This window comes from Electrophorus electricus, chromosome 15, assembly GCF_041902795.1.
Source record: "Electrophorus electricus isolate QZ-2024a chromosome 15, ASM4190279v1, whole genome shotgun sequence".
NCBI lineage: Eukaryota > Metazoa > Chordata > Actinopteri > Gymnotiformes > Gymnotidae > Electrophorus > Electrophorus electricus.
This window is the reverse complement of record NC_137511.1, coordinates 24,458,229-24,530,317: the sequence shown is the minus strand read 5'-3', so window position 1 is coordinate 24,530,317 and position 72,089 is coordinate 24,458,229. Positions and strand designations below refer to the sequence as shown.

The window sequence follows — 72,089 nt, the reverse complement described above, 5'->3', positions numbered from 1 at the left end:
TTTTGCACTCAAGTACACAGAATACACTGTAAATTGGTACAATCAATACGCTTTGGCTCTGTAGATGCTTTCGTGTTTAATAATCTGGGTGAGCAAAATTGAAAAAGAAAGGGACTTTTGACAGCAAAATAATGTACTTTTCTCAATTTAATTTTTAGCTATTTTCACATGCCAGTATATAATAATAACATATAAACACCCCTTTCCAGATCACTAGAGCAGGATGGTCTATCATTTTCTATATCTCTGATTTACAACATCATCTTCATTATCTATATACCTAAAACACATGATCTATAATTCTATATGTCCTAATGAGCCAAACTTACAGACCTTGAAATGTTCTAAACCTCCTGTAAGTAATTTATCAAACCTCAAATCTCTGTGAACTGTTGTGCACTTGGGTCCTTTTCTCCATTTTCTCTGGGTTACATTGGCTTATATTGTTTTTACAAGTCTCTCATACAAAGGGACCTGAGTTTGTTTCCATCACTAAGTGAACCTAATGGTACACCAAACTTTGAATCCTACATTAGGTATGTATCAACAATCTAAATTTGTCTCTATGCAAAATTGTAGGTTTCGGTGAAGAACCCTAACCCTAACCCTGTTTGCCATACCAGCTAGCTAGACCATCATAAAAATGTCTTGGAAAAGTCCTCAAAAATGATCGCTAGTGGGAAGCCTGTCTTTGTTAAGTACATGACAAATAAACTGACTGAGCAGAGTACTTTATGCTGGCTAACATATAATAAAAACCCTACTGCAGATCATTTAAGTTGTTATATAGTTGAATGAACTATATCACTGTCTGTTGTGAACTAGTGACAGGTCCTGTGTCGGGTCCTGGTTAAAGGAGTGTTACCAACTGCTTTCAAACCACACTCGAAAAATGTGGAACAGCAAAGAAAAAATTATATAGAAAACTAAAATCAGCAGTGTTATGCCACTAGTGTTATGGAAAACAATGATAATACTTTAGTGTTATGGAAAACTGAGTGAAGTGAACGATGGATATGACCTGTACAGATCAGCCATGACCAAGCGGAGGCACTCTGTGGCACCTGCTTCACCAGCCCAGAAAAACATCAACAAAGACACCAAACTGCTCCAGGACATCAAGCTGGCAGAGTGGAGAAACTTCATGTCTGGTTTCACAGCACTTCACTGGGATGCTAAACAAGGAAACAGCGAAATGATGCGCAAGATCCTTTTTCTTTCACAGCAAGGTAGGCCAGGGGTTGATGTAAACACCAAGAGCTACGAGGGCTACACCCCACTACACATCGCTGCTATTCACAGGCCCGAATCAGTCCTGAGTGTTCTGGTGCGTGATTATGGTGCCAACTGCAACATACGTGACAACAGTGGCAAAAAGCCCTATCACTACCTACACAAGGACGCCTCACCCAAGGTGAGAGAGATGCTCGGAGACCCTCACGCTGGGAATTACAAGCCCTCAAGCCATGAGCAGCACTTTTCTGATCTGCCCAAAAGGTTCAGCACTTTGAGTAAACTATTTCAGTCCAAGCACTGAAACACACTCAGATGCAGACCAAGATTCCACTCAGCCTTGCAGCAGCTTGACCAGCCTTGACCAAGATGAGGAGAGGATAGATTATACATTCATTTCCAGAACGTTCCCCTACAATTAATGAACTTCCCCATTGAAATAGGATATTCTCAAACAGACATTTTCTCTAACTTTTCTTTCACTCTGATTTTGATTCTGTGATCAGAACCTTAAGATGTGAATTAACTAATTTGCACATGTGTATGTGTATTCAAGAGCATGAGTGTGTGTATATAGTGTAAGGAATAGATATTTAAGAGGATTTTTCCATCCCATTACTCCAAATTTCTACAGAGAACTTCCAGAATCTACTGAAGTGATCTGATAACAATTTGATTTGTGTATTTTATAAAGCTTCAAGTAGTGATAAATATTGAACCAAGTAGACATTTAAGAGTATTTTACCATCCTACTACCTTTTCAGAAGTGCACAATTTTCTTTCATGCACAGTGGATCTGCAAGAATTATGCTGAAAATAAGATTTAACCCAGTTAGCAATTTTCCTATACCCATGATGTTGGCCACATAAAGAACTGAGCTCTGGCCCACATGAAAAAGTGAATGATGCCCAAATCTGGCCAATAATCTGGACAAATCTGTATCATAACACAGTCAAACTTCCAAAAGGAGTGAGCCAAGTGCAAATGAACCTTTCTGTGCCTCACACAGCAATGTAGTCTACGTGACACACAGGTATATGCTGTATTTTGCATTTGTACAAGAATTTGAAAAGAAATACACCGACATTGTAAAAAGCACACCGACAATGTTAAAAGAGGAGAATGAAGACTGGGTCAACATCACCACAATATGTTTAAAAACCTTTTGGTTGCAGGCAAACTGATCCAGAATATTTCAAAACCTGTGAAGGAGTAAATCTCAGTCAGTATCTTTAAATAAACATCTGCCAGTCGTCATTAAAGTAGATTAGATTAGATTTTTCTACATAGATGAATAAAGACACTAGCACAATGACTTGAAGGGTAGTACTTGGTAACTGTCCATCTTGAATTTGGATTGTATTTATTCATTTGTGACTTGTCTCGGGACTTGAGTGTAAAGTCTTGAGATGTACTTGTTACATTCACATTGTAAGAGTGGCGACATTATCTGTAAGCAGACATGACAAAACATGCATACCATCAAGGCCAAGACTGAAGAGCATGAAAAGATTTTGTCAATTTCATAAACTACATCAAATGCTTTGCTGGTGTCAAATATTGTAACGACATTAAACATGGTGACTTGACAATTACGTGAAGGGTAGTGCTTGGTAACTGTCCATCTTGACTTTGGATTGTACATTTTCACTCTTGACTTGTCTCGGGACTACAGTGTCAAGTATTGAGATGTATTTGTTACATTTACAATTTACATTTAAGGCATTTAGCAGACACTTTTATCCAGTGTGACTTACAAAAGGGTTTTATCATTTACTCATAGAATACACCCTAGCCATTACAGTAGGTTAGAGTCCAATATCCCAATGATCTAGAATACTGTAGAAATAAAAGGATCACTGCTGTTACCTAGAAGTACAAAATGCATAAGGACTAAAGTTTGTTAGACAACATCAGTGTAATAAACAATACCCTACAATAAGTGTTAATTTAGTTATTCAATATAGGAGCAGGGTCATTTGTCAGATTCCATGAATAGATGGGTCTTTAGTCTGTGTTTGAAGACTGCAAGGAACTCTGCTGTCAGGACAGCAAGTGGAAGTTCATTTCACCATCTGTGAGTCTTAATGCTTGTCTTCCTTCAGACTTGGAGCATGGAATTTCAAGCCGAGCCATACTTGAGGTTCAAGGCCCTTGAGGTATGAATCGGGCTTTGACCACTGACTCAATATATCAAGGGCCTGGCCCATTTTTGGCTTTGTAGGGGAGCATCAAGATTTTAAATATGATGTGTGCAGCTACTGGAAGCAAACGAAGGGAGCGCAGCAGCAGGGTAACACGTGTGAACTTTGGAAGATTGAAGACGAGTCATGCTGCTGCTACTACTGCTGTTACTTGCAAGTACATCATCTTGTTAGTGACTTGTGGTGGGTGGGCACTGGAATGAACAGTGTAATAGCTAAAGTGTTATAGTTATAGTTAAAGAGAAAAGATGGTGCTGTCCCTGGAATGCTGGTACACGACATGGAAGAGAAGCATAGGCAAACACCACTGCAATTTGCATGTGAGAAATAGTCTTCCAGAATTTTCACTGAGCTAAGATGAATGTCCAATAGTTGAAGAGTTTTTACATGCCCTTGACATCACGCAGGTAAGAAGGATGTGCTTTCTCCACTACATGAAACAAGACACTGCTATGTGGCAGGTAGATCGTTCAGGAAAGGGTCTGGGAGTGCAAGCTTTCCCCACTGGAGAATTGGTGCTGTATACCAAGTTCAATTGTCATCTTGGAGAACAGGTGTAACATAAAGTTCATGCCTTGGTCAGATTGTATAACTTTGGGCAATCCAAAGGTAGTGCAGAATTTAATAACAGCTCTTTGATTTTAGGGATCGAAGGGGAATAGCCTCAGGGTACGTGGTGGCAGCACACATTATAGTCAATAGGTAGCAATGACCAGAACGGGTCTTTGGCAAAGGGCCCACACAATCAACCAACACCTTTTCAAAGGGCTCACCAACTGCTGGAATGGGGCACAGAGGAACAGACGGAATGACCTGATTTGGTTTTCACTGCATGTAAGGCATGAACGGCAGTGTCCAACATCACTTCTAATCGATGGCCAAAAGAAATGTTGTAGAATTTGTTGTTTTGTCTTTTTTCTGATACCTAGGTGTCCAGACAGGGGATGGTCATGTGCTAGTGATAATATGTGTATTTGGTATGATGCTGGAACAACTACCTGGGCTACAGAGTTCCACTCCTCATCAGAGTCAGATTGATTCCATATCCTGAATACAACACCACCTCAAATGAAATACATGCGCCAATAACCTATCGGTTTGTTTTGTCACGATTCTTATTTTCTAGTACACATCCATAGGTCAAATATATTTATCAGTTACTAAAATTTAATCTGTGTATTGGAATACTTTTAAAATATACATCAGTAAGGTAATGTACATGAACCCATGTTTTCTGATTGTTTTTGGATAACAGAAAAATGGCTTGTCACGTCTATCTGTTACAGAAACAAATTTTTTAGACAATTCTAATAGCCATTATTGTGGAAAAACCTCGTCAGCCAGGATGATTTTGCATGTAGCTGTTTAATACAATCATATAGTGTAGTTGTTTGTTTGATTATAAAGGATGATCTCATAATAATCTTATCTACATATTCTTATACATTTACATAGTAGCATTCACTCATATACTCAAATTCCATATGCTACATAGAAAAAGTCCACCTCATCCATTTTAGTTTTTACCTGATCAATAATCCAAAAAACCATATAAATAACAGCACCCTCTAGCGATGAACCTCAATTATTTTAAGATAAATATAAAGTATAGCTAGGATAAGTCAGCGCTATCTTGCAGCTAGAACAAAATATTCTCAGATTAATTTATGCGTCATGGAACGTGGCTGAATTAAAAATGAAACACAATTAAGTCAAATTAAATTGACCCACCTGCAACAAGTTCAGCAACCACATTTAATTTCACTGAATGGTCAGCTAGCCAGCCTATACAAAACAGGTTATTGTTAGAAATTCTGCATGTGTGATTCACTTAGCTTTACATCTCAGATTGCTTATAATGATATACTAATGTATCCACATTAGAAATAATTGGTGAAATCCACCACAAAAGGTGAGACTCAACATAATAAATAATGAGACAAACCTTGGGATATGACGTGGATATGAACCTACCCAAAGCAGCTATGTCTCGCTCTGCACTATATAAGGGGCTGGAGACTTTCTGACCAGCAGGTTGCGCTGAACCCATTTTGCAGGCATTTCACAACTTTATCATTTTTAACACTGTGACATTGTTTTAGGTAATCTGTGTTCTACATATTCAAAAGAAGCACACTAGGAAGTAAGAATGGCTTCTTCTTTGGTGAAAATCTCCTTGTTAAAGAACCTTTTTTTTTCTACTGCATTGTTGTATGTTTAAATTTGGTTAACATTTGTTCAAGGTTGCATGATTTGTAATTTTTTTTACTGTTTGGAATGCCCAAGGTTTATAATATTACAATTGGGACTATTCTCTACAAACCTATGCGATATCAGATCAAAGTTATTGGAATGTGTGATTTTGTGCTGTTTGTTATATATGTCAATGTTTACAGTAGCAATTTTCTTTGTTCAATCCTTTTTTAGGTGGTCTAACTGGAAGCATCTAACGACTGCGGTAACCCAAAGAGCTATTTAAAGGGCTGGCGCGCAGGCTCCATCAGTGATTTTTAATCATTGCTGCACATACATTGTCGGTTTTCTAAAAAGTTAATTTTGCCATGTCATTGCCAATGTGTTTTTCACAGGCTAAGAACGTCAGTGAGCTCTCTCTGACCAAGGTCTAGTTTATAGCCAGCGAGTTTGGTGGAGTTATGTTAAAGGGTTGGCATGCAGGCTTCCTGAGTGGTTTTTAAAAAGTGTGTTTTGCTGTATCATTGGCAACACATGGAATGCTCCATCTGGTCACGGCCAATATTATAGCCAGCAAGATTGTTGTTGCGACCTGAAAGTACTAGTGTGCAAGATTTAGGATTTTTTTTTTCACATGCTATTTAAAATATGCTGTCAATGCAGCGGCTATGCTGTATCGTTCACGTTAGATTAGACTTGCAACTAGACTTTGTAGGGTGGAAGAACTACGGGACCAGAACTGGGTTGTGCTTCCGTACCCATTACCGACACATTTTTTAGTACCATTTGTGTGAAGTAGTAAAGTCAGCTGTAGTGGAACAACAGTAGAGCCAAAAACATAGCAAAGGGCTGAAATGGCCTTACCTTTGATGTTAAGGTCTCTCAAGAATGCCTAAGATAGCTAAGCATGTGGAAGGTCACAAAGAGCAGATGGCTTGCATTCCCTCAGCCTTCAATGACATGCCGGCAAGTTGTTGCATCATTGTTATACACTGACCCATTCTCACAAATCAAATTAATTGTCTTGCAAACATGTTTTGAATTGTTTCTAGTGGTAGATCAATGACAAGGAATAATACCTGTCAAGTATGTACCTTGCAATGTTGCAAAGTCATCAGTCATCAAAAGAACTCTAAATTAATAAAATGAAAATTGTAACAAGTCAAGAATGCGCAATTGAGCAGAAGGTGTCCAAATGTGGACATGAGACAAAAATCCAAAGGTAAACAAATGCAATGGGCTCGTTGGTCTAGGCGTATGATCCTTGCTTAGGGTGTGACAGATTCCGGGTTCAAATCGGGAACGAGCTCTTTATACTTACTTTGGATCCACAGGTGTCTTGCACCATATGTTAGTGTCGCTTCATGAAAGAGTAACACAACTGAAAGAAACACCTCAATTCTGTTTCTTAACACTGCCCAATCAAAAAAGGACTATACTGAGCTAAATTATGGTTTGATGGCCTAGGGGTATAATTCTCACTTCAGAGGTCCTGTGTTCAATTCCCAGACAAGCCCACTTCGACTTCAACTATTTGCGGGAGGTGAGAGCATGCTCACTCTTTTTAAAAATTTTTGCTAAGGGATGTCCAAATTAAGAAAGAGCAAGAGTGCCCACTTCCTATCCTGGTGATCCAGTCTTTCACAGAGTATACAGCTGGCTCTAAGATTCTTGAAAAATTGCATTTCATCTAGCACTTGCTTTACATTCTGTTTGGAACTAAACTTTCCAGGTCCAGAATTGGCTTGTTACATTTTAAGGAATTTACTATGGTAATGCTTACCTTAACATGAGGTCTATCTATACAGAGAAGTGGACAGGGTCGCCCTATGACCAACTTTAAAGATAGGGCTTTCAAACTCAGTGCGATCCATCTGTCCAATATGCCTAGATTAAAGCTTTTGAGTTTGGTATGGCTAGGTCAAATCATTGTTGAACATACATTTTGCCAAGTCATTGCCAATGTGTTTTTCACAGGCTAAGAAACTCAGTGGGCTCTCTTTGATCAAAACCTAGTTTATCAGCTGCGCACTGGATAAGAGCATCTGCCAAATGCCATAAATGTAAATGTAAATGCAACAAGTACATCTCAAGACTTGACAATCAAGTCCCAAGACCAGTCATAAGTGAATATTTATAATCTAAAGTCAAGATGGACAGTTACCAAGTACTACCCTTCAAGTCATAGTCAAGTCACAATATTTAATGTCATTGCAATATTTGACACCAGCAAAGCATTTGATGTAGTTTATGAAATTGACAAAATCTTTCCATGCTCTTCAGTCTTGGCCTTGATGGTATGCATGTTTTGTCATGTCTGCTTAGAGATAACATCGACACTGGGCACCAAAATCTCTCCCAGGTGTTTTATCAAACTATTGATCCACAATGTGCTAGTGACTTGATTCATCTATGTAGAAAAATCAAGAGCAACTGTGGGTGTAGGATTCAATGTTTTCATTCCTAAAAAGGGTGCCAAGTCACCGGTTTGTCTGCAATGCGCTAAGAATAGGAATACTCCCTGTCAGGGAATCAAGCCAAGGATTACCACCTGAAAAGCAGAGATACTATCCACTATACTAACAAGGACAGGTGCATGTGGGTTAAAAGAAACTGACTGAGATGTACTCATCCCACAGGTTTTGAAGTATTTTGGATCAGTGTGCCTACAACAGAAAGGTTTTTAAACACATTCTGGTGATGTTGACCCAGTCGTCATTCTTCTCTTTTAACAATGTCGGTGTGCTGGCTTATGATTTGTATTTCTTTTCGAATTCTTGTAAAAATGCAAAATATTCAAATCATTTTGGCTATCCCTGTGTGATAAACACGAGATTTGTCTACACTATGAGTTATGTCATATGCAGCATTTTTATCAAATTTGGCTTTGACTCTGTTTGCAATATGTCTGATTATTCTATTGCAAATTAATGTCCTGAGCTGCACTCTCTTGTCAACATTCAACTTAGGTCAAGCGATATCCTGCACTACTTTATTTCCAATGTGCAAGTTTCATCTTTGTTGACTTGCATTTCTGCCCACCTGTACTAACAGCATGCCAGTGAAAACTTTACATGACACCTATATCAGCTAGGTGTGATTTTTTAAAAACAAAAGCAGTGTTCATGCAAAATTGGTGAGCCACCTTGAGCCGTCCCACGTTTTCACGTGGAAGACCTTGGAGGCCACATTAGTGTAGTAGGTAGTGCATCAGTCTAATACTCTGACAAGCTTCTGAGCACCTGTTTATCTGGAATTGACATTAGCTTGCTAAAATAGTGAACAGACCATTCGGGAGAGTCCTTTCTTTGAATTTGCATATCAGGTCATTTGCAACCCTGAATCAATGACACATGGGGACTAATAATTGAGCTTGAAGAAGTCCAAGGACATAACCCACAAGTGCCCAACATATGCAACAGCTGCAATGGCCGAGAGGTTAAGGCGTTGGACTTGAAATCCAATGGGGAATCCCCGCGCAGGTTCGACTCCTGCTTGCAGCGTAAGGAGATGACGTGTTTCTGTTCTAATTCCTTTACTGGAAGAATGAGTGTACGGTGTCCTCTAGGTCTCCTTTCGCATATACTTGCCATGCCATTTGCAACTTTGTGCCAGGGAAACTGTAGGAGTCCTAGGAATTGATGCAGAAATAGCTGCTTTGTCCATAAGTTGTGTTGGCCCAGGAATTAAGGTGTTGGTGTGGAACTCCAATGTAGTCTCTTGCAGAATAGAGAATTCAGTTGCTTATTTGAAGTAATTTCTGCTGAGACATCATGCCACCAGTGGGGAGAGCTTGCACTCCCAGACCCTTTCCTGAATGATCTACCTGCCACATAGCAGTGTCTTCTTTCATGAAGTTGAGAAAGCACATCCGTCCTACCTCTGTGATGTCAAGGGCATGTAAAAACTCTTCAACTATTGGACATTCATCTTAGCTCAGTGAAAATTCTGGAAGACTATTTCTAAAATGCAAATTGCAGTGGTGTTTGTCTATGCTTCTCTTTCATGTCTTGTACCAGCATTCCAGGGACAGATCCGTCTTTTGTCTTTAACTATAACTATAACACTTTAGCTATTACACTGTTCACTCCAGTGCCCACCCACCACAAGTCACTAACAAGATGATGTACTTGCAAGTAACAGCAGTAGTAGCAGCAGCATGACTCGTCTTCAATCTTTCAAAGTTCACACGTGTTACCTTGCTGCTGCGCTCCCCTCGTTTGCTTCCAGTAGCTGCACACATCAGATTTAAAATCTTGATGCTCACCTACAAAGCCAAAAATTGGCCAGCCCCTTGATACAGGGAGTCAATGGTCAAAGCCCGATTCGTACCTCGAGTGCTTCGAACCTCAAGTATGGCTCGGCTTGAAATTCCATGCTCCAAGTCTCATGGAAGAGGATCATTGAGATTCTTTTCTGTCCTGGCTCACAGATGGTGAAATGAACTTCCACTTGCTGTCCTGACAGCAGAGTTGCTTGCAGTCTTCAAACACAGATTAAAGATCCATCTATTCATGGAATATTTAAATGACAAATGACCCTGCTCCTATATTGACTAAGTAAATTAGCACTTATTGTAGGGTATTATTTATTATACTGATGTTGTCTAACAAACTTTAGTACTTATTGTTTATTGCACTTATCATTGTTTAAGATAGACCTTATGCATTTTGTACTTCTTGGCAACAGCAGTGATCCCTCTATTTCTACAGTATTCTAGATCATTGGTATATTGGACTCTAACCTACTGTAATGGCTAGGGTGCATTCTATGAGTAAATGACAAAGCACTTTTGTAAGTTGCACTGGATAAGAGTGTCTGCTAAATGCCGTAAATATAAATGTGAATGTAACAAGTACATCTCAAGACTTGACACTCAAGTCCCGAGACAAGTCAAGAGAGAAAATGTACAATCCAAAGTCAAGATGGACAGTTATCAAGCACTACCCTTCAAGTCATTGTGCTTCGTCCATGTGGAAAATTCTAATCTAATCTACTTTAATGATGACTGGCAGATGTTTATTTAAAGATACTGACTGAGATTTACTCCTTCACAGGTTTTGAAATATTCTGGATCAGTTTGCCTGCAACAAAAAGTTTTTTAAACATATTCTGGTGATGTTGACCCAGTCTTCATTCTCCTCTTTTAACATTGTCGGTGTGCTTTTTACAATGTCGGTGTATTTCTTTTCAAATTCTTGTACAAATGCAAAATACGGCATATACCTGTGTGTCACGTAGACTACATTGCTGTGTGAGGCACAGAAAGGTTCATTTGCACTTGGCTCACTCCTTTTGGAAGTTTGACTGTGTTATGATACAAATTTGCTCAGATTATTGGCCAGATTTGGGCATCATTCACTTTTTCATGTGGGTCAGAGCTCAGTTCTTTATGTGGCCAACATCATGGGTATAGGAAAATTGCAAACTGGGTTAGATCTTATTTTCAGCATAATTCTTGCAGATCCACTGTGCATGAAAGAAAATTGTGCACTTCTGAAAAGGTAGTAGGATGGTAAAATACTCTTAAATGTCTACTTGGTTCAATATTTATCACTACTTGAAGCTTTATAAAATACACAAATCAAATTGTTATCAGATCACTTCAGTAGATTCTGGAAGTTCACGTACTCTTCTACCCATGATGTGATTTGCAGTCATTTCTACTGTAGAAATTTGGAGTAATGGGATGGAAAAATCCTCTTAAATGTCTATTCCTTACACTATATACACACACTCATGCTCTTGAATACACATACACATGTGCAAATTAGTTAATTCACATCGTAAGGTTCTTGTCACAGAATTAAAATCAGAGTGAAAGACAAGTTAGAGAAAATGTCTGTTTGAGAATATGCTATTTCAATGGGGAAGTTCATTAATTGTAGGGGAACGTTCTGGAAATGAATGTATAGTCTATGCTGTCCTCATCTTAGTCAAGGCTGGTCAAGCTGCTGCAAGGCTGAGTGGAATCTTGGTCTGCATCTGAGTGTGTTTCAGTGCTTGGACTGAAATAGTTTACTCAAAGTGCTGAACCTTTTGGGCGGATCAGAAAAGTGCTGCTCATGTCTTGTAATCCCCAGCGTGAGGGTCTCCAAGCATCTCTCACACCTTGGGTGAGGCGTCCTTGTGTAGGTATTGATAGGCTTTTTTGCCACAGTTGTCACGTATGTTGCAGTTGGCACCATAACCACGCACCAGAACACTCAGGACTGATTCGGGCCTGTGAATAGCAGCAATGTGTAGTGGGGTGTAGCCATCGTAGCTCTTGGTGTTTACGTCAACCCCTGGCCCATCTTGCCGTGAAAGAATAAGGATCTTGTGCATCATTTCACTGTTTCCTTGTTTAGCAGCACAGTGAAGTGCTGTGAAACCAGACATGAAGTTTCTCCTCTCTGCCAGCTTGATGTGCTGGAGCAGAAGCTGCCAGATTTGATCCTGCTGTCCTGCTGCACACTTCACAAGCCACTCGTGTTCTCTTGGCCCTAGAGGGAAGATGGCTGATTGCTTTGCATCCAAACCTGGTTTGGTGTCTTTGATGACCCTTTTCAGGGCTGGTGAAGCAGGTGCCACACAGTGCCACCGCTTGGTCATGGCTGATCTGTACAGGTCATATCCATCGTTCACTTCACTCAGACATGGTTCATGGGCCATCTTCAAATCTGCCAGAGCAAGTATCATTACTGCTGGATATATATAGAACATGTATTGTATGTACTACATACAGCCTGACACAAGCCATCTACAGAGCCAAAGCATATTTGATTGTACCAATTTACTGTGGATTCTGTGTACTTGAGTGCAAAATATTTCCATGCTATTTCTCATCCTTCTCACTCTCATTCTTGGAGAACACTTTTCAACATATTCAACATATGATGTTGAAATGTTTTTAGTGTAGGACTTTGGAGTCATGGGATAGCAAAATCCTCTTAAATGTCTATTCGGTTCACTGTATATCACGACTTGAATACACAAATCAAACCGCTATGAGATTCTTGAAGTACACGTCCTCTTGTACCCATGGCATGATTTATAGTCATTTTTACTGTAGGAATTCGGAGTAATGGGCTACCAAACTCCAGGTTCATATATTCAATATTGGAAGCTCTATAAAATAAACAAATCAAATTGTTCAAGGACCACCCCCAACAGCAGCCTGACTATACCTTCAGATCATCACCTCTTTACCAGGACCATGCCCCACAGCAGCCAGACCACACCCCACATCAGCGCCTCTGTACCAGAACCATGCCCAACATCAGCCTGGCCACACCCCCAGATCATCAAATCTGTACCAGGACCACGCCCCACAGTGCTGAATCCACCAAAACACCACCAAATTCTATTGAGATGTGTGACATCAAACAAATATTGTAATGGATTTCTACAAAAAACTTATTTAATAGAATACAAACAAATTATCTGGTATAAATAACAATTATTTTCGCCCCTACAGAAAAAAAAACATGATAATGTAATCAACAAAAATGGAAAAGAACTTCTGCAGCTCTGTCAAAGTCTGGGTCTGTACGTCGTCAATGGTAGGACACGGGGGGACTCCTTAAGAAGATACATTTTGTGCTCACCTCTTGGGAATAGTATGGTAGATTATGTAATAACAAATTTAGACCATTTCTCTCTCAGTGCATTCATTGCTAAACCACAAACCCCTCTGTCTGATCACAGCCAGATTGCTGTGTTCATGAATAGGACAGAGACTAACACTGCACACGCACAGCCCAGTAAGCTGTACAACACTAGGTGACCATACAGATGGGCCCAAAACAGCACAGAACAATTCCAGAAAGAAATCAGTACTGCCTAAATTCAAATACTTTTAGATGCCTTTCTGGACACCACATGTGTTCAAAGTATACAAGACTCAATGTGGCAGTAAAACATCTAAATGTGTTCTTAGAAAAGACACCAGCAAAACCAACATTAAAACAAAAGGGTGCATCAAAAACCAAACCTAAAAAAAGATAATTGGTCTTGGCAATTGGTCAATTTTGGACAAGTGGAATAAACTTAAAAAAGAGATCAGGAAGAACTGGAAATACAAAATGGGGACATTTGGACAAACCATTTCCAAACTCTCTTCCAGACAGTAGAATCAAATGCAAATCTTCAACAAAATCCTATAAAGCAAAAACTGGAGGTGCTACAATTGGCTAATCAAAAACCATTAGACTTCTCAATTACTGAGCAGAAACTTCAGGAGAAAATTAACAAACTAAAATCAAAGAAGGCATGTGGGCCTGACAGTGTCCTCAATAAATTGATAAACTTTTCAAGCTCTAAATTTCATTTGGCTATTCTAAAACTGTTTAACCTGAATGGAGGTTTTTTCCCTGAAATCTGAAACCAAGGATTAATAGCACCAATCTTTAAATCCGGAGATAAATTTGACACTAAGAATTACAGAGGCATCTGTGTGAACAGTAACCTAGGGAAGATAATGTGTAGTGTAGCATTTTAAATTCTAGATTTCTGAAATTCCTTACTAAACACAATATCCTGAGTAAAAGACAAATTGGACTTCAGCCAAATTACCACACCATTGCCTATATTTACCCCCTATATTATTATAATTATTATTATTGTTTATTGGTAATAGGAGTTGTTGTAGTTATATTATTGTTGTACTTACTATCATTGTTAGCAGTAATTTCTTCACTAAAGCTTTGGCACAATTGAATTGAACTGAATGTGTGTGTGTGTGTGTGTGTGTGTGTGTTCTCATAAAAAGTCCTCAAGTGTCCAGAACAACCTCTCAATCCCAGATCACCCTGAGCAAGAGAGAGAGAGAGAGAGAGAGAGAGAGAGAGAGAGAGAGACAGAGAGAGAGAGAGAGAGAGAGAAAGGGAATATAGAAAATGGGGAGACAAATGGAGAAAGAGGGAGAGAGAGGGAGAATGAAAGATGAAGAAGAATGTAAACAGAAACCAAGAGTTGATGGCTGATATTTTGTTGGGTGAATGAGAGAGTGAACAAAAGAGACTCAGAAAGATACCCGAAAGAGAAAAAGCAGGATTAGATGTGGGAGTCTATTGGATGATGGATGACGAGTAAGGGCAGTGGAGTCTGACACGGCTGGAAACAGCCCTCAAGCGCCATCCATTCCAACTCCAAACTTGGACAAATGTGGTCAAAATTGGAAAAAGATCTTAAGGCATTCTTGGCAACTTGCTTGTCGTAAATAGGAGCATTATTCCTGCTGTCATGGAAGCAAACTGTAACACTGCATGAATTCCATGCCTGTTAGTCTGGCTCAGATTGCTTCTAGTAGCAAGGAACCATTTATAAAAGTCTTACTGAACCCACTGACAAGCAGGGCTACCAAGGTCTGCACAAGGGCAGGTATGAGGAATCATTTTGAGAACACAAACTTTATAATAGGAACTAGAATAGATAAGACTTTTGGATGATCTGGCAACCCAAAACAAACTTTGATGTTTGTACCAGTGTGACAGTAATCCCCCCCAGTTACTTGTACATCTGCATATCTTCCAGTCTAACTTTCAAATAAAGAAAGTAAGGGATAAATATTATGCTGAATTTCCAAAGCACTTATATTTGTAATGTTGTGAATATGATGTTACTTCTGTGCTTGGTGGAATAGAAGGTAACATGCCTGCATACAGGATATTAAAGTAAAGGGCTTGTGCATTTGTGTGGCTGTCTGTGTGTGTGTGTGTGTGTGTGTGTGTGTGTGTGTGTGTGTGTGTGTGTGTGTGTGTGTGTGTGTGTGTGTGTGTGTGTGTGCGCGTGTGTGTGCGTGTGGCCATGTGTCTGTCTGTGTATGTGTGCCCATGCCTAAAGTGTGACATTGACCATATGTACAGTGTTTATATCATCATACAGTAACAGTGATGAAAGCCAGTGTGTGTCACAGGGTGTCGGCAAGTGAAAGATCCATTATGAAGAAGTTGGAGAAAAATCTGTTATTGCTTATTACAGCCTATTATATATAGATTACAGGCAGTAATTATGGAAGAATAAGAGGATGAAGGAGTCCAACAGACAAGTAAAAGAACCCTTATAAAGAAGTTGGGGGAAAAGGAAGAGAACGGGGCAGTACAGCGCTGCCTATACATGAAGTCTCAGTGAGAGAGAATGAAGCCCAACTCAGTGTCCTGATGTTCAGTGCTTATGAATCAAACACAGGCTTTTAGTTTAGCATGGCAGGCCTGGTGAGGCTAATTCACTATAATAACTATAAAGCCCTGAAATTCATTTGTATTCTAAAATTTGTGAAATATTTTTCATAAAACATGTCTGTGAAATTAACTAACTGTCCCTCTGAGTATTTCGTTCAGTTCTACATATAAGTGCCTTCACTGTCACGTGGTATTATGACATCACAGTCTAGCCCTATGATGTCACTATGTGTGTAATAAAACTAAATATAAATCTATGAATATAAATCTATAAATAGGGGTCATTTTGCATGATGGTCATTAAAGAAGTTGTGAAGCGTTCATGCAGTTTGGAGCGTGTCTGATCTGAGGCAGGAACTTTCCCAAAGGTGAGTACACATAAATGAAGACAGACAGCTTGGAAATGTCTTGGCCTCGGACTAAAAGACATTTTGTGAAAGAGTCCAAGCGCTATAAATCAGATTGTAGAAGAGGGAAAAGGCCACGGCTGGATAAACTTGGTCATTGTCTAATTCTAACTCTCTCTCCAGCTAGCGGAAATTAGCCAGACTGTCATTAGTGATCCAGGTAGATGTACCACATGCATAAATAAACGCCAAAGAGTCAAGCTTATTTGAAGTCGTTTCTAGTAGGCTGTGTTGTTGTTGACTTAATTATGGATAAGCCGTTCACCCGGTGAGCTCGAGATTATAAGCCAAAAACCGACACGTCCACGTGCTAAAGACAAAACACGCGACTCTTGTGATCGTACGCGAACTTTCCGATTCGCACACTGCTGATGTGAGATTTTAGCACCGATCACAACCTGAGTTTCTCCTAAGAGCGGCATAAATGTTGGCCTATGTGGGAGCAGGTGTAAGGTGAGGCTTCACAGCTCCCTTTTCTGTGGGAACAGAGTTAAACTCTCCAACAGCAGGTGCGCGTGATGGCGACATCATATCAGCTTTACATGTTCAGCTAGAATAAAGCAGCGTGAGGCCTGATTCAGAGACTGGGGAGCACATTAGTCACGTAACTGTTGTTAAGCAGCTTTGTTTAGAGCTCAGCATGGTTTATATGAACAATATCATTTGTTTATATGAGAGATGCAATTAGTAATAGTGCAGGTTGCTTAGCAATGGGCATACGTTCCAAGTTTTAAACGAGCGCATGCATCGCTACTGGTCTTGGTGCAACAGGCTTAAACCTCTCTATGAAAAATGGTCTCAGTTTCTGCCAGTTTGGCAGTTAATCCCAGTTGGTGCACCAGCCCTGGGGACGAGCATGAGGACCGGGCATCCATTCAATTCAGCTGGCTCTCAAAGTCACGTCCTTGTGCACGAGTGTTTACTGAAAAGAAATCATGTCGGACTGAAAGGTTCACGGAAGGTTTTACGGCCACATTTCTTAAGTCTGTCATGCACCATGTCACCCCCTCCACTCCGGATGGACATGCCAGTGCCTGCAGATCTAACTACACCTGCTACTTGGTACCTTCATTAACGCGCGTGTATAAAACCTCCTGGTCTGTGTTCCAGTTGCGAAGTCTCTTTCTGCACAGCGAGCGTGTCTGAACCTTGTTTACACTTTATGGCTTGTTTTCTTCTTTCAACCTATGCCTGATATTATGGTTCCTGCCTTTTCACCTGTAGTGGGTGGATTGTTTAATCCAGTCTTTACTTTGTTCAATAAAGCCTTAAATTCCTTTTTATCTGTGTAACGATGAACGGTTGGAAGGTGAACGCATACGTGGAGAAGCGCAAGATTTATTAAGGGCTGATGCAGAATCATAATCACTACACCAGCCCAATGCCATAGAATACATGATACAAAGAGGCTGAGAGAACATGCTGAACAAAAGTAAACAACACAGATGAAGACAAAGTGGAAGGAGGCTAAAACAATAACACAAGCAATGACAAGAACACTTAACTAATACTGGCAATAGAAAACATGAGACTTGGACTACGAACAGAGGCTGGGAATAATAATGAGCAGCAAATGAACAGTGCACAACACAGGGATTTCCAATGCTGTGCCCCATTATCTGAAAATGACCTTTGTGGTTTCCCTTGTTCCACAGGTTTTATTTGAACTGAAGTTTATGTGGAGTTTTGATGCAGTTATGAGTTGCATGCTGATAGTGATGGTTCAGTGTCTTCTGGCATGGACTACTATGTTTGCATTGCAAATCATTGGTGGTATCCTTTCACTGCTAGAAAAATTCGTAAGTGCTGTTAAAATCGTAAGTATAAATGAACGTTTGTGCATTAAAGAAAGCATAATATTTTTTAAGCTTATTGCAGTATTTTCCCCAGGATAGCTTTTTAGCCTAATGGCAATGGAGATAATGTTATTTAGCCTTTAATAATGAAGCTTTATTGAAGCTAATAATTTATTTTAGTAAGTTGTCAAACATTGTTGTGACATTTTAGGAAAAAAGTCGCACACTCGATGTATATTGTCTGACGACTTTTTGTCGGTCTGAAAAGGAGAGGTTTTTTTTACACCTAGTGGAAACTATTGTGCAGTTCCTGAGTAATTGTAGCTCCTATACATTTCGAAGAACAATGTGTTGTTGATGCTGTAAAATTGCTGTTCTGTGCATCTTGGTGTATGTGTGTTTATGCATGTATGTAAAAAGAATGCTAAATATTATGCACTTTTTTCATAGTGGGAAAGAGTCAAGTCCAGTTTCGCCACAGTGTTTCCACAACTACAGCGCACCGGGACTCCCTCATCCATCCTCCAAAAGCCTGGCAAGGCTGCGCTTAATGAGCCTAACTGCCTCCTGCTACCTGTGGGCACGGAAACCTCCAATCGCAGCTCTGACATTGCCCGGAGTCGGCATACAAAGTTTGCATCTAGTAAGGAAAGCTTGCATGATAGATCGCTGCTGCCAGAGGTGAAGTATACGACTGCCAAGACAGGCAGAGCCCGCACACTGAATGAGGAGAGTGATGCAGCAGCTGATTTTGCAGTTGTGAGTAAATGTGTCATAAGCTATTTTCATACAGTAGTCATTTTATGCATAATCTCTACTATATGTTTTCTGTTTTTCTGTCTGGAGTTGGCATTCTCAAACCGTCCCATGCTTAATGCCATGGTAAACAGAATGAAGTAATTTGAATCAATGTCTGAATACATGTTAGAAAGTGTTATTATAATAGGAGGGGCTCATTGTTTGCTGTGGCTAAGATATGTCCACTCATAAGGCAGTGTCTTGTTGTTTTCATTCCTTCAGAGAGACTGGATTTCCCACGTTAAGATGAGAGTGGATGAATTGGAGGCAATAATTCTGATGGAAGAAGAGTATGAAGGAGTCCATCAGACAAGAAAAGGAACAATTAAAAAGAACTTGGAGAATGTGGAGCTCAAAGATGAACTTAAGTCCCTGAAAGCTCAACTGGAGAAAGTAGGAACACCAAAATGAAACCTTCAGTTCCACTGCAGTCACATACAGTCAATGTCATACTATAGACAGAGGGTGATTTTAGACAGAAATAAGGAGATGTCTTATGCCTACAGCACAACTTCACAACTCGACGAGCAATGTGGTGTTGGTCATGTCAGATTGCTTTTCTGTGTGTTAGTGTTTTTGCGCATGTGTGTAATAAGAATGCTAAATATTATGCACTTTTTCCACAGTGGGAAAGAATCAGGTTCAACTTCCCTAGAGTGGTTACAACGCTGCATCCCACCAGGACTCCCCCATCCATCCTCCAAAAGCCAGGCAGGGCTGCTCTTAATTGCCCCCTGCGACCTGCAGCCACGGAAACCCCCAAGCGCCCCATTGCTGTTGCCCGGAGGCAGCACAAAAAGTTTGTGTCTAGTACACACGTCCCGTATTGCAGAACAGGGCTGACAGTAATTATGGAGGAGGATGAAGGAGTGACAGTGATTATGGAGGAAGAAGAGGATGAAAAAGTTCAGCAGACATGTGAAGGAACCTATGAAAGGAAGTGGTGGAAAAATCTATGGAATGTCCTGATAAGGACTAAGAAATCTGAGGAAAATGCAAGAGAGAAAGAGAGAAAAGCAAAGGAAAAACAGCTGCAAAGGAAAATTAAGCACCATATTAAACAGGAAAAGGAACGGAAGAAAAGACGAAAGCGCCGGGAGAGGGAGCGTAGACTGTGCAGAATGATGGAGATGTTGAGGCTGAAAGGCTTCCAGAAAGAGCAGAAGCAGCAAACCAAAGGAAAACGTAAATCAAAACGTAAGGGAAAAGGATTTCTGCAGCGATTGTGGCTCTCTGTGAAAAGAAGATGAGGGCGCATTGGATTGGAACAATATACAAAAAGTACCACTTTTGTAATAGACCGTAAACCCAAAACTAATAAAATCAATAATGAATCTGAGAAGGCTTGATGTTACAAAGAACACATGTTAACAGTGAAAGCAAGTCCATTCACAGCCACTTATGAAGAACATCTGTTTTCCCCAACACACAATCAGCTTCTTCAACCATGAAGTGATGGGAATCAGGAATCAGTTCCAAATTGTCCGATCCATTGGAATGATATGCCTCCAAGATGATCACTTCTTTTTAGCAATGCGAGGACGTTTTTCTGACAGTTGAGCATTGCAAAAATCTTGAGCGTCATGATGTCAAACCATGTCTGCGCTGCAGCAAACTTGCAACAAGGGGTGAGAGAGGGGAGGCCACCCCAATGCTGCTGCCAGGATTGAGGTTAAAATGGACAGGGGTCCCATCTGGGAGCAGCAGCCATAGAAACCCGTGTGGCACACGAGAGGTTGGACTTTCCTCTGGTTTCATGCATGATACTTACATCAGTTTATTCTCAACACACACAGAGCAAGAGACACTGAGACAGTGTGATGAAGAGGAGGAAGACTATGCTCAGATCATTATTATGATCATGTGGCATGGATTATAACATGAAGCCTCAATAAAGTCATTAATCTAAACCTGATGATAATGATGATGATGATGATGATGATGATGATGATGATGATGATGATGATGATAGTAATAATATTAATTATAATCATAGAACAAAAAAGTACACAGTCAAGTTATAAAACAGTAAAAACATAAGGATAAAGCACTGGATATTAAAATTATAAAACCTGCTAATACTGAGTGTACAATAGAAAACAGAAAAACTGAAAAAAAGTAGAGGGATCAAACTTTATGATATTAAAAAAAAAGTTTATGAACCATGTAATTTTCAGACTCCCCAACTGAGATGGATTATGCAGATCTTTGCCCTTCAGGGCTATTAGACTGAAACAGGTCAAAAGCATTTATGACAGGCCCCACCCCACCTCACCCCACACGCCCCACGCGCTCCACACGCCCCACATGATCAACACAATGCTGAGCTGGGATTTGACCTCACCATTAAGATTTGTATTCTAGTGTTCATCCTCTTCACTGGATGTTAAAAATAACCACTGGCTATATGCACAGTAAATGGGCAAAGTGTGAATTGTGTGTCACCTAGAGGATTTCTAATTCTTAATATTTTCTAAAACATTCCACCATTAATTATTAATCTTAAATAATGATATTCTTCCATTCCACTGAAATTTATATATAAATATTTTATAGTTAATTTTGATCACCTGGCAAAAAAGTGTATATACTCAGCAAAAACCATCACAAAGGCAAAGTTCCTTCAAAAATGATTCAGTCATCAAAATAGCTTTAAACAAAAATAAAACAGTAAAATAAAGACAAATACAACTTTTTGTAATTAATTAATAATCTGTCTATGCACATCCAGGTCTAAGCTCATTTGTGAACGATTTGCACTTGTTCACTTTAACATTAGTTATCTGAAATTATACAAGCTTATTTTTCCATCATTTAGGTTGCATTTGAGCTCTTCTAATACAAAACAAAAATGTAAAAAAACAAAACAACAAAAAAACGCCTTTGATTCTTGGGGTGTATAATGTGTCTTTTGATGCTGGAGATTAATTTTCAGTCATGCTCTACATTTCCTGATTCACTTGGGTAAATAAATAAATTCAACACTTTTCCACTATTTTCCACTAGGTGTCCTAGACATCTCCACAGTGTCCAAAAACCTCTCCAAATGCACACAAAGTCATCAGTCACTATACACTGAGTTTGCATGTTTATTTTGGCTAAAACATCACAGTAAGTTACTTTAGTAAGTTCCACAACAATTATAGCTTCATAGCATCATTGTTATTATGGGAAAATACTGTAATACTGTAAATGCTGTAATACTGTAAAGAAATAATAATCTTTCTCATTTATACTTACATTTTGTAGAAGGATTACGATTTTTTCCAGCAGTGAATGGAAACACCCAGTGATTTGCGATGCAAACATTGTAGCTAGTCCATGCTAGAAGCACCCAGACAACTCCACATAAACTTGGCGATCAAATCATTCTTACGGCTGAATGCGTTTTGCCAAACAGCGTCAAACGCATGCGCAACACTTTGTCTGCTTACAATGCGGAAGCTGGTTGACAGTAGTCTAAGTGTTCACTATTTGTTGAAACAGCTGCCAATCACGATGTTTGCCACTGAAAACGCTTGTGAAGTAATATTAAAGTTCCCCTCCCCTTCACACCTCCGTGAGAATTGCTTTCACTCAAAGACAATGGCACTGCAATGGCCAATAGAAATCAATATATTGATGAAAGCCAGTGTGTGTCATGGTGTGATGTCACATGGAGTGATGTCAGTGTTGTGGCCATGTGCTTCAAACAGTGTCACTAAAGGTCTCAGGCTTTTGTTGTTCTACCTCACTAAGAATTTTTTGTTCTAGCTGCAAGCTAACGGTGCTTTAACCTACCTATGCTTTAGTTATCTTGAAATAATTGAGGTTCATCGCTAGAGGGTGCTGTTCATTTTTATGACCACAGCTTTCTTTTAATTATATATTTTATTATGGAAGAAGTTGTAACATTTACTGCGAGGTGCATGGCAGAGCGACACATACCTGCTGTGGGCTTGTTTGCTGACCCCTCAGTGAAATTAAATATGGTTGCTGGAGTTCTTATAGTGTGGAAAATGAAAGGAAACGTCAGTGCCCGAGATATATTTGCAGTATATTTGACAAACTTTGGGTTTTCATCCCATTTGCTGTATATTTGATACACTAAATGACATATTTCAATTGGTATTTTGACACACCACTGAAACATACTTGAAGTGGGATTTCCATCCCATTTGCAATATATTTGATACACCACTGAAACATACTTGAAGTGGGATTTTCATCCCATTTGCAATATATTTGATACACCACTGAAACATACTTGAAGTGGGATTTCCATTCCATTTGCAATATATTTGATACACCACTGAAACATACTTGAAGTGGGATTTTCATCCCATTTGCAATATATTTGATACACCACTGAAACATACTTGAAGTGGGATTTTCATCCTATTTGCTGTATATTTGACACACTAAATGACATATTTGAATTGGGATTTTCATCCCATTTTCAGTATATTTGACCAGACAAAATGACATACTTGCATTGGGATGACATTCTTGCATTGGTATATTTTCTATCCCACTTGCAATATATTTGACAATGTTAAAATATACTTGAAGTGGGAGTGTCAGATCTCATCTTTGGAACAAGATTTCAAGGAAAAAGGAGGGCCCCTGTATACATCTGGGTCTCTCCTAATCTGTGAGAAGATTGGAGAAAGTCAACATTTTCACCCAAAAAAAACTCCAAGGTGTATGTACCCCCTTGGGGTTTTTTGGTCCAAATGTTTGACTTTCTCCAATCTAATCCAAACTCACAACCTTAGTAAGAGTGACCCAGATTTAGATAATGGTGCTGTTAGTTTCAAAATATCTCCCACAAATTCAGAGATCTGATGATCCCATTTCAAGTATATTCCATTCAAGAATATATACGGGTTTTGGACAGTAGAATTTCACAACTCTTGAGACAGATATGAGTTCAGGTAGAGATGGGTTACAAGGAAAATTGGTATTAAAGCATCAAAATAATCTTTTACAATAATACTTTGGAAACTTTGGACACCATCCCACATGCAGTGTATTTGGGATCCCACGGGCAATATATTTGACATAATTCAAATATACTTTGAAGTGGGACTGTCAGAAAGTAGAAGAGCATATGTTAAGGGTTGGCCTATGCCCACCTTTTACCTAGACACTTCAAACTTGGAAGACTTCATCGCACTTAGGTCTAGTATCTAGCTTGAGTTTTGGACACCTACGTTGTGTTTAGGGCCCTGAAACGTTAGTTAGGCCTCTCCTATTCAAATGCATTGCCTTTAAGTGCATATGTTACGGGTTGGTGTACGTAGAGCTTTTAGCCTAGAGACTTCAAACCTGGAAGACTTCATCTCACTTAGGTCTAGTATCTAGCTAGCGTGTTTCGGACACCTACATTGTACGGCTTGTGTTTAGGGCCCTGAAATGTAAGTTAGGCCTCTCCTATTCATATGCATTGACTATGAGAGCTTATGTTACGAGTTGGCGTATGTAAACCTTTTAACCTAGAAACTTCAAACTTGGGACACTTCAAATCACTTAGTTCTAGTATCTAGCTAGCGAGTTGGTGGCTCCTATGTTGCACCGCTGGTGCTTAGAGCCCTAAAAAATACATATCAAGGGATAGGGTTATCGTTTCAGGATCAGGACCACGTAGGGTCATGAAATTTCATGGGTGGGATGTAGGAGGTCTCGTGGATGACATATTGGGGCAGTGGCCCCCTAAGTGATCAGAAACAACAAAAATCAACGGGTATCCAAAACAAGTATATGACATATGAATGGAAATGTGCTTGGAGTGGGGTGTTTACAAACAGTGTTTAGGACGGGGCACAGACTTTACCGCATCAAATGCTGACACAGCTGGGTGCCCCAAATAACATATCAGACAGTCGTGTTGCTATGCCCTTCCCCAGCCAAGAAAAAAAATCAACAAATTTATTCTTGAAAAATGTTTTCTTCCTGCTCCTGTGTGTCTGTGTCCTTTCAAATCTGCACACAATGCAGGGCGAAATCTTCTGGGTTGTTGTAATAGAAAACAACAAACTAGGGTGTTCTCCTTTCACACACTGTCTCATGGGTTGGCCCTGGCAAACATAATGAATTTTTATGTCAATCTGACCTTTCTAAAGGATGTCCAAAATAAGTATATGAGATATGAATGGAAATATACTTGGAGTGGAATGTTTACAAACAGTGTATTAGGGAGGGGCCCAGACTTTGTCGTGTCGACCGGTGGCTCATCTGGATGGCGAATAACATATCAGAAGCTCGAGTTGCCACAGCTTACGGAAAACTACTCCCTGTTTCATAAGCTCTAGGGGTCTGGCACTTTAATATGTTGTCTCTGAAGCCTCCCTTACCCCGCCAGTGAAATCATGTGACCCTACAAGTTAGGGAAAGTTACTTTCTGTTCCTTAACTTCTAGGTGTCAGGCACTTCCATTTTTGTCCTTGGGGGTGCCACTTTGCGAATGGATGCACTTCCGGCCTTCCCTGACCTTTTCTGACCAGTGTCCATTTGGTGCCCATTCATATATACTCAGAGTGGGATCCATTAGACAGACAGACAGACAGACATGGACAGGACAGCTGTAGTGGACCAATGAACGGACCATCCCACTCCAAGTATATATTACACCATCCAACATGCTTGATTTGGTGTTATAGCTTTCTCTGTGCTCAAACTGCTTTCAGGGTGTTCAATCTGTATGTGGAACTAGGGTCTAGGGTGGGGTGAGGGGCAAGAAAGCACAAGAGCGCTAGTGAGTCCCAAAACCTGTATGTTGACCGTGGTAAGCATGTCAGTAAAGGGCAGTAAAGGACAATCACTTAACCTAGCAGGTACTGGGATCCAAAATGAGCTAGCAAACCTATTGCGCATATATGTGTCCAGTGGCAGTATGTAAGAATGGGGCCCGATGCCAAAAAGTGTATGTCAGTACTAACTAGTGAAATAGCATATTGTCAGACATTTTCTCTAACTTGTCTTTCACTCCTGATTTGCACATAGATGTTTAAAAAATTGAGTCATATTTAAACATTGTTTCCTTGAATATTCTCTAATGTTTTGTCTTTGAATAATGAACAGTTTTTGAGGTCCTTCATCACCTGTGCAAGCAAAGTACTTCTGAATTAGTGGTAGGAGAAGCCAGTTTATATATGAAAAATTAGTTGTGTGCTTTATATTGTTTGTAAGAACTGTTTCTTTTTATTTCGAAATATGCAGACTAAGTGCTCAGGTGAAATTAGTGTGATAAAAATGTTCCCACCTATTAGTTCAAGTTCAACCTTCAAAAGGCTTTTATTGTCATTTCAGCTTTATACAAGTACACTGCAAAAATGAAACGATGTTCCTCTCGGACCATGGTGCAACATAAAACAAGTGCAACAGACAGCACTCTACACGAGTGCAAACAATACAATCCAGTACAATAATGTCATACAATAAATAATTACAGGACAGGACCAATATACAAAGAACAGACAGTGCATTTATTTTTACCAGTACATAGTATTGGGAATATGTAAAGTGGGTTGTGCATAGGAGTCAGTGACACACTATACTGAACATAGCAGTCACTGGTAGCAGCCAGAACAGTTCAGAGTACAGTGCTGATTTAGTACAGTACTCTAGCAGTAAGTAGGAATGATGTGTAAGAGTGCAAAAGGAGTGCATATATGTGTGTGAAGTTTGACTTCAGCAACTACTCCGATACAAAAACAGTGTGTGTGTGTGTGTGTGTGTGTGTGTGTGTGTGTGTGTGTGTGTGTGTGCGCACGCACATGAACATGACTGTGTATGAGAGAGAGATAGTATATACTAATGGTAAAAATGATTTAATGCTTGATTTTACTGATTGATTTGACAGCAGTCTATCTATCTATCTATCTATCTATCTATCTATCTATCTATCTATCTATCTATCTATCTATCTATCTATCTATCTATCTATATATAATATGATATGATGTGACATTATATGAAAATAAAATAAAACACAATGAGGGATCCTCAAAATAGTTTTATTGACTTTTTTTTTTTAATTTGAGAAATAGTGATTAAAGATCAAGTGATTAAAGTAAATAAAAGTTATCAGTCTTAAACGAATATGTACCAAATAGTATTTAATGTCCGCTCTGCTCCACTGCCGGTCATGTACTGATACTCAAACATGTGTATGGGTCTCAGTTGTGTCGCTGTCTGCCTCTCTCTCTTACTCACCCACTCACTCACCCATCCCACTCCCCTCCCATTGGCTGATTCTCTAAAAAGTCACACCTCCTCCCGAGTCCCTCCCCCTAATTTACATGAAAACCACTTCTGACAAAAATTGATATATGCCCCAAAATTTCAAATTTTGCCACCTTTTTCTTTCTGCCCAACCAACCAGACCTGTGTATAAGAGGTTTCTCTAATTGAGAAATATTGTTGCGATTAAAGAAAATTAAAGTTTTCAGTCTCAGTTTTTCTCCACTTTCGCTGTGTGTTCAGTATCCTCTCTGACACACACTCTGCAGTCAGGGGTCATTGACACACACACTCTCTCTCTCACACCTCCTCACATTTTTTCTGCCATATGTACTAAAACAGGGCAATAAGTAAACTTTTCACAAAACATAAAGTTTCCTTTTATTTATTTTTTCTCTGATCTCTAAGCAAATGTACTTACTCTATAAGTTTTATCACACAAGGTTCTTGTCCGTTATCACATGTTGGGCCCTTAACACTTTACAGTGCATTCCACATCTGAGAGTGGTGTTGTGGAGGGGTGAATTGTAATTTACAGCTTTTATTCGAAAACCATCTCTTTTCCCCATCTACATTTCTTTCTTAAAGCCGTGTTTTACGGTACTTCACGCCTTTAGGTCACAGTCGTAATTGTAAGCGATACATCTGAAAACTTTTGCCAAGACCTCTGAACGAACATGCACATGGCTCAGCAGTTATCAACAGGTACGTTCTTTTTATCCATTCATGTTATAACTTATATTAGTATATGTTACTAAAAAGGCTAACGTGTATTTAGCTATTTATTTAGCTAATGGTTGAAATACTTTATCGTATGTTGTTGGAATTAACTCGTTGGGGCCTAAATTCAGGTCTAGATAAAACCTACAAGACCTGTACTGTCAGGATCTGAAAATTATTAATCGGATTAGAAAATGAGTACATTGGTCAGTCGTCTTTTATCACCGCCACATATTAGCTAAACTAGGGGGAAAATAGCAATGTTCTTTCATGAAGGTATTTTATGAATTAGCCGATTGGATATCTCTACCGGTTGTGTAAATTAATTGTATTTTATCAAACAATCAATACGTATTATGTACAAGCTATTGTAACTATTCTTTTCGTGAACTATCTAGGAAATTATATTGTCTTTATTCTGATGACTACTGATCATTATGTAATATGCCCAATGTGTTTTAGAGTCTGTGAAACATTTTGATCGACTGAAACTCTTTTGATCGACGGCTATTCTTATTCTCATGGCTAGCTATATAGAAAAACTTTAACTTAGAAGTAGGTGATTCTATTTACTTAAATTAAACATTAAATGAAGTAACATCAATGCGTTTTAGTATAAAGGATACCATCATGATGATCTTTCCTATGCACGGTCTATAATGCTATTCTGTGTATTTTTGTAGGTTCAGACGATCACGAGTTCCTTGAATCTGTGGAGAGAATTGCTGATCAAGGTAATTTCTTATTTGTGAACTTTTAGACATTTTATTTTTATGTATTTTATTTATCATATTAAAATTTTTGTTAATTTTTATCAGCCGATATAAGGACACATGGTGATGAAACAGTTCATATAATGAATGAGTTGATACAAGTTAATCCATTCTAGAGCGAGTCTAACATATGTTAAAAGACCGCATTTTGTCTAAAGGTTTATGCAGTGCATTCATTTGTCACACAGAGGCAGAAGGGGTGAATCCCTCTATCGTCATCCACTATTCATCGAGCCCCCTGGCTGAGCTCACAATCTTTTCAGGGGACCTCATACAACCGGCAACATCTATAGAAACGTATGTACAGGTCAATGTGGCTTATTACATACGTCTAAATAACTCTAGGCCTATTCAAGCTGTTCAACCACTAACCTGTAGGCCACCATCACCGTGTAAGTATAATTTTAAAAGCATGATTATTAATCATGTTTATACCAGAATAATTGAATCAATTTTTTTTCCAAGATGGCTTGGATGATGGGGATCAGGGGTTGACTCTGTTCGACTGGGAGGAGGAATTAAGAATGCCTCCCCCATCATGTGACTGATCTGATAAAGAATTCTAACTGCTTACTGAAAATAATCTATTTTTTTTCCCCAATCAATTCCTAAAGTTGTTATCAACATTGTTTAGTCAACAGAAGCAACAGCGGCAGCAGCATCACCTCCTGACCATCTTTCACAACTGGAGCATATATTGCCTGACCTGTTATGAAAAATAACTTCTGGATCGAGTGTTTGCTAAACTGATCTCTACACCTGTATATGGTCCTGGGTGGGGAACACACACCCACATGTCCTTGTTATTGTAGTGGATAATATCTCTGCCTGTCATGCGTAAGACTGGGGTTTGATTCCCTGATGGGGAGACTCTGTACACTAGGTGCTCAGTTGGACAGCATTTTGTCAGAGGCACACTGAGCCAGAAAATAGATCAAAACCATGGAGGAAAGTGCAATGCATTATCTCAGGCATTGACCTAAGCTGAATGTTGTCAAGACTCTGCAGCTCAGTACAATAAATTACAATACAATAAGAAAACGTACGGCAAATTGAGTCAAAGCCAAATTTGATAGAAAAGGTACATATGACTTAACTCGTAGAGTGGATCAATCAAATGATCAATCCTCCAGGTGGGGAGGCTCCCAACACTAAGCCCTTTGCTGACAAACTGCTGCCTTGGCTACCTTTTCAGGAAAGATAACCTTGCACTACTTTTTTCTACATAGAAGAATCAAGAGTTGACCAAGTTGTAAATCGATCATTTGATAAAGCACCTATGAGAGAAATTGTTACACAGTGGCGACGTGATGTCTTAGAAGTCGTGACAAAACATACATGCCAACAAGGCTGAAACTGAAGAGGTGGTCATGAAAAGTCAAGTGGACACAGCGCAAGTCCTGGGGTAGAGTGGAATATTTAGGAGGCTACCTGTGCCTTTTGCCAGCTTCAGTATGCCTGTCAATAATCAGGGTTGTAACCACACCAATAGAAACACTGCCAACACAGTCGAGACATGCAAAGTCACCTACATGGAAACACAGGACAGCTGAAGTTGGCTCAGCAGGTTGGCATGAACACTTTGTTCATTAAAAAAACGAAAACTAGCTGTTTAAAAACAATTTTGTCACAGGCACACTGAGCCAGAATACACACTGATCCACAACACATCAAAATCAGTGGGACACGTACATCTCTGGCATTATCTTGGGCATTATCTTTGGCATTGACCTAAGCTGAATGTTGACAAGACACTGCAGCTCAATACACTAAATTACAATACAATTAAAAAAAATATATTGCAAATTAAGTCAAAGCCAAATTGGATAAGAATGGTGCATATGACATAGCTTGTAGTGTAGATCAATCAAATGTTTAGCACACTGAGGTAAGCAAAATGCTCGGAATTATTTGCCATTTTTCCAAGTATTCGAAAAGAAGCACGAATCATAAGCCATCACACCGATGCTGGTAAAAGAGGAAAATGAAGAGTGAGTAAACATGCAACATCGTGCTTCAGGTCTCATGGAAGAATGAATTCCCACTTGCTGTCCAGACAGCAGAGTCCCTTGCAGCCTTCAAACACAGACTGAAGACCCATCCATTTGTGGAATATTTAAATGACAACTGACCCTCCTCCCGTATTGACTGACAAAATTGATACTTATTGCAGGGTATTGTGTATTACACTGGTGTTGTTTATCAAACTCTAATACATATTGTTTATTACACACTGTTTAAAAGAGACCTTATGTATTTTGTACTTCTAGATATCAGAATTAACTATACCCAATACCGTGACGCTGGAGTCTCATCGCTCCCATGAGGAGCAGATGTACTGGAGTGGGAGTGATCACCTATGGAGAGCAGATCTATGTTGTATGGACCACATGCACACACTTACGCCTAGTATATAACACACAATAACACGGACCTCAATCAGATACACATACATACGGTTACAACCCCAGGTCAGTTGTTTTGTTTGCATGTCCTCTGTTTCAGGTTAAGTGTCTAGTCGGCCACTGTCTCCATCCATGCACCATGCCAGTGACTGTGAGCCGCACCAGTGACCTCTAAGAAGTAAATATCTCCTTTTTGTCTGCTCTTGTCGAGTGTGCAGAATTTACCAGAGGATCGGTAGTTCCCAGATGTAAGGTGACTGTAATTAATGTAACTTCTACCCCAAAGTAACACATTCAGAAGAATTTCTCTTTACTGCATTTGTAGGTGGGTAGAAGCCTGTGACCCCCTGATGAACATGCGGACAGACATCCCCACGGTGCTCAACCCACGAAGCAGCTATTGCATTGAGGTTGCAACACACTCTCTCACCAACACACACACACACACTCTCACTCACTGAGGCGATGATGATGATGAGGATGATGATGGGGCAATATTTTGTCACATAAAACTGTCTCACAAAATGGACTGTATATAGGTGTATACAGGCACCATAAAGGAAGACAACAGATAGTGGTTACACTGTCACACTTTTGTGGAAATTTACTTTGCCTCGCTTTACTTTGCTTTGTGTTTCTATAGTCACAGCATAACAGTCCGTAGATAGGCGCGAGAGCCAAGCACATCAGCGGCTCACATGCTGTTCTACCCATAGAGATAGAAGAAGACTGTTCTAACCGTAGAGATAGAAGACGGCACCTGCGCTCAGGCTAACCAAAACATAAAGTTCAGATACCTTGTAGGAGCTGTTTTTTCTCTTTTCTTTCTTTTCGTCTCTGTGTATAAGGCGAGGGGGACTTGTACTGCGAGTCAGTTCTTTTTCTCTGTTATACAGGCGACAGAACTCAATAAACCTTTTACTACTCAATGCATAAGGCTGTCTGTGTTTGATGTGCTCTCATTTTTCCACCACAATTTGGTGTTGTCGGCAGGATGCGCAGCTCCACCGCCGAGGAGGGAAAATCAACACTTCACTGAGGACGCTCCTTGGCAAGTCTGAGCTGGGAAGGAACACCCAGTCGGGGAAAAGTACCGCCAGAGTGAAGGTGTTTTCCCTCATCTTGCGGTGCCTGCCTCATCTTCAAAAAGAACCGTGAGTGGGAGAGAGCAGTGATTGTGTAAGTACGCAGACGTTTATATTCCCTCTGTGTGGCCGTTCGGGAGTTCTCCTCTAGCATAAGAATATTTCAGATGTACTTGAAATAGCTTTGTTACGACGTTGCAAAGTAAAGTGAATCAGTAGCCGGCTGATAGTGAGGCCCCTATTGCTCAGACGTGAGATTAGGCACGTCTAGGAGACGTAATAGGTCCGGAGCTGGGAGCAGAATCAGTCCACGAGTGAACGGAGCATAAGATATGTTAATGGGACTAAATTACAGCAACGCATGCACTGAGAGAGTAATAAAATGAGATCCCAAAATACTAAATTAATCCAATATGACCCGTCCGAGTGGAGCCAGCCCTTACATAATGACATGCCAAGGGCCTATAGGGAGAGTGCCATAAAGTGGTTGCTCATATGGGTACATTGTTATGGGTTCCCTCAGAATGGGAGCTTGAGTGTGAATCTGCTTAATAATATACTTAGACGTATGGAAAACTGACCAGGGGATTCTGGTCAGCGTGAGGTATGGGATAGACACCATGGGAATATTATAGCAAGTCTTAAAATGCGGATAACAGGAAAAAAAAAAAAAAAAAAAAAATTAAGGAGACTGGGAGGGGGGGTGAACCTAACTCCACTTCTCAGTGTGTGTCCTCCAGAGCCGATCCCGATCTCGACTCCGCTCCATCGCAATGGAAACCAGCAGCCGTGGTGCCTGATCCAGTGGCAGCAGAACGTCCACCCTCCTATGGACTGCCCCAAGCAGGACCACACACTGGTCTCTTAGATGAAGCCCACGCCATAGAACGAAGGCATCACCCTCAGAGCGGTTAACCAGGAAATGGATGCTGACACCTCGTTCAGACTCAGCAGACTGGCTGAAGACTATGTCAGACATCATATAGCTCAAATTCAAAGAACAGAGCAGACAACATGGATCAAGCCATGTTCACCATGATGCAACAAGTGGCTCCCAGGGGGAGAGGACGAGGAAGGGAGCAAGATGCTCCAGGAGGGAGAGACATGTCATGGAGAAATCGATGTTACAACTGTGGAAAAGAAGGACATTTTTTCAGAGACTGTCCAGACCCAGATGGACAAGCCACGTGAAACGATCAGGAAGAGGTGTACTGACAGGCGGAGGAGAGGCGGAATGGCTGTGAGGGACCACTAACCCCATCAGAAAAGGGAAGTGCCAGATTTTTATTCCATGTATTCTCAACAATTAAGTAAGGGACCCCTAGCATTACCCCAAGTTATCTTAACTGTAAACAGCAAACAATCGAAGTTTTTAGTAGGTATCGGTGTCACGCACTCAGTAATTCAAGCCAAAGGGTTCAATGTACCAATTACTAATAGGACAGTGTCCATAATGCGAGTGGAAAGGTGGTGCATAAAAGAATGTCTGCGCCTCTCCAATGTCAGGTGGGGGAACAAAAATTTCGACATGGGTTCCTTATTTCATCTGTGTGCCCAATCAACCTGTTGGCTGTAGATTTGATGTGGAAATTGAGTTGTACTTTAGTAAGCTCCCCAAATGGACTTAGTGTTCATGGAAGGTGACGCCAGTGCACAGATGGTGCTGCTGGGAGAGGGGGAGCCGGGATATATATATATGAGTGGGGGTTGCAAGGTGGGTCAAGGAAAATAACCGAACACATGATCGAAACCGTCAGAAGGGCAACTAATGGTAAATTTAATTATATGGATGCGGAATGTTTGCATGTGACTGCATATGTTTGCGATGGTCCAGATAAGCAGTATGCAGAAGCTTTTTTTGGTCATTGAAAACCTAGAGACCATTAGAACTAAATATTTGTATTGGGATAATGATTTTGTAGCTGCCCATGCTGAACTGTCCGATGAACAGAAACGTTGGTATGATGTTGAGTACTCCATCCCCCATGTCTCACTAGGAAGAAATAATCCTTTTAGACAATGGCGGGAGGTTGGACCCTGGATAAGATGACTGAGTCATCTCCACAGATGGGAACCCACTGAACAATCCACTATTTACTATAATGCAGGAGTAGATGCATTCCAAATGGCTTACCTCACCTCACCAGAGTGCACCCTTGACTAACTTTGTAGCATCGGAATCCGAGCATGATAATTATTTGAGCGAGATACCAGATATCTTATGGGCTAATGGGAAAAACAATGTGAGATTAATCAAAAATTGTGAGCCAGTACAAATCATGCGTATACAGACCAAGACAACCCCAATAGCCATTAAAAAAGGAGGTTAAAAAAGGTATTAGGCCAGTATTCCGATCCCTTCGAGATGCCGGTGTAATAATACCATGCCCATCCTCACCTGTCCGTACCCCCAAATGTCCTGTGGAGAAACCAGGCCGTGATGAGTGGAGATTTGTACAAGACTTACAAGCAGTAAATGCAGCAGTACAAGCAAGGGTACCTGAAGTGCCAAATCAGCACACTATATTGTCACAAATAGCACATGACAGTCGATGGTTCACCATTGTGGACCCGGCGAATACTTTTCTGAGTGTACCGATACATGCAGATAGCCAGTATTGGTTTGCTTTTTCCTTTGAAGGAAAACCCTACACGTTTACACACCTCTTTCAGGGCTATTGTGAATTGCCAACCATTTATAATGCAGCATTAAGAGAAAGCTTAGAAGGTCTTACCCTTCCTGTAGGCACAACTCTGCTGCAATACGTGGATGATTTATTATTAGCGGCGCCAACAGAGGAGTTGTGCGAGCAAGCCACTTTATGCCTGTTGAAACATTTAGCTGCAGAAGGGCATAAAGCTAGTTGCAAAATTACAGAACTGTAAAGACGAAGTAACTTTCTTGGGGCATATCATTAAGGGGAATACACACAGGCTGTCTCACAACCGAGCACAAGCTATAATTTCGCTACCTAAACCGACCACAAAGAAACAGGTGTTATCTTTTTTAGGCATGTGTTCCTAATGTCGCATGTTTATTCTGTCCTATGCAGAACTGGAGGGACCACTACGGGCCATCATTCCCACCGAAGCCGGGAATGCGGTGCAGTTGGCCTGGACCTCAAAGGAAGAAAAGGCGTTTGTAGAATTGAAACAAGCACTACAAAGCCTGCCCGCCCTAGGTTTCTCTGATCCCAACAAACTTTTCACTTAGACGGTAGATTAGAAAGGTGCTTATATGACGTCGATTCTATGCCAGAAACATGGATCACATCAAAGACCAGTAGCTTACTTCTAGGCAAAATTAGACACGGTGGCACAAGGGCTACCAGCTTGCCTCAGAGCAATAGCAGCTGCCGAGAAGGCCATCCTAGCCTCAAGAGATATAGTGGCATACTCCCCTCTTACTGTTTTAGTCCCACACACAGTACACCGAATACTGCAGGACCAGAGAGTGTCACACTTATCAGCCCAGCGATGGCTGCGATACCACACCACCCTCTTAGACATACCTAACATAACTGTTAAAAGGTGTACAACACTGAACCCAGCTACACTCCTTCCTACTTCAAAACAGAAGTGTTACCGTCTTCCTATTCAGCGCAAGCTGCAGAACTAGTAACCCTAACGGAAGCATGCAAACTAGCTGCAGACAAAACTGTTAATATTTACACTGATTCCAGATATGCTTGGCGGGTTGTTCATGATTTTGGAGCCATATAGAAGCATAGGCAATTCCTAACAAGCTCAGGTAAATATATTAAACATCACCATCTTGTAAACACACTGCTAGAAGCCATTTTGCTGCCTAAAACAATTGCAGTTGTGAAATGTGCAGCTCACAGAACCACAGAAGACCAAATTAGCAAGGGGAATAATTTCGCAGACAAGGTAGCAAAGGCAACCGCAACTAAAACTGCTGTGCAAGCAGTGCAGGAAACAGCTGCTAGCCCACAAGCCACATTATGAGCACCTCAGTCAGGGGCCACTGAATGCACCAAGTGGAGGTGACCAGACTGCACAGTGTGCGATGGCGTTTGAACACACACACCCAAGGGCAAACCTTGCCTACCCAAATCATACATGCAGGGCCTGATTAGAATTGCTCATGGGCGTAGCCACATGAGCAAAGGGGGAATCTTAGACAGCATATCAAAGTATTGGTTTGCACAAGGAATCACAAGACTTACCCAAAATTTATGTTCCAGCTGTCTTGTTTTGTGCGCAGCACTCCCTCAAGGGAACCTCCACGCAGACCCCAGTGGCAGGACACCCGCCAGCAATCGAACCATTTCAACATTGGCAGGTTGACTTTGTTGAATTAACCCAGGCAGAGGGTAAGAAGTACATGCTGGTGTGTGTGTGTGTGTGTATGTTCAGCAAGTGGGTAGAAGCGTTTCCCACGACCAAGCAAGACGCACAAATGGTAGCTAAGATGTTCCTAAGGGAAATCATTCCTAGGTGGGGCCTACCAAAGCGCATCTCAAGTGACAACGGCACACCGTTTGTACATCAAGGCCTTATAGAACTAACCAAACATCTAGGTATTGACATGAAGAAACATTGCAGTTACCACCCCGCTAGCGCAGCGGCGGTGGAGCAGGCTAACGGTACTCTGAAACTGGGATTAGCAAAAATGTGTCAACAGACAGGACTTAACTGGGTCCAGTGTTTACCATTGGTCCTGTGGCAGATGCGGACCAGACCCCAAAAGCGCACGATGCTCAGTGCCTTTGAGACGGCAGACCACCCAACACAGGTGTAGAGCCTCCACTGACGGATAGTGTACTCCTAACTGAGTCTATGGTACAGTACTGAATGTCATTGCAACGTGCCCTGTCCATTGTATCCAAACAGGTGCAAGCTGTCTTGCCGAGCCCCGCAGACAAGCACCTGCATGACATCGCTCCAGGCGACTGGGTATTGTTGAAAGATCTCAGACGAAAGTGGTTGAACCAAGCACAGTGGACGGGACTACAGTTAACAGTTTTAATAAAGGTTTAATTGAGGACAAACCTGGAGAGACCCGTAGCTCATCTGAGTGCAGGTAATGTTTTTGCTTCTCTCTTGGTTGAATTTGATTAACCTAACTAATGATTTAAATGAACTGAAAAGCTACTAAAAGTCTTTGTTTTTTATATACCAGCTGTTCCTAGTGACACATACTCAGAAGATGATTTCAAAAATTATTATCTGGCATATTAATACAAGCACAAATAATGGATTTAACTGTTTATCAACAGTTTTCACTCATCAAAAGATTTTGTCATCTGACATTTTGGAAATATATAGAGAGGTTTCTTTGAGAGGGAATTTAATTTATTGAAAAAGTGTAGGACATGAGTAAAGAAAATCAAATTCACATTCACAAATCCAAAGACATAACATGGACTGGGATTGGTGGGAGACAGGTAGGTGTGTTAGGTCAGGGTCAGAGTGAATGACAGTGTGAGGCAGACAGCTTGTACCAGGGACACATGTGGCATGGTGTACTATTGTCAGGGAGACATGTGGTACTGATATCAGCAAGCGTAGGATATGGATATTGGGAGTCATGTGGCCTGGGGCACTAGTATCAGGGAGTCATGTGGCCTGGGGCACTAGTGTCAGGCAGTCATGTGGCCTGGGGCACTAGTGTCAGGGAGTCATGTGGCATGGGGCACTAGTGTCAGGGAGATGTGTGGCCTGGGGCACTAGTGTCAGGGAGTCATGTGGTCTGGGCCACTTGCACCAGGGACACATGTGGCATGGTGTACTATTGTCAGGGAGACATGTGGTACTGATATCAGCAAGCGTAGGATATGGATATTGGGAGTCATGTGGCCTGGGGCACTAGTGTCAGGGAGTCATGTGGCCTGGGGCACTAGTGTCAGGGAGATGTGTGGCATGGGGCACTAGTATCAGGGAGATGTGTGGCCTGGGGCACTAGTATCAGGGAGTCATGTGGTCTGGGGCACTTGTGTCAGGGAGACATGTGGCATGGGACACTAGAATCAGGGAGATGTGGTGTGGGGCACTAGTATCATGGAGATGTGGGGTGTGGGGCACTTTGTTGTAGGAAAGACTCTGAAGTGGCTGCTGCAGACATTTTGATGGCTGGGCTGGCACTCTGATGTCGAGCTGTATGTGTGTTGTTGTGACCACTGTAAAGAACCTGCTTCAGCCTCTCTGCTTTACTGCATCCATGGAGACCGTCACCATGGTCGACCTTGGTCCTTTTCCTACCACCAATGCCGGGGACCTCTATGTCCTCATGGCTATGGACAGATTCATGAAGGTTCAACATCTTTAACATCATTTGAATCTTTTGTTACAAGCAGTGTTAATTGTTTACTTATTTCAGTTCAGTTCAAATGAAATGTACAGAATAGAGTTTTTGTCTAATGATCATTCTTAAATTGGGAAAAACTGACAATGTTTAATTACCCGTTATATCATGGGACTGATTGCTCAGAGACTTTAAATGAACTGCAGTGAACTGAAAATGAAATGAAATGCATATTTACCTTTTGTTAGTACTAAAAATACATGTTTCTAAAACATAATATAGGCTAGAGAGCACAGTTTGTATTTTATTTGGTTGTTGCATTCATTTAGTCCTCTGAATATATACACTAGGTGTAAGGTTCTTGTGTGTCACTGTTTAATCTTGGGCATGTACGCTCTGTAGAAAGACTTGTGGGAGAGAGGAAAACTCACAAGAAATGTCTGTGTACAAATGTTTCTATATACTAAATGTTTCTGACCAAAATGGTCAAGCCTTGACCAAAATGGTCAAGATGTGATGATGAGTATGAGGAAGGACACCAACACCCTGCCTAAAGAGCTGATAATGTCCTCGGGAGTCAGATCCAATGATGATGACACCTGCTCTTACAACGTCCTTCTAATGACCTACAAAGCACTGAATGGTCTTGCCCCACACTACCTTAGCAAACTCCTAAAAACAGGAGGGAAAACGGAGCAGTGCCATGATTTCTATATGGCATCTGGTGAAATGGGCTTTTTTGGATATTAAAAGCAAACAAATAAACAAAACTCTATTCTTGATGCTACTCCATTGTGTGTGTGTGTGTGTGTGTGTGTGTGTGTGTGTGTGTGTGTGTGTGTGTGTTTGTGTATAATACACCAGCAACATTTAAATGGTCTTTCCTTGTGTTTCCCGTCTTACTACGTTCACTTCTGTCTGCTGGTTTTCTCATCACTCTTTTACAGCTGTACAGTTTTCTGATCATGTCTGCTTTTAAGCACATTGAGTAAACATCCACAGTGTTGGACAGAAAAGGTCAGTGAACACTTAGATATAAAAATGTACACCCTGGGGTCTGTTTCAGAATGTGGGTGTATTGAAAACCCAGTTGGCTTAGAGTTGAAAGAAACTTAGGGTTTTCTGTTTCTCAAAGAGGGTTTGGTTGACTGGGCTCACTGCACAACACTGGGTCTTTGCTATTCATTTAATGGGCTATTTATTTTTATCTGACGGATGAGCAGCCAAGACAAAATGATGCTGTACCTGTAACCCTAAATCAAAACCCGCACAAAGGAAAATGTTTTTAAGATCCAGATTTAAATAATCGCACAAAATATGGAGCAGTCCCCATTTATAGGATGTAAAAGATGTCAAAAACAGAGACGACTGTCTTAGAACAGCAATCTTAATCGCTTCAAAAATGAGGGACGTGCCAATAGCAGTTTTCCCGCACGCACTGCATCAAGCAGAACGCATGCCAAGAGTTTGGACTTATTCATCCATGCAGTCTGTACTTCACGTGTGGACTTGCTATCCAAAATACATCCTTTTTTCTTTCTTTTTTCCATTTTCATTTGATAAAGCTGTGATTGCATATGAGGTAATGTAAGCCTACAACATTTGTAATTTGCAGGACAACCTCAGCCAACTGAATGTTTGCTGTCTAACACTGAAGCTTGAATATCTGACAACAGTTATCCAGGATGGAATATCTCAGTAATTAGAAAAATAAGTACCAGAATGCTTTATTGTTTTATTTGAAATATGTGATTTAAAATAAATGATCTAATTGTAAGTATTTAGCTGGAAACTAGAGTTATATTATACAGTATATCATGAGGTTGATTAGGATTGTAAAATAGTAGCTAGTGAGTTCCGTCCCACTCAACGATGCACACCAGGTTGTGGATGAAGGGGGTTTCCTTTTATTTTCCACACGATAACAACTTCAGCAACCACTTTTAATTTCACTGAGGGGTCAGCAAACAAGCCCACAGCAGGTATGTCTTGCTCTGCCATGCACCTCCCAGTAAATGTTACAACTTCTTCCATAATAAAATATATAAATAAAAGAAAGCTGTGGTTATAAAAATTAACAGCACCCTCTAGTGATGTACCTCAATTATTTTAAGATAACTAAAACATAGGTAGGTTAAAGCACCGTTAGCTTGCAGCTAGAACAAAAAATGCTCAGTGAGGTAGAACAACAAAAGCCTGAGACATTAGTGACACTGTTTGAAGCGCATGGCCACAACACTGACATCACACTGACATCACAGCATGACAAATACTGGCTTTCATCAGTCTTACTGTATGATAAACACTACATATGTTCAAAGTTACAGTTTAGGCATGGGCATACACACTCAGCCCTTTAGTTTCCTGCATGCTAAAAAATAAGTTTTTTAATGTTAACATTTTAACTACTAAATTCTTTTATAAGATATTCTTTTAAAATGTTCTCTTGTTCTGCTTTAGGCATGTTGAATAAGTTGGATAAAAACTGCCAACCAGCCTGACAACGCATTAATGTCAGATGGTGTATGTCTGCCTGTTGCATTATTTAGCTTCAAACACTAGGTGACATTACAAGATTTTAAAATGTTTTCGGGTCAAAGAAAAGCCAAGTAATTCTCTGTACTTTCATAAGGTGATCTGTGATATATAATAGTAGAATTTGAATGTCTCTGTGATGGGTGCAGAGTGGTGCAAGACTGTTTAAAAGCATAAAGGTTTAGAACTTTTCTGAGGAATCTTAAGATCCTGGTACAGAGAGCTTCCAGACTACTGACCAGGAGAAAAGCAGATTATTAGAAGGACAGGTGAGATTTGTTTTTGTTTTTTTGTTTTTTAAAAGAGAAGTCCAACTTCTTAATAAAGGGTTTTTTTACTTGTCTACTGGACTCCTTCATCCTCTTCTTCTTCCATAATTACTGCCAGCAATCTATATATAATAGGCTGTAATAAGCAATAACAGATTTTTCTCCAACTTCTTCATAATGGATCTTTCACTTGCCGACACCTTGTGACACACACTGGCTTTCATCACTATTACTGTATGATATAAACACTGTACATATGGTCAATGTCACAGTTTAGGCATGGGCACACACACACAGACACACACTCACTCACTCACACACACGCACAAGCCCTTTACTTTAATATCCTGTATGCAGGCATGTTACCTTCTATTCCACCAAGCACAGAAGTAACATCGTATTCACAACATGACAAATATAAGTGCTTTGGAAATTCAGCATAATATTTATCCCTTACTTTAATTCTTTGAAAGGTAGACTGGAAGATATGCAGATGTACAAGTAGCAGAGGGGATTACTGTCACACTGGTAGACCAGCTCTCAAAGTTTGTTTTGGGTTGCCAGATCTTCCAAATTTCTTATCTATTCTAGTACCTATTATAAAGTGTGTATTCCCAAAATGATCCCTCATACCTACCCTTGTGCAGACCTTGGTAGCGCTGCTTGTCAGTGGGTTCAGTAAGACTTTTATAAATGGTTCCTTGCTACTAGAAGCAATCTCAGCCAGACTAACAGGCATGGAATTCATGCAATGTTACAGTTTGCTTCCATGACAGCAGGAGTACTGCTCCAATTTCAGACAGGCAAGTTGCCAAGCATGCCTTGAGGTCTTTTTCCAACTTTGCCCACATTTGTCCGAGGTTGGAGTTGGAGTGGATGGAGCTTGAGGGCTGTTTCCAGCCGTGTCAGACTCCACTGCTCTTCCTCGTCATCCATCATCCAATAGACTTCTACATCTACTCCTGCTTTTTCTTTTTCAGGTATCTTTCTGAGTCTCTTTTGTTCACTCTCTCATTCACCCAACAAAATATCAGCCATCAACTCTTGGTTTCTGTTTACATTCTTCTTCATCTTTCATTCTCCCTCTCTCTCCCTCTTTCTCCATTTGTCTCCCCATTTTCTATATTCCCTTTCTTTCCCTCTCTCTCTCTCTCTCTCTCTCTCTCTTGCTCAGGGTGATCTGGGATTGAGAGGTTGTTCTGGACACTTGAGGACTTTTTATGAGAACACACACACACACACACACACATTCAGTTCAATTCAATTGTGCCAAAGCTTTAGTGAAGAAATTACTGCTAACAATGATAGTAAGTACAACAATAATATAACTACAACAACTCCTATTACCAATAAACAATAATAATAATTATAATAATATAGGGGGTAAATATAGGCAATGGTGTGGTAATTTGGCAGAAATTCAATTTGTCTTTTACTCAGGATATTGTGTTTAGTAAGGAATTTCAGAAATCTAGAATTTAAAATGCTACACTACACATTATCTTCCCCAGGTTACTGTTCACACAGATGCCTCTGTAATTCTTAGTGTCGAATTTATCTCCGGATTTAAAGATTGGTGCTATTAATCCTTGGTTTCAGATTTCAGGGAAAAAAACTCCATTCAGGTTAAACAGTTTTAGAATAGCCAAATGAAATTTAGAGCTTGAAAAGTTTATCATTTTATTTAGTACACTGCCAGGCCCACATGCCTTCTTTGATTTTAGTTTGTTAATTTTCTCCTGAAGTTTCTGCTCAGTAATTGAGAAGTCTAATGGGTTTTGATCAGCCAATTGTAGCACCTCCAGTTTTTGCTTTATAGGATTTTGTTGAAGATTTGCATTTGATTCTACTGTCTGGAAGAGAGTTTGGAAATTGTTTATCCAAATGTTCCAATTTTGTATTTCCAGTTCTTCCTGGTCTCTTTTTTAAGTTTATTCCACTTGTCCAAAATTGACCAATTATCTTTTTTTAGGTTTGGTTTTTGATGCACCCTTTTGTTTTAATGTTGGTTTTGCTGGTGTCTTTTCTAAGAACACATTTAGATGTTTTACTGCCAGATTGAGTCTTGTATACTTTGAACACATGTGGTGTCCAGAAAGGCATCTAAAAGTATTTGAATTTAGGCAGTACTGATTTCTTTCTGGAATTGTTCTGTGCTGTTTTGGGCCCATCTGTATGGTCACCTAGTGTTGTACAGCTTACTGGGCTGTGCGTGTGCAGTGTTAGTCTCTGTCCTATTCATGAACACAGCAATCTGGCTGTGATCAGACAGAGGGGTTTGTGGTTTAGCAATGAATGCACTGAGAGAGAAATGGTCTAAATTTGTTATTACATAATCTACCGTACTATTCCCAAGAGGTGAGCACAAAATGTATCTTCTTAAGGAGTCCCCCCGTGTCCTACCATTGACGACGTACAGACCCAGACTTTGACAGAGCTGCAGAAGTTCTTTTCCATTTTTGTTCATTACATTATCATGTTTTTTTTTCTGTAGGGGCAAAAATAATTGTTATTTATACCAGATAATTTGTTTGTATTCTATTAAATAAGTTTTTTGTAGAAATCCATTACAATATTTGTTTGATGTCACACATCTCAATAGAATTTGGTGGTGTTTTGGTGGCTTCAGCACTGTGGGGCGTGGTCCTGGTACAGATTTGATGATCTGGGGGTGTGGCCAGGCTGATGTTGGGCATGGTTCTGGTACAGAGGCGCTGATGTGGGGTGTGGTCTGGCTGCTGTGGGGCATGGTCCTGGTAAAGAGGTGATGATCTGAAGGTATAGTCAGGCTGCTGTGGGGGGTGGTCCTTGAACAATTTGATTTGTTTATTTTATAGAGCTTCCAATATTGAATATATGAACCTGGAGTTTGGTAGCCCATTACTCCGAATTCCTACAGTAAAAATGACTATAAATCATGCCATGGGTACAAGAGGACGTGTACTTCAAGAATCTCATAGCGGTTTGATTTGTGTATTCAAGTCGTGATATACAGTGAACCGAATAGACATTTAAGAGGATTTTGCTATCCCATGACTCCAAAGTCCTACACTAAAAACATTTCAACATCATATGTTGAATATGTTGAAAAGTGTTCTCCAAGAATGAGAGTGAGAAGGATGAGAAATAGCATGGAAATATTTTGCACTCAAGTACACAGAATCCACAGTAAATTGGTACAATCAAATATGCTTTGGCTCTGTAGATGGCTTGTGTCAGGCTGTATGTAGTACATACAATACATGTTCTATATATATCCAGCAGTAATGATACTTGCTCTGGCAGATTTGAAGATGGCCCATGAACCCACTGAAAGGACTGCGGTAGCATGTCTGAGTGAAGTGAACGATGGATATGACCTGTACAGATCAGCCATGACCAAGCGGAGGCACTCTGTGGCACCTGCTTCACCAGCCTTGAAAAGGGTCAAAAAGACACCAAACCAGGTTTGGATGCAAAGCAGTCAGCCATCTTCCCTCTAGGGCCAAAAGAACATGAGTGGCTTGTGAAGTGTGCAGCAGGACAGCAGGATCAAATCTGGCAGCTTCTGCTCCAGGACATCAAGCTGGCAGAGAGGAGAAACTTCATGTCTGGTTTCACAGCACTTCACTGGGCTTCTAAACAAAGAAACAGCGAAATGATGCACAAGATCCTTCTTCTTTCACGGCAAGGTGGGCCAGGGGTTGACGTAAACACCAAGAGCTACGAGGGCTACACCCCACTACACATCGCTGCTATTCACAGGCCCGAATCAGTCCTGAGTGTTCTGGTGCATGATTATCGTGGCAACTGCAACATATGTGACAACAGTGGCAAAAAGCCTTATTACTACCTACAGAAGGACGCCTCACCCAAGGTGAGAGAGATGCTCCGAGACCCTCAAGCTGGGAATTACAAGCCCTCAGGCCATGAGCTGCACTTTTCTGATCTGCCCAAAAGGTTCAGCACTTTGAGTAAACTATTTCAGTCGAAGCACTGAAACACACTCAGATGCAGACCAAGATTCCACTCAGCCTTGCAGCAGCTTGACCAGCCTTGACCAGGATGAGGAGAGGATAGATTATACATTCATTTCCAGAACGTTCCCCTACAATTAATGAACTTCCCCAGTGAAATAGCATATTCTGAAACCGACATTTTCTCTCACTTGTCTTTCACTCTGATTTTGATTCTGTGATGAGATCCTTAAGCTGTGAATTAAGTAATTTGCACATGTGTATGTGTATTCAAGAGCATGAGTGTGTATATAGTGTAAGGAATGGATATTTAAGAGGATTTTTCTATCCCATTACTCCAAATTCCTACAGTAGAAATGACTGCAAATCACTTCATGGGTAGAAGAGTACCTGAACTTCCAGAATCTACTGAAGTGATCTGATAACAATTTGATTTGTGTATTTTATAAAGCTTCAAATAGTGATTAATATTGAACCAAGTAGACATTTAAGAGTATTTTACCATCCTACTACTAAGTGCCCAATTTTTTTACTTTCACGCACGCCGGATCTGCAAGCATTATCCTGAAAATAAGATCTAACCCAGTTTGCAGTTTTCCTATACCCATGATGTTGGCCACATAAACAACTAAGCTCTGACCCACATGAAAAAGTGAATGACGCCCAAATCTGACCCATAATATGAACAAATCTGCACCATAACACAGTCAAACTTCCAACAGGAGTGAGCCAAGTGCAAATGAACCTTTCTATGCCTCACACAGTGATACAGTCTACGTGATACACAGGTATATGCCGTATTTTGCATTTGTAGAAGAATTCGAAAAGAAATACACCGACATTTTTATTCCAAGAATAGATAGGTCTTCAGTCTGTGTTTGAAGAATGCAAGGGACTCTGCTGTCAAGACAGCAAGTGGTATTTCATTCCATCTTCTGTGAGCCAGAACAGAAAGTAGTCTCAACACTTGTCTTCCATGAGAATTGAATCATGGAATTTCAAGCCGAGCCATACTTGAGGTTCAAAGCACTCGAGTTACAAATCAGGCTTTGACCATTGACTCAATGTAACACGGGGCTGGACCATTTTTGGCTTTGTAGTTGAGCATCAAGATTTTAAATCTGTTGTGTGCAGCTACTGGAAGCAAATGAAAGGAGCGCAGCAGCGGGGTATCACGTGTGAACTTCGGAAGATTGAACACCAGTCATGCTGCTGCTTCTACTGCTGTTACTTGCACGTACATCATCTTGTTAGTGATTTTTGGGTGGGCACTGGAGTAAACAGTGTAATAGCTAAAGTGTTATAGTTATAGTTATAAAGGAAAAAGTCGGACCTGTCCCTGGAATGCTGGCGCAAGACATGCAAGAGAAGCATAGGCAAACACCACTGCAATTTGCATGTGAGAAATCCAAAACTTTCTCTGAGCTAAGATGAATGTCCAATAGTTGAAGAGTTTTTACATGCCCTTTACATCATGCAGGTAAAAAGGATCTGCTTTCTCCACTACATGAAACAAGACACTACTATGTGGCAGATAGATCATTCAGTAAAGGATCTGGGAATGCAATCTCTCCCCACTGGTGGCATGATGTCTCTGCAGAAATCACTTCAAATAAGCAACTAAATTCTCTATTCTGCAAGAGAATACATTGGAGTTCCACACCAACACCTTAATTCGTGGACCATTGCAATTTCTGGACAAAGCAGCTATTTCTGCATCAATTCCTAGGACTCCTACAGTTTCCCTGGCACAAAGTTGCAAATGGCATGGCAAGCATATGCAAAAGGGGACGTAGAGGACACTGTGCACTCATTCTTCCAGTAAATGAATCAGCAGAGAAACATGTCATCTCCTTACATTGCAAGCAGGAGTCAAAGCTATGCGGTGAGCCCCCATTGGATTTCAAGCCCAACACCTTAACCTCTCAGCCATTGCAGCTGTTGCATACTTTGCACACTTCATGGTTTCGTCCTTGGACTTCTTCAAGCTCAATTATGAGTCCCCATGTGTCATTGATTCAGGGTTGCAAATGGCCTGATATGCAAATTCAAAGACACGACTCTCCCGAATGATCTGCTCACTATTTTAGCAAGCTAATGTCAATTCCAGATAAACAGGTGCTCAGAAGCTTGTAAGAGTATTAGACTGATGCACTACCTACTACACTAATGTGGCCTCCAAGGTCTTCCACGTGAAAACGTGGGACGGCTCAAGGTGGCTCACCAATTTTGCATGAACACTGCTTTTGTTTTTAAAAAATCACACCTAGCTGATGTAGGTCTCATGTAAAGCTTTCACTGGAATGCTGTTAGTACAGGTGAGCAGAAATGTAAGTCAACAAAGTTGAAACTTGCACATTGGAAATAAAGTAGTGCAGGATATCGCTTGACCTAAGTTGAGTGTTGACAAGAGAGTACAGCTCAGTACATTAATCTGCAATAGAATAATCAGACATACTGCATATGACATAACTCATAGTGTAGACCAATCTCGTGTTTATCACACAGGGATAGCCAAAATGCTTTGAATATTTTTGCATTTTTACAAGAATTCAAAAAGCAATACAAATCATAAGCCAGCACACCGACATTGTTAAAAGAGAAGAATGACGACTGATTCAACATCACCAGAATGTGCTTAAAAACGTTTCTGTTGTAGGCACACTGATCCAAAATACTTCAAAACCTGTGGGATGAGTACATCTCAGTCAGTTTCTTTTAACCCACATGCACCTGTCCTTGTTAGTATAGTGGATAGTATCTCTGCTTTTCAGGTGGTAATCCTTGGCTGGATTCCCTGACAGGGAGTATTCCTATTCTTAGCGCAATGCAGACAAACCGGGGACTTGGCACCCTTTTTAGGAATGAAAACATCCTACATCCACAGTTGCTCTTGATTGTTCTACATAGATGAATCAAGTCACTAGCACATTGTGGATCAATAGTTTGATAAAACACCTGGGAGAGATTTTGGTGCCCAGTGTCAATGTTATCTCTAAGCAGACATGACAAAACATGCATAGCATCAAGGCCAAGACTGAAGAGCATGGAAAGATTTTGTCAATTTCATAAACTACATCAAATGCTTTGCTGGTGTCAAATATTGCAATGACATTAAATATTGTGACTTGACTATGACTTGAAGGGTAGTACTTGGTAACTGTCCATCTTGACTTTAGATTATAAATATTCACTTATGACTTGTCTCGGGACTTGATTGTCAAGTCTTGAGATGTACTTGTTGCATTTACATTTACATTTATGGCATTTGGCAGATGCTCTTATCCAAAACTAGGTTTTGATCAAAGAGAGCCCACTGAGTTTCTTAGCCTGTGAAAAACACATTGGCAATGACTTGGCAAAATGTATGTGCAACAATGATTTGACCTAGCCATACCAAACTCAAGAGCTTTAATCTAGGCATATTGGACAGATGGATCGCACTGAGTTTGAAAGCCCTATCTTTAAAGTTGGTCATATGGCGACCCTGTCCACTTCTCTGTATAGATAGACCTCATGTTAAGGTAAGCATTACCATAGTAAATTCCTTAAAATGTAACAAGCCAATTCTGGACCTGGAAAGTTTAGTTCCAAACAGAATGTAAAGCAAGTGCTAGATGAAATGCAATTTTTCAAGAATCTTAGAGCCAGCTGTATACTCTGTGAAAGACTGCATCACCAGGACAGGAAGTGGGCACTCTTGCTCTTTCTTAAGTTGGACATCCCTTAGCAAAAATTTTTAAAAAGAGTGAGCATGCTCTCACCTCCACCAAATAGTTGAAGTCAAAGTGGGCTTGTCTGGGAATTGAACACAGGACCTCTGAAGTGAGAATTATACCCCTAGGCCAACAAGCCATACTTTAGCTCAGTATAGCCTTTTTTTGACTGGGTAGTGTTAAGAAACAGAATTGAGGTGTTTCTTTTAGTTGTTTTACTCTTCCATGAAGCGACACTAACATATGGTGCAAGACACCTGTGGATCCAAAGTAAGTATAAAGAGCTCGTTCCCGATTTGAACCCGGAATCTGTCACACCCTAAGCAAGAATCATACGCCTAGACCAGCGAGCCCATTGCATTTGTTTACCTTTGGATTTTTGTCTCATGTCCACATTTGGACACCTTCTGCTCAATTGCGCATTCTTGACTTGTTACAATTTTCATTTTATTAATTTAGAGTTCTTTTGATGACTGATGACTTTCCAACATTGCAAGGTACATACTTGACAGGTATTATTCCTTGTCATTGATCTACCACTAGAAACAATTCAAAACATGTTTGCAAGACAATTAATTTGATTTGTGAGAATGGGTCAGTGTATAACAATGATGCAACAACATGCCGGCATGTCATTGAAGGCTGAGGGAATGCAAGCCATCTTCTCTTTGTGACCTTCCACATGCTTAGCTACCTTAGGCATTCTTGAGAGACCTTAACATCAAAGGTAAGGTAATTTCAGCCCTTTGCTATGTTTTTGGCTCTACTGTTGTTCCACCACAGCTGACTTTACTACTTCACACAAATGGTACTAAAAAATGTATCGGTAATGGGTACGGAAGCACAACCCAGTTCTGGTCCCGTAGTTCTTCCACCCTACAAAGTCTAGTTGCAAGTCTAATCTAACGTGAACGATACAGCATAGCCACTGCATTGACAGCATATTTTAAATAGCCTGTGAAAAAAAAAATCCTAAATCTTGCACACTAGTACTTTCAGGTCGCAACAACAATCTTGCTGGCTATAATATTGGCCGTGACCAGATGGAGCATTCCATGTGTTGCCAATGATTCAGCAAAACACACTTTTTAAAAACCACTCAGGAAGCCTGCATGCCAACCCTTTAACATAACTCCACCAAACTCGCTGGCTATAAACTAGACCTTGGTCAGAGAGAGCTCACTGACGTTCTTAGCCTGTGAAAAACACATTGGCAATGACATGGCAAAATTAACTTTTAAGAAAACCGACAATGTATGTGCAGCAATGATTAAAAATCACTGATGGAGCCTGCGCACCAGCCCTTTAAATAGCTCTTTGGGTCACCGCAGTCGTTAGATGCTTCCAGTTAGACCACCTAAAAAAGGATTGAACAAAGAAAATCGCTACTGTAAACATTGACATATATAACAAACAGCACAAAATCACACATTCCAGTAACTTTGATCTGATATCGCATAGGTTTGTAGAGAATAGTCCCACTTGTAATATTATAAACCTTGGGCATTCCAAACAGTAAAAAAAATTACAAATCATGGAACCCTGAACAAATGTTAACCAAATTTAAACATACAACAATGCAGTAGAAAAAAAAAGGTTCTTTAACAAGGAGATTTTCACCAAAGAAGAAGCCATTCTTACTTCCTAGTGTGCTTCTTTTGAATATGTAGAACACAGATTACCTAAAACAATGTCACAGTGTTGAAAATGATAAAGTTGTGAAATGCCTGCAAAATGGGTTCAGCGCAACCTACTGGTCAGAAAGTCTCCAGCCCCTTATATAGAGCAGAGCGAGACATAGCTGCTTTGGGTAGGTTCATATCCACGTCATATCCCAAGGTTTGTCTCATTATTTATTATGTTGAGTCTCATCTTTTGTGGTGGATTTCACCAATTATTTCTAATGTGGATACATTAGTATATCATTATAAGCAATCTGAGATGTAAAGCTAAGTGAATCACACATGCAGAATTTCTAACAATAACCTGTTTTGTATAGGCTGGCTAGCTGACCATTCAGTGAAATTAAATGTGGTTGCTGAACTTGTTGCAGGTGGGTCAATTTAATTTGACTTAATTGTGTTTCATTTTTAATTCAGCCACGTTCCATAACGCATAAATTAATCTGAGAATATTTTGTTCTAGCTGCAAGATAGCGCTGACTTATCCTAGCTATACTTTATATTTATCTTAAAATAATTGAGGTTCATCGCTAGAGGGTGCTGTTATTTATATGTTTTTTTGGATTATTGATCAGGTAAAAACTAAAATGGATGAGGTGGACTTTTTCTATGTAGCATATGGAATTTGAGCATATGAGTGAATGCTACTATGTAAATGTATAAGAATATGTAGATAAGATTATTATGAGATCATCCTTTATAATCAAACAAACAACTACACTATATGATTGTATTAAACAGCTACATGCAAAATCATCCTGGCTGACGAGGTTTTTCCACAATAATGGCTATTAGAATTGTCTAAAAAATTTGTTTCTGTAACAGATAGACTGAGTCAAGGATGCACGTGACAAGCCATTTTTCTGTTATCCAAAAACAATCAGAAAACATGGGTTCATGTACATTACCTTACTGATGTATATTTTAAAAGTATTCCAAAACACAGATTAAATTTTAGTAACTGATGAATATATTTGACCTGTGGATGTGTACTAGAAAATAAGAATCGTGACAAAACAAACCGATAGGTTATTGGCGCATGTATTTCATTTGAGGTGGTGTTGTATTCAGGATATGGAGTCAATCTGACTCTGATGAGGAGTGGAACTCTGTAGCCCAGGTAGTTGTTCCAGCATCATACCAAATACACATATTATCACTAGCACATGACCATCCCCTGTCTGGACACCTAGGTATCAGAAAAAAGACAAAACAACAAATTCTACAACATTTCGTTTGGCCATCGATTAGAAGTGATGTTGGACACTGCCGTTCATGCCTTACATGCAGTGAAAACCAAATCAGGTCATTCCGTCTGTTCCTCTGTGCCCCATTCCAGCAGTTGGTGAGCCCTTTGAAAAGGTGTTGGTTGATTGTGTGGGCCCTTTGCCAAAGACCCGTTCTGGTCATTGCTACCTATTGACTATAATGTGTGCTGCCACCACGTACCCTGAGGCTATTCCCCTTCGATCCCTAAAATCGAAGAGCTGTTATTAAATTCTGCACTACCTTTGGATTGCCCAAAGTTATACAATCTGACCAAGGCATGAACTTTATGTTACACCTGTTCTCCAAGATGACAATTGAACTTGGTATACAGCACCAATTCTCCAGTGGGGAAAGCTTGCACTCCCAGACCCTTTCCTGAACGATCTACCTGCCACATAGCAGTGTCTTGTTTCATGTAGTGGAGAAAGCACATCCTTCTTACCTGCGTGATGTCAAGGGCATGTAAAAACTTCTCTTCCATGTCGTGTACCAGCATTCCAGGGACAGCACCATATTTTCTCTTTAACTATAACTATAACACTTTAGCTATTACACTGTTCACTCCAGTGCCCACCCACCACAAGTCACTAACAAGATGATGTACTTGCAAGTAACAGCAGTAGTAGCAGCAGCATGACTCGTCTTCAATCTTCCAAAGTTAACACGTGTTACCCTGCTGCTGCGCTCTCTTCGTTTGCTTCCAGTAGCTGCACACATCAGATTTAAAATCTTGATGCTCCCCTACAAAGCCAAAAATGGGCCAGGCCCTTGATATATTGAGTCAGTGGTCAAAGCCCGATTCATACCTCAAGGGCCTTGAACCTCAAGTATGGCTCGGCTTGAAATGCCATGCTCCAAGTCTCATGGAAGACAAGCATTGAGACTCACAGATGGTGAAATGAACTTCCACTTGCTGTCCTGACAGCAGAGTTCCTTGCAGTCTTCAAACACAGACTAAAGACCCATCTATTCATGGAATCTGACAAATGACCCTGCTCCTATATTGAATAACTAAATTAACACTTATTGTAGGGTATTATTTATTACACTGATGTTGTCTAACAAACTTTAGTCCTTATGCATTTTGTACTTCTAGGTAACAGCAGTGATCCTTTTATTTCTACAGTATTCTAGATCATTGGGATATTGGACTCTAACCTACTGTAATGGCTAGGGTGTATTCTATGAGTAAATGATAAAACCCTTTTGTAAGTCACACTGGATAAAAGTGTCTGCTAAATGCCTTAAATGTAAATTGTAAATGTAACAAATACATCTCAAGACTTGACACTGTAGTCCCGAGACAAGTCAAGAGTGAAAATGTACAATCCAAAGTCAAGATGGACAGTTACCAAGCACTACCCTTCACGTAATTGTCAAGTCACCATGTTTAATGTCATTACAATATTTGACACCAGCAAAGCATTTGATGTAGTTTATGAAATTGACAAAATCTTTTTATGCTCTTCAGTCTTGGCCTTGATGGTATGCATGCTTTGTCATGTCTGCTTAGAGATAATGTCGCCACTGGGCACCAAATTCTCTCCCAGGTGCTTTATCAAATTATTGATCCACAATGTGCTAGTGTCTTGATTCATCTATGTAGAAAAATCAAGAGCAACTGTGGGTGTAGGATTCGATGTTATCATTCCTACAAAGGGTGCCAAGTCACCAGTTTGTCTGCAGTGCACTAAGAATAGGAAGACTCCCTGTCGGGGAATCAACCCAAGAATTTCTGCCTGAGAGGCGGAGATACTATTTACTATACTAACAAGGACAGATGCACGTGTGTTAAAAGAAACTGACTGAGATGTACGCATCCCACAGGTTTTGAAGTATTTTGGATCAGTGCACCTACAACAGAAAGTTTTTTAAACAAATTCTGGTGATGTTGACCCAGTCTTCATTTTCCTCTTTTAACAATGTCGGTGTGCTGGCTTATGATTTGTATTTCTTTTTGAATTCTTGTAAAAATGCAAAATATTCAAAGAATTTTGGCTATCCCTGTGTGATAAACACGAGAATGGTCTAAACTATGAGTTATGTCATATGCAGCACTTTTATCAAATTTGGCTTTGACTCTGTTTGCAATATGTCTGATTATTCTATTGCAAATTAATGTACTGAGCTGCACTGTCTAGTCAACATTGAACTTAGGTCAAGCGATGTCCTGCACTACTCTATTTCCAATGTGCAAGTTTCAACTTTGTTGACTTACATTTCTGCTCACATGTACATTCCAGTGAATGGTTTACATGACACCTTCATCAGCTAGGTGTGATTTTTTAAAAACAAAAAGAGTGTTCATGCAAAAATGCTTAGCCACCTTGAGCCGTCCCACGTCTTCACGTGGGAAACCTTGGAGGCCACGGTAGTGTTTTAAGTAGCGGATCAGTCTAATACTCTGACAAGCTTTTGGGCACCTGTTCACCTGGAATTGACATTAGTTTGCTAAAATAGTGAGTAGACCATTCGGGAGATTACTGTCTTTGAATTTGCATCTCAGGCCATTTTCAGTCCTGAATCAATGATATATGGGTACTCATAATTGAGCTTGAAGAAGTCCTAAGACTTAACCCCAAAGTGCCCAAAGCATGTAACAGCTGCGATGGCCGAGAGGTTAAGGCGTTGGACTCGAAATCCAATGGGGGTTCCCTGCGCAGGTTCGACTCCTGCTTGCAGCGTGATGGAATCAGATGTTTTTCTCCTGATGGCTTTGCTGGAAGAATAAATTCACAGTGTCATGTAGTTCTCCTTTTGCACATGCTTGCCATTCCATTTGCAACTTTGTGCCAGTGAAACTGTAGGAGTCCTAGGAATTGAAGCAGAAATAGCTGCTTTGTCGATAAGTTGTGATGACCCAGGGATTAATGTGTTGGTGTCAAGCTCCAATGTGCTCTCTTGCAGAATAGAGAATTTAGTTGCTTATTTGAAGTGATTTCTGCAGAGACATCATGCCACCAGTGTGGAGAGCTTGCACTCCCAGACCCTTTCCTGAACGATCTACCTGCCACATAGCAGTGTCTTGTTTCATGTAGTGGAGAAAGCACATCCTTCTTACCTCCGTGATGTCAAGGGCATGTAAAAACTCTTCAACTATTGGACAGTCATCTTAGCTCAGTGAAAATTCTGGAAGACTATTTCTCACATGCAAATTGCAGTGGTGTTTGCCTATGCTTTTCTTGTACCAGCATTCCAGGGACAGCACCATCTTTTCTCTTTAACTATAACACTTTATTTATTACACTGCTTACTCCAGTGCCCACCCACCAAAAGTCACTAACAAGATGATGTACTTGCAAGTAACAGCAGTAGTAGCAGCAGCATGACTCGTCTTCATTCTTCCAAAGTTCACACGTTACCCTGCTGCTGCGCTCCCTTCGTTTGCTTCCAGTAGCTGCACACATCAGATTTAAAATCTTGATGCTCACCTACAAAGCCAAAAATGGGCCAGCCCCTTGATACAGGGAGTCAATGGTCAAAGCCCGATTCGTACCTCAAGTGCTTCAAACCTCAAGTATGGCTCGGCTTGAAATTCCATGCTCCAAGTCTCATGGAAGACGAGCATTGAGACTCTTTTCTGTCCTGGCCTACAGATGGTGAAATGAACTTCCACTTGCTGTCCTGACAGCAGAGTTCCTTGAAGTCTTCAACCACAGACTAAAGACCCATCTATTCATGGAATATTTATATGACAAATGACCCTGCTCCTATATTGACTAAGTAAATTAGCACTTATTGTAGGGTATTATTTATTATACTGATGTTGTCTAACAAACTTTAGTACTTATTGTTTATTGAACTTATCATTGTTTAAGATAGACCTTATGCATTTTGTACTTCTTGGCAATTGGTCAATTTTGGACAAGTGGAATAAACTTAAAAAAGAGATCAGGAAGAACTGGAAATACAAAATGGGGACATTTGGACAAACCATTTCCAAACTCTCTTCCAGACAGTAGAATCAAATGCAAATCTTCAACAAAATCCTATAAAGCAAAAACTGGAGGTGCTACAATTGGCTAATCAAAAACCATTAGACTTCTCAATTACTGAGCAGAAACTTCAGGAGAAAATTAACAAACTAAAATCAAAGAAGGCATGTGGGCCTGACAGTGTACTAAATAAAATGATAAACTTTTCAAGCTCTAAATTTCATTTGGCTATTCTAAAACTGTTTAACCTGAATGGAGGTTTTTTCCCTGAAATCTGAAACCAAGGATTAATAGCACCAATCTTTAAATCCGGAGATAAATTCGACACTAAGAATTACAGAGGCATCTGTGTGAACAGTAACCTAGGGAAGATAATGTGTAGTGTAGCATTTTAAATTCTAGATTTCTGAAATTCCTTACTAAACACAATATCCTGAGTAAAAGACAAATTGGATTTCAGCCAAATTACCACACCATTGCCTATATTTACCCCCTATATTATTATAATTATTATTATTGTTTATTGGTAATAGGAGTTGTTGTAGTTATATTATTGTTGTACTTACTATCATTGTTAGCAGTAATTTCTTCACAAAAGCTTTGGCACAATTGAATTGAACTGAATGTGTGTGTGTGTGTTCTCATAAAAAGTCCTCAAGTGTCCAGAACAACCTCTCAATCCCAGAACACCCTGAGCAAGAGAGACACAGAGAGAGGGAGAGGGAGAGGGAGAGAGAGAGAGAGAGAGAGAGAGAGAGAGAGAGAGAGACAGAGAGAGAGAGAGAGAGAAAGAAAGGGAAGAGAGAAAATGGGGAGACAAATGAAGGGAGAGGGACAGAGAGGGAGAATGAAAGATGAAGAAGAATGGAAACAGAAACCGAGAGTTGATGGGTGATATTTTGTTGAGTGAATGAGAGAGTGAACTTAAGAAACTCAGAAAGATACCCGAAAGAGAAAAAGCAGGATTAGATGTGGGAGTCTATTGGATGATGGATGACGAGTAAGTGCAGTGGAGTCTGACACAGCTGGAAACAGCCCTCAAGCTCCATCCATTCCAACTCCAAACTTGGACAAATGTGGTCAAAATTGGAAAAAGATCTTAATGCATTCTTCGCAACTTGCTTGTCGTAAATAGGAGCATTATTCCTGCTGTCATGGAAGCAAACTGCAACACTGCATGAATTCCATGCCTGTTAGTCTGGCTGAGATTGCTTCTAGTAGCAAGGAACCATTTATAAAAGTCTTACTGAACCCACTGACAAGCAGGGCTACCAAGGTCTGCACAAGGGCAGGTATGAGGAATCATTTTGGGAACACAAACTTTATAATAGGAACTAGAATAGATAAGACTTTTGGAAGATCTGGCAACCCAAAACAAACTTTGATGTTTGTACCAGTGTGACAGTAATCCCGCCAGCTACTTGTACATCTGTATATCTTCCAGTCAACCTTTCAAAGAAAGAAAGTGAGGGATAAATATTATGCTGAATTTCCAAAACACTTATATTTGTCATGTTGTGAATACGATGTTACTTCTGTGCTTGGTGGAATAGAAGGTAACATGCCTGCATACAGGATATTAAAGTAAAGGGCTTGTGCGTGTGTGTGGCTGTCTGTGTGTGTGTGTGTGCGCGTGTGTGTGTGCGCGTGTGTGTGCGCGTGTGTGTGCGCGTGTGTGTGCGTGTGGCCATGTGTCTGTCTGTGTGTGTGTGCCCATGCCTAAAGTGTGACATTGACCATATGTACAGTGTTTATATCATCATACAGTAACAGTGATGAAAGCCAGTGTGTGTCACAGGGTGTCGACAAGTGAAAGATCCATTATGAAGAAGTTGGAGAAAAATCTGTTATTGCTTATTACAGCCTATTATATATAGATTGCAGGCAGTAATTATGGAAGAATAAGAGGATGAAGGAGTCCAACAGACAAGTAAAAGAACCCTTATAAAGAAGTTGGGGGAAAAGGAAGAGAACAGGGCAGTACAGCGCTGCCTATACATGAAGTCTCAGTGAGAAAGAATGAAGCCCAACTCAGTGTCCTGATGTTCAGTGCTTATGACTCAAACACAGGCTATTAGCTTAGCATGGCAGGCCTGGTGAGGCTAATTCACTATAATAACTATAAAGCCCTGAAATTCATTTGTATTCTAAAATTTGTGAAATATTTTTCATAAAACATGTATGTGAAATTAACTAACTGTGCCTCTGAGTATTTCGTTCAGTTCTACATATAAGTGCCTTCACAGTCACGTGGTATTATGACATCACAGTCTAGCCCTATGAAGTCGCTATGTGTGTAATAAAACTAAATAAAAATCTATGAATATAAATCTATAAATAGGGGTCATTTTGCAAGATGGTCATTAAAGAAGTTGTGAAGCGTTCATGCAGTTTGGAGCGTGTCTGATCTGAGGCAGGAACTTTCCCAAAGGTGAGTACACATAAATGAAGACAGACTGCTTGGAAATGTCTTGGCCTCGGACTAAAAGACATTTTGTGAAAGAGTCCAAGCGCTAAAAATCAGATTGTAGAAGAGGGAAAAGACCACGCCTGGATAAACTTGGTCATTGTCTAATTCTAACTCTCTCTCCAGCTAGCGGAAATTAGCCAGACTGTCATTAGCGATCCAGGTAGATGTACCACATGCATAAATAAACGCCAAAGAGTCAAGCTTATTTGAAGTCGTTTCTAGTAGGCTGTGTTGTTGTTGACTTAATTATGGATAAGCCGTTCATCCGGTGAGCTCGAGATTACAAGCCAAAAACCGACACGTCCACGTGCTAAAAACAAACCACGCGACTCTTGTGATCGTACGCGAACTTTCCGATTCGCACACTGCTGATGTGAGATTTTAGCACCGATCACAACCTGAGTTTCTCCTAAGAGCGGCATAAATGTTGGCCTATGTGGGAGCAGGTGTAAGGTGAGGTTTCACAGCTCCCTTTTCTGTGGGAGCAGAGTTAAACTCTCCAACAGCAAGTGCGCGTGATGGCGACATCATATCAGCTTTACATGTTCAGCTAGAATAAAGCAACGTGAGGCCTGATTCAGAGACTCAGGAGCACATTAGTCACGTAACTGTTGTTAAGCAGCTTTGTTTAGAGCTCAGCATGGTTTATATGAACAATATCATTTGTATGCAATTAGTAATAGTGCAGGTTGCTTAGCAATGGTCATACGTTCCAAGTTTTAAACGAACGCATGCATCGCTACTGGTCTTGGTGCAACAGGCTTAAACCTCTCTATGAAAAATGGTCTCAGTTTCTGCCAGTTTGGCAGTTAATCCCAGTTGGTGCACCAGCCCTGGGGACGAGCATGAGGACCGGGCATCCATTCCAATTCAGCTGGCTCTCAAAGTCACGTCCTTGTGCACAAGCGTTTACTGAAAAGAAATCAAGTCGGACTGAAAGGTTCACGGAAGGTTTTACGGCCACATTTCTTAAGTCTGTCATGCACCATGTCACCCCCTCCACTCCGGATGGACATGCCAGTGCAGATCTAACTACACCTGCTACTTGGTACCTTCATTAACGCTCGTGTATAAAACCTCCTGGTCTGTGTTCCAGTTGCGAAGTCTCTTTCTGCACAGCGAGCGTGTCTGAACCTTGTTTACACTTTATGGCTTGTTTTCTTCTTTCAACCTATGCCTGATATTATGGTTCCCGCCTTTTCACCTGTAGTGGTTTGTATTGTTTAATCCAGTCTTTACTTTGTTCAATAAAGCCTTAAATTCCTTTTTATCTGTGTAACGATGAACGGTTGGAAGGTGAACGCACACGTGGAGAAGCGCAAGATTTATTAAGGGCTGATGCAGAATCATAATCACTACACCAGCCCAATGCCATAGAATACATGATACAAAGAGGCTGAGAGTACATGCTGAACAAAAGTAAACAACACAGATGAAGACAAAGTGGAAGGAGGCTAAAACAATAACAAAAGCAATAACAAGAACACTTAACTAATACTGGCAATAGAAAACATGAGGCTTGGACTACGAACAGAGGCTGGGAATAATAATGAGCAGCAAATGAACAGTGCACAACACAGGGATTTCCAATGCTGTGCCCCATTATCTGAAAATGACCTTTGTGGTTTCCCTTGTTCCACAGGTTTTATTTGAACTGAAGTTTATGTGGAGTTTTGATGCAGTTATGAGTTGCATGCTGATAGTGATGGTTCAGTGTCTTCTGGCATGGACTACTATGTTTGCATTGCAAATCATTGGTGGTATCCTTTCACTGCTAGAAAAATTCGTAAGTGCTGTTAAAATCGTAAGTATAAATGAACGTTTGTGCTTTAAGCATAATATTTTTTAAGCTTATTGCAGTATTTTCCCCAGGATAGCTTTTTAGCCTAATGGCAATGGAGATAATGTTATTTAGCCTTTAATAATGAAGCTTTATTGAAGCTAATAATTTCTTTTAGTAAGTTGTCAAACATTGTTGTGACATTTTAAGAAAAAAGTCGCACACTCGATGTATATTGTGTGACGACTTTTTGTCGGTCTGAAAAGGAGAGGTTTTTATGACACCTAGTGGAAACTATTGTGCAGTTCCTGAGTAATTGTAGCTCCTATACATTTCGAAGAACAATGTGTTGTTGATGCTTTAAAATTGCTGTTCTGTGCATCTTGGTGTATGTGTGTTTATGCATGTATGTAAAAAGAATGCTAAATATTATGCACTTTTTTCATAGTGGGAAAGAGTCAAGTCCAGTTTCGCCACAGTGTTTCCACAACTACAGCGCACCGGGACTCCCTCATCCATCCTCCAAAAGCCTGGCAAGGCTGCGCTTAATGAGCCTAACTGCCTCCTGCTACCTGTGGGCACAGAAACCTCCAATCGCAGCTCTGACGTTGCCCGGAGTCGGCATACAAAGTTTGCATCTAGTAAGGAAAGCTTGCATGATAGATCGCTGCTGCCAGAGGTGAAGTATACGACTGCCAAGACAGGCAGAGCCCGCACACTGAATGAGGAGAGTGATGCAGCAGCTGATTTTGCAGTTGTGAGTAAATGTGTCATAAGCTATTTTCATACAGTAGTCATTTTATGCATAATCTCTACTATATGTTTTCTGTTTTTCTGTCTGGAGTTGGCATTCTCAAACCGTCCCATGCTTAATGCCATGGTAAACAGAATGAAGTAATTTGAATCAATGTCTGAATACGTTAGAAAGTGTTATTATAATAGGAGGGGCTCATTGTTTGCTGTGGCTAAGATATGTCCACTCATAAGGCAGTGTCTTGTTGTTTTCATTCCTTCAGAGAGACTGGATTTCCCACGTTAAGATGAGAGTGGATGAATTGGAGGCAATAATTCTGATGGAAGAAGAGTATGAAGGAATCCATCAGACAAGAAAAGGAACAATTAAAAAGAACTTGGAGAATGTGGAGCTCAAAGATGAACTGAAGTCCCTGAAAGCTCAACTGGAGAAAGTAGGAACACCAAAATGAAACCTTCAGTTCCACTGCAGTCACATACAGTCAATGTCATACTATAGACAGAGGGTGATTTTAGACAGAAATAAGGAGATGTCTTATGCCTATAGCACAACTTCACAACTCGACGAGCAATGTGGTGTTGGTCATGTCAGATTGCTTTTCTGTGTGTTAGTGTTTTTGCGCATGTGTGTAATAAGAATGCTAAATATTATGCACTTTTTCCGCAGTGGGAAAGAATCAGGTTCAACTTCCCTAGAGTGGTTACAACGCTGCATCCCACCAGGACTCCCCCATCCATCCTCCAAAAGCCAGGCAGGGCTGCTCTTAATTGCCCCCTGCGACCTGCAGCCACGGAAACCCCCAAGCGCCCCATTGCTGTTGCCCGGAGGCAGCACAAAAAGTTTGTGTCTAGTACACACGTCCCGTATTGCAGAACAGGGCTGACAGTAATTATGGAGGAGGATGAAGGAGTGACAGTGATTATGGAGGAAGAAGAGGATGAAAAAGTTCAGCAGACATGTGAAGGAACCTATGAAAGGAAGTGGTGGAAAAATCTATGGAATGTCCTGATAAGGACTAAGAAATCTGAGGAAAATGCAAGAGAGAAAGAGAGAAAAGCAAAGGAAAAACAGCTGCAAAGGAAAATTAAGCACCATATTAAACAGGAAAAGGAACGGAAGAAAAGACGAAAGCGCCGGGAGAGGGAGCGTAGACTGTGCAGAATGATGGAGATGTTGAGGCTGAAAGGCTTCCAGAAAGAGCAGAAGCAGCAAACCAAAGGAAAACGTAAATCAAAACGTAAGGGAAAAGGATTTCTGCAGCGATTGTGGCTCTCTGTGAAAAGAAGATGAGGGCGCATTGGATTGGAACAATATACAAAAAGTACCACTTTTGTAATAGACCATAAACCCAAAACTAATAAAATCAATAATGAATCTGAGAAGGCTTGATGTTACAAAGAACACATGTTAACAGTGAAAGCAAGTCCATTCACAGCCACTTATGAAGAACATCTGTTTTCCCCAACACACAATCAGCTTCTTCAACCATGAAGTGATGGGAATCAGGAATCAGTTCCAAATTGTCCGATCCATCGGAATGATATGCCTCCAAGATGATCACTTCTTTTTAGCAATGCGAGGACGTTTTTCTGACAGTTGAGCATTGCAAAAATCTTGAGCGTCATGATGTCAAACCATGTCTGCGCTGCAGCAAACTTGCAACAAGGGGTGAGAGAGGGGAGGCCACCCCAATGCTGCTGCCAGGATTGAGGTTAAAATGGACAGGGGTCCCATCTGGGAGCAGCAGCCATAGAAACCCGTGTGGCACACGAGAGGTTGGACTTTCCTCTGGTTTCATGCATGATACTTACATCAGTTTATTCTCAACACACACAGAGCAAGAGACACTGAGACAGTGTGATGAAGAGGAGGAAGACTATGCTCAGATCATTATTATGATCATGTGGCATGGATTATAACATGAAGCCTCAATAAAGTCATTAATCTAAACCTGATGATGATGATGATGATGATGATGATGATGATGATGATGATGATGATAGTAATAATATTAATTATAATCATAGAACAAAAAAGTACACAGTCAAGTTATAAAACAGTAAAAACATAAGGATAAAGCACTGGATATTAAAATTATAAAACCTGCTAATACTGAGTGTACAATAGAAAACAGAAAAACTGAAAAAAAGTAGAGGGATCAAACTTTATGATATTAAAAAAAAAGTTTATGAACCATGTAATTTTCAGACTCCCCAACTGAGATGGATTATGCAGATCTTTGCCCTTCAGGGCTATTAGACTGAAACAGGTCAAAAGCATTTATGACAGGCCCCACCCCACCTCACCCCACACGCCCCACGCGCTCCACACGCCCCACATGATCAACACAATGCTGAGCTGGGATTTGACCTCACCATTAAGATTTGTATTCTAGTGTTCATCCTCTTCACTGGATGTTAAAAATAACCACTGGCTATATGCACAGTAAATGGACAAAGTGTGACTTGTGTGTCACCTAGAGGATTTCTAATTCTTAATATTTTCTAAAACATTCCACCATTAATTATTAATCTTAAATAATGATATTCTTCCATTCCACTGAAATTTATATATAAATATTTTATAGTTAATTTTGATCACCTGGCAAAAAAGTGTATATACTCAGCAAAAACCATCACAAAGGCAAAGTTCCTTCAAAAATGATTCAGTCATCAAAATAGCTTTAAACAAAAATAAAACAGTAAAATAAAGACAAATACAACTTTTCGTAATTAATTAATAATCTGTCTATGCACATCCAGGTCTAAGCTCATTTGTGAACGATTTGCACTTGTTCACTTTAACATTAGTTATCTGAAATTATACAAGCTTATTTTTGCATCATTTAGGTTGCATTTGAGCTCTTCTAATACAAAACAAAAATGTAAAAAAACAAAACAACAAAAAAACGCCTTTGATTCTTGGGGTGTATAATGTGTCTTTTGATGCTGGAGATTAATTTTCAGTCCTGCTCTACATTTCCTGATTCACTTGGGTAAATAAATAAATTCAACACTTTTCCACTATTTTCCACTAGGTGTCCTAGACATCTCCACAGTGTCCAAAAACCTCTCCAAATGCACACAAAGTCATCAGTCACTATACACTGAGTTTGCATGTTTATTTTGGCTAAAACATCACAGTAAGTTACTTTAGTAAGTTCCACAACAATTATAGCTTCATAGCATCATTGTTATTATGGGAAAATACTGTAATACTGTAAATGCTGTAATACTGTAAAGAAATAATAATCTTTCTCATTTATACTTACATTTTGTAGAAGGATTACGATTTTTTCCAGCAGTGAATGGAAACACCCAGTGATTTGCGATGCAAACATTGTAGCTAGTCCATGCTAGAAGCACCCAGACAACTCCACATAAACTTGGCGATCAAATCATTCTTACGGCTGAATGCGTTTTGCCAAACAGCGTCAAACGCATGCGCAACACTTTGTCTGCTTACAATGCGGAAGCTGGTTGAAAGTAGTCTAAGTGTTCACTATTTGTTGAAACAGCTGCCAATCATGATGTTTGCCACTGAAAACGCTTGTGAAGTAATATTAAAGTTCCCCTCCCCTTCACACCTCCGTGAGAATTGCTTTCACTCAAAGACAATGGCACTGCAATGGCCAATAGAAATCAATATATTGATGAAAGCCAGTGTGTGTCATGGTGTGATGTCACATGGAGTGATGTCAGTGTTGTGGCCATGTGCTTCAAACAGTGTCACTAAAGGTCTCAGGCTTTTGTTGTTCTACCTCACTAAGAATTTTTTGTTCTAGCTGCAAGCTAACGGTGCTTTAACCTACCCATGCTTTAGTTATCTTGAAATAATTGAGGTTCATCGCTAGAGGGTGCTGTTCATTTTTATGACCACAGCTTTCTTTTAATTATATTTTATCATGGAAGAAGTTGTAACATTTACTGGGAGGTGCATGGCAGAGCGAGACATACTTGCTGTGGGCTTGTTTGCTGACCCCTCAGTGAAATTAAATGTGGTTGCTGAAGTTCATATAGTGTGGAAAATAAAAGGAAACGTCAGTGCCCGAGATATATTTGCAGTATATTTGACAAACTAAATTACATAAATTTGAATTGGGATTTTCATATTTGACACACCACTGAAACATACTTGAAGTGAGATTTTCATTCCATTTGCAATATATTTGACACACCACTGAAACATACTTGAAGTGGGATTTTCATCCCATTTGCAGTATATTTGATACACTAAATGACATACTTGCATTGGGATTTTCATGCCATTTGCAGTATATTTGACACACTCAATGACATATACCTGAATTGGGATTTTCATCCCATTTGCAGTATATTTGATACACTAAATGACATATTTGAATTGATATTTTGACACACCACTGAAACATACTTGAAGTGGGATTTCCATCCCATTTGCAATATATTTGATACACCACTGAAACATACTTGAAGTGGGATTTTCATCCCCATTGATGTATATTTGACACACCAAATGACATATATTTGAATTGGGATTTTCATCCCATTTTCAGTATATTTGACCACCAGTATATTTGACCACAGTATATTTGTTGTTCCACCACAGCTGACTTTACTACTTCACACAAATGGTACTAAAAAATGTGTCGGTAATGGGTACGGAAGCACAACCCAGTTCTGGTCCCGTAGTTCTTCCACCCTACAAAGTCTAGTTGCAAGTCTAATCTAATGTGAACGATACAGCATAGCCACTGCATTGACAGCATATTTTAAATAGCCTGTGAAAAAAAAATCCTAAATCTTGCACACTAATACTTTCAGGTCGCAACAACAATCTTGCTGGCTATAATATTGGCCGTGACCAGATGGAGCATTCCATGTGTTGCCAATGATTCAGCAATACACACTTTTTAAAAACCACTCAGGAAGCCTGCATGCCAACCCTTTAACATAACTCCACCAAACTCGCTGGCTATAAACTAGACCTTGGTCAGAGAGAGCTCACTGACGTTCTTAGCCTGTGAAAAACACATTGGCAATGACATGGCAAAATTAACTTTTTAGAAAACCGACAATGTATGTGCAGCAATGATTAAAAATCACTGATGGAGCCTGCGCACCAGCCCTTTAAATAGCTCTTTGGGTCACCGCAGTCGTTAGATGCTTCCAGTTATACCACCTAAAAAAGGATTGAACAAAGAAAATCGCTACTGTAAACATTGACATAGATAACAAACAGCACAAAATCACACATTCCAATAAGTTTGATCTGATATCGCATAGGTTTGTAGAGAATAGTCCCACTTGTAATATTATAAACCTTGGGCATTCCAAACAGTAAAAAAAATTACAAATCATGCAACCCTGAACAAATGTTAACCAAATTTAAACATACAACAATGCAGTAGAAAAAAAAAGGTTCTTTAACAAGGAGATTTTCACCAAAGAAGAAGCCATTCTTACTTCCTAGTGTGCTTCTTTTGAATTTGTAGAACACAGATTACCTAAAACAATGTCACAGTGTTGAAAATGATAAAGTTGTGAAATGCCTGCAAAATGGGTTCAGCGCAACCTGCTGGTCAGAAAGTCTCCAGCCCCTTATATAGAGCAGAGCGAGACATAGCTGCTTTGGGTAGGTTCATATCCACGTCATATCCCAAGGTTTGTCTCATTATTTATTATGTTGAGTCTCATCTTTTGTGGTGGATTTCACCAATTATTTCTAATGTGGATACATTAGTATATCATTATAAGCAATCTGAGATGTAAAGTTAAGTGAATCACACATGCAGAATTTCTAACAATAACCTGTTTTGTATAGGCTGGCTAGCTGACCATTCAGTGAAATTAAATGTGGTTGCTGAACTTGTTGCAGGTGGGTCAATTTAATTTGACTTAATTGTGTTTCATTTTTAATTCAGCCACGTTCCATGACGCATAAACTAATCTGAGAATATTTTGTTCTAGCTGCAAGATAGCGCTGATTTATCCTAGCTATACTTTCAAAATCTTGATGCTCCCCTACAAAGCCAAAAATGGGCCAGGCCCTTGATATATTGAGTCAGTGGTCAAAGCCCGATTCATACCTCAAGGGCCTTGAACCTCAAGTATGGCTCGGCTTGAAATTCCATGCTCCAAGTCTCATGGAAGACAAGCATTGAGACTCACAGATGGTGAAATGAACTTCCACTTGCTGTCCTGACAGCAGAGTTCCTTGCAGTCTTCAAACACAGACTAAAGACCCATCTATTCATGGAATCTGACAAATGACCCTGCTCCTATATTGAATAACTAAATTAACACTTATTGTAGGGTATTATTTATTACACTGATGTTGTCTAACAAACTTTAGTCCTTATGCATTTTGTACTTCTAGGTAACAGCAGTGATCCTTTTATTTCTACAGTATTCTAGATCATTGGGATATTGGACTCTAACCTACTGTAATGGCTAGGGTGTATTCTATGAGTAAATGATAAAACCCTTTTGTAAGTCACACTGGATAAAAGTGTCTGCTAAATGCCTTAAATGTAAATTGTAAATGTAACAAATACATCTCAAGACTTGACACTGTAGTCCCGAGACAAGTCAAGAGTGAAAATGTACAATCCAAAGTCAAGATGGACAGTTACCAAGCACTACCCTTCACGTAATTGTCAAGTCACCATGTTTAATGTCGTTACAATATTTGACACCAGCAAAGCATTTGATGTAGTTTATGAAATTGACAAAATCTTTTTATGCTCTTCAGTCTTGGCCTTGATGGTATGCATGTTTTGTCATGTCTGCTTAGAGATAATGTCGCCACTGGGCACCAAATTCTCTCCCAGGTGCTTTATCAAATTATTGATCCACAATGTGCTAGTGTCTTGATTCATCTATGTAGAAAAATCAAGAGCAACTGTGGGTGTAGGATTCGATGTTATCATTCCTACAAAGGGTGCCAAGTCACCAGTTTGTCTGCAGTGCACTAAGAATAGGAAGACTCCCTGTCGGGGAATCAACCCAAGAATTTCTGCCTGAGAGGCGGAGATACTATTTACTATACTAACAAGGACAGATGCACGTGTGTTAAAAGAAACTGACTGAGATGTACGCATCCCACAGGTTTTGAAGTATTTTGGATCAGTGCACCTACAACAGAAAGTTTTTTAAACAAATTCTGGTGATGTTGACCCAGTCTTCATTTTCCTCTTTTAACAATGTCGGTGTGCTGGCTTATGATTTGTATTTCTTTTTGAATTCTTGTAAAAATGCAAAATATTCAAAGAATTTTGGCTATCCCTGTGTGATAAACACGAGAATGGTCTAAACTATGAGTTATGTCATATGCAGCACTTTTATCAAATTTGGCTTTGACTCTGTTTGCAATATGTCTGATTATTCTATTGCAAATTAATGTACTGAGCTGCACTGTCTAGTCAACATTGAACTTAGGTCAAGCGATGTCCTGCACTACTCTATTTCCAATGTGCAAGTTTCAACTTTGTTGACTTACATTTCTGCTCACATGTACATTCCAGTGAATGGTTTACATGACACCTTCATCAGCTAGGTGTGATTTTTTAAAAACAAAAAGAGTGTTCATGCAAAAATGCTTAGCCACCTTGAGCCGTCCCACGTCTTCACGTGGGAAACCTTGGAGGCCACGGTAGTGTTTTAAGTAGCGGATCAGTCTAATACTCTGACAAGCTTTTGGGCACCTGTTCACCTGGAATTGACATTAGTTTGCTAAAATAGTGAGTAGACCATTCGGGAGATTACTGTCTTTGAATTTGCATCTCAGGCCATTTTCAGTCCTGAATCAATGATATATGGGTACTCATAATTGAGCTTGAAGAAGTCCTAAGACTTAACCCCAAAGTGCCCAAAGCATGTAACAGCTGCGATGGCCGAGAGGTTAAGGCGTTGGACTCGAAATCCAATGGGGGTTCCCTGCGCAGGTTCGACTCCTGCTTGCAGCGTGATGGAATCAGATGTTTTTCTCCTGATGGCTTTGCTGGAAGAATAAATTCACAGTGTCATGTAGTTCTCCTTTTGCACATGCTTGCCATTCCATTTGCAACTTTGTGCCAGTGAAACTGTAGGAGTCCTAGGAATTGAAGCAGAAATAGCTGCTTTGTCGATAAGTTGTGATGACCCAGGGATTAATGTGTTGGTGTCAAGCTCCAATGTGCTCTCTTGCAGAATAGAGAATTTAGTTGCTTATTTGAAGTGATTTCTGCAGAGACATCATGCCACCAGTGTGGAGAGCTTGCACTCCCAGACCCTTTCCTGAACGATCTACCTGCCACATAGCAGTGTCTTGTTTCATGTAGTGGAGAAAGCACATCCTTCTTACCTCCGTGATGTCAAGGGCATGTAAAAACTCTTCAACTATTGGACAGTCATCTTAGCTCAGTGAAAATTCTGGAAGACTATTTCTCACATGCAAATTGCAGTGGTGTTTGCCTATGCTTTTCTTGTACCAGCATTCCAGGGACAGCACCATCTTTTCTCTTTAACTATAACACTTTATTTATTACACTGCTTACTCCAGTGCCCACCCACCAAAAGTCACTAACAAGATGATGTACTTGCAAGTAACAGCAGTAGTAGCAGCAGCATGACTCGTCTTCATTCTTCCAAAGTTCACACGTTACCCTGCTGCTGCGCTCCCTTCGTTTGCTTCCAGTAGCTGCACACATCAGATTTAAAATCTTGATGCTCACCTACAAAGCCAAAAATGGGCCAGCCCCTTGATACAGGGAGTCAATGGTCAAAGCCCGATTCGTACCTCAAGTGCTTCAAACCTCAAGTATGGCTCGGCTTGAAATTCCATGCTCCAAGTCTCATGGAAGACGAGCATTGAGACTCTTTTCTGTCCTGGCCTACAGATGGTGAAATGAACTTCCACTTGCTGTCCTGACAGCAGAGTTCCTTGAAGTCTTCAACCACAGACTAAAGACCCATCTATTCATGGAATATTTATATGACAAATGACCCTGCTCCTATATTGACTAAGTAAATTAGCACTTATTGTAGGGTATTATTTATTATACTGATGTTGTCTAACAAACTTTAGTACTTATTGTTTATTGAACTTATCATTGTTTAAGATAGACCTTATGCATTTTGTACTTCTTGGCAATTGGTCAATTTTGGACAAGTGGAATAAACTTAAAAAAGAGATCAGGAAGAACTGGAAATACAAAATGGGGACATTTGGACAAACCATTTCCAAACTCTCTTCCAGACAGTAGAATCAAATGCAAATCTTCAACAAAATCCTATAAAGCAAAAACTGGAGGTGCTACAATTGGCTAATCAAAAACCATTAGACTTCTCAATTACTGAGCAGAAACTTCAGGAGAAAATTAACAAACTAAAATCAAAGAAGGCATGTGGGCCTGACAGTGTACTAAATAAAATGATAAACTTTTCAAGCTCTAAATTTCATTTGGCTATTCTAAAACTGTTTAACCTGAATGGAGGTTTTTTCCCTGAAATCTGAAACCAAGGATTAATAGCACCAATCTTTAAATCCGGAGATAAATTCGACACTAAGAATTACAGAGGCATCTGTGTGAACAGTAACCTAGGGAAGATAATGTGTAGTGTAGCATTTTAAATTCTAGATTTCTGAAATTCCTTACTAAACACAATATCCTGAGTAAAAGACAAATTGGATTTCAGCCAAATTACCACACCATTGCCTATATTTACCCCCTATATTATTATAATTATTATTATTGTTTATTGGTAATAGGAGTTGTTGTAGTTATATTATTGTTGTACTTACTATCATTGTTAGCAGTAATTTCTTCACAAAAGCTTTGGCACAATTGAATTGAACTGAATGTGTGTGTGTGTGTTCTCATAAAAAGTCCTCAAGTGTCCAGAACAACCTCTCAATCCCAGAACACCCTGAGCAAGAGAGACACAGAGAGAGGGAGAGGGAGAGGGAGAGAGAGAGAGAGAGAGAGAGAGAGAGAGAGAGACAGAGAGAGAGAGAGAGAGAAAGAAAGGGAAGAGAGAAAATGGGGAGACAAATGAAGGGAGAGGGACAGAGGGAGAATGAAAGATGAAGAAGAATGGAAACAGAAACCGAGAGTTGATGGGTGATATTTTGTTGAGTGAATGAGAGAGTGAACTTAAGAGACTCAGAAAGATACCCGAAAGAGAAAAAGCAGGATTAGATGTGGGAGTCTATTGGATGATGGATGACGAGTAAGTGCAGTGGAGTCTGACACAGCTGGAAACAGCCCTCAAGCTCCATCCATTCCAACTCCAAACTTGGACAAATGTGGTCAAAATTGGAAAAAGATCTTAAGGCATTCTTCGCAACTTGCTTGTCGTAAATAGGAGCATTATTCCTGCTGTCATGGAAGCAAACTGCAACACTGCATGAATTCCATGCCTGTTAGTCTGGCTGAGATTGCTTCTAGTAGCAAGGAACCATTTATAAAAGTCTTACTGAACCCACTGACAAGCAGGGCTACCAAGGTCTGCACAAGGGCAGGTATGAGGAATCATTTTGGGAACACAAACTTTATAATAGGAACTAGAATAGATAAGACTTTTGGAAGATCTGGCAACCCAAAACAAACTTTGATGTTTGTACCAGTGTGACAGTAATCCCGCCAGCTACTTGTACATCTGTATATCTTCCAGTCAACCTTTCAAAGAAAGAAAGTGAGGGATAAATATTATGCTGAATTTCCAAAACACTTATATTTGTCATGTTGTGAATACGATGTTACTTCTGTGCTTGGTGGAATAGAAGGTAACATGCCTGCATACAGGATATTAAAGTAAAGGGCTTGTGCGTGTGTGTGGCTGTCTGTGTGTGTGTGTGTGCGCGTGTGTGTGTGCGCGTGTGTGTGCGCGTGTGTGTGCGTGTGGCCATGTGTCTGTCTGTGTGTGTGTGCCCATGCCTAAAGTGTGACATTGACCATATGTACAGTGTTTATATCATCATACAGTAACAGTGATGAAAGCCAGTGTGTGTCACAGGGTGTCGACAAGTGAAAGATCCATTATGAAGAAGTTGGAGAAAAATCTGTTATTGCTTATTACAGCCTATTATATATAGATTGCAGGCAGTAATTATGGAAGAATAAGAGGATGAAGGAGTCCAACAGACAAGTAAAAGAACCCTTATAAAGAAGTTGGGGGAAAAGGAAGAGAACAGGGCAGTACAGCGCTGCCTATACATGAAGTCTCAGTGAGAAAGAATGAAGCCCAACTCAGTGTCCTGATGTTCAGTGCTTATGACTCAAACACAGGCTATTAGCTTAGCATGGCAGGCCTGGTGAGGCTAATTCACTATAATAACTATAAAGCCCTGAAATTCATTTGTATTCTAAAATTTGTGAAATATTTTTCATAAAACATGTCTGTGAAATTAACTAACTGTGCCTCTGAGTATTTAGTTCAGTTCTACATATAAGTGCCTTCACTGTCACGTGGTATTATGACATCACAGTCTAGC

General features: G+C 40.2%; 3 non-coding genes across 3 annotated transcripts; all 3 read left to right on the top strand.

The window, feature by feature from the left end:
• The first annotated feature begins 9,052 nt into the window (after nt 1-9,052).
• Nucleotides 9,053-9,134, top strand: trnas-uga (transfer RNA serine (anticodon UGA)). Its single transcript has one exon. It is a non-coding gene; the product is annotated as a tRNA-Ser (tRNA).
• Nucleotides 9,135-54,298: 45,164 nt separating this feature from the next.
• Nucleotides 54,299-54,380, top strand: trnas-cga (transfer RNA serine (anticodon CGA)). The gene has a single exon. It is a non-coding gene; the product is annotated as a tRNA-Ser (tRNA).
• Nucleotides 54,381-68,498: 14,118 nt separating this feature from the next.
• trnas-cga (transfer RNA serine (anticodon CGA)) lies at nt 68,499-68,580 on the top strand. Its single transcript has one exon. It is a non-coding gene; the product is annotated as a tRNA-Ser (tRNA).
• The last annotated feature ends 3,509 nt before the right edge of the window (nt 68,581-72,089 follow it).